Source organism: Cheilinus undulatus, linkage group 12 (genome assembly GCF_018320785.1).
Source record: "Cheilinus undulatus linkage group 12, ASM1832078v1, whole genome shotgun sequence".
Lineage (NCBI taxonomy): Eukaryota > Metazoa > Chordata > Actinopteri > Labriformes > Labridae > Cheilinus > Cheilinus undulatus.
The window spans coordinates 8,242,720-8,314,808 of record NC_054876.1 but is presented as its reverse complement, the minus strand read 5'-3'; the positions used below and the strand labels follow the sequence as shown (position 1 = coordinate 8,314,808).

The 72,089-nt window shown below is 37.5% G+C and overlaps 2 protein-coding genes across 2 annotated transcripts; both read right to left on the bottom strand.

Annotated features, from left to right (window-relative positions):
- Positions 1-18,572: 18,572 nt before the first annotated feature.
- On the bottom strand, positions 18,573-41,580 carry tmprss2 (transmembrane serine protease 2). The gene is made up of 14 exons (XM_041801768.1): positions 41,445-41,580; positions 39,983-40,038; positions 34,900-35,134; positions 33,915-34,007; positions 33,717-33,833; positions 33,515-33,644; positions 30,631-30,747; positions 28,954-28,994; positions 28,396-28,564; positions 26,593-26,768; positions 25,346-25,441; positions 23,311-23,453; positions 23,073-23,225; positions 18,573-20,335 (listed from the first exon to the last, which is right to left on the bottom strand). The coding sequence occupies exons 2-14, from the start codon at positions 39,995-39,997 to the stop codon at positions 20,324-20,326; spliced, it is 1,497 nt and encodes a 498-aa protein (XP_041657702.1). The 5' UTR covers positions 39,998-40,038; positions 41,445-41,580; the 3' UTR covers positions 18,573-20,323.
- An 8,140-nt stretch (positions 41,581-49,720) lies between these two features.
- On the bottom strand, positions 49,721-64,293 carry acat1 (acetyl-CoA acetyltransferase 1). Its single transcript, XM_041800535.1, has 13 exons — positions 64,220-64,293; positions 63,227-63,445; positions 60,987-61,034; positions 60,781-60,898; positions 60,488-60,583; positions 58,639-58,739; positions 58,131-58,274; positions 57,728-57,878; positions 57,547-57,642; positions 57,195-57,308; positions 55,402-55,466; positions 53,673-53,830; positions 49,721-50,114 (listed from the first exon to the last, which is right to left on the bottom strand). The coding sequence occupies exons 2-13, from the start codon at positions 63,275-63,277 to the stop codon at positions 49,994-49,996; spliced, it is 1,263 nt and encodes a 420-aa protein (XP_041656469.1). The 5' UTR covers positions 63,278-63,445; positions 64,220-64,293; the 3' UTR covers positions 49,721-49,993.
- Positions 64,294-72,089: the final 7,796 nt, after the last annotated feature.

Genomic DNA, 72,089 nt, shown 5'->3' with positions numbered 1-72,089 from the left:
GGGGGCCTGATGTGGCCCCCGGGCCACCAGTTGATGATCACTGCTCTACAGAGTTTGATTAACACTGAATGCATAAACACTGTCAAATAACTTCAACACCGAAGACCATTTCAGTCAAGTTAAAATGAGCTTTTTGAGGTTAAAATCAACTCTGAGAAATCAACACTCCATGCTTTACAGTGTACTGCTGCATTTCCTCTGTGTAGTATCTGAATTATGTCTCGTTTACCAGCCCTGTATTGTTTTGCATTGTCGAGAGTCATTGTTTTGGTGAAAAATGCAATTTAAAATTTACATTTAAAATGCAGTCTAACAAAATGTATGCTGATTAACTGCACTTTGATGCCATGGAAAAAATGGAAAAAATACTGCCACTACGGAAAAAAATGTTTATTGATTAACATCATTCTAGACTGATTAGTTATCGGATGATCTGCCGCTTGTTTCAATAGCTTGTATAAAGTTTTGATGCCCTTTCTGTTTGTTTTGTTCCTATTATTATTAAATCTACCAGTAATGCAGTCTTCTTCAAATTATTGACATGAGATTAATTAGTTAATTAAAAGGCCTATAACTAATCACATACATTTTCAATCGACTGACAGCACTAATAAACATCTTTAATAAAGGTATCTATGTTCATCAGCTGTAGTACTATGCCTCGCTGTGATTTTATTCAAAACTCACTAAAATATATATCACTATTTTAACTCCCACATTCCTGAGGAAAAAATGAAAAAATGTCATCATTTGTGGCTCTCTGACTTGACCATACCAGAGTTCATTTTTGGCTGCTTTTTTCAGTGTTGTCTTAGTCATGGGCTTTAGATGAAAACAGTTTTAGTCGCATTTTAATCATTTTCACTCTTGAAAGTTTTAGATAAGTTTTGATGAAAACTGAAGCATACTTTAGTCCAGATTTGGTCATATAAAGTCTTTACATTTAAGGTGAAGTTTTCTGAATTGATTTTAAATGCTAAAACAAATACCACCCTGCAGTGTACTGTTACTTAACCCCTTAGAATTCTGGGTGGCCAGAAACGTCTATCTATCTATCTATCTATCTATCTATCTATCTATCTATCTATCTATCTATCTATCTGTCTATCTATCTGTCTATCTGTCTATCTGTCTGTCTATCTATCTATCTATCTATCTGTCTATCTATCTGTCTATCTGTCTATCTATCTGTCTATCTGTCTATCTGTCTGTCTATCTATCTATCTATCTGTCTATCTATCTGTCTATCTGTCTATCTGTCGGTCTATCTATCTATCTATCTGTCTATCTATCTGTCTATCTGTCTGTCTGTCTGTCTATCTATCTATCTATCTATCTGTCTATCTATCTATCTATCTGTCTATCTATCTGTCTATCTGTCTATCTGTCTGTCTATCTATCTATCTATCTATCTATCTATCTGTCTATCTATCTATCTATCTATCTATCTATCTATCTATCTATCTGTCTATCTATCTATCTATCTATCTATCTATCTATCTATCTATCTGTCTATCTATCTATCTATCTATCTATCTATCTGTCTATCTGTCTATCTATCTATCTATCTATCTATCTATCTGTCTATCTGTCTATCTGTCTGTCTATCTATCTATCTATCTATCTGTCTGTCTATCTGTCTATCTGTCTATCTATCTGTCTATCTGTCTATCTGTCTGTCTATCTATCTATCTGTCTATCTATCTATCTATCTATCTATCTATCTATCTATCTATCTATCTGTCTATCTGTCTATCTATCTATCTATCTATCTGTCTATCTGTCTATCTATCTATCTATCTATCTATCTATCTATCTATCTATCTATCTATCTATCTATCTGTCTATCTATCTATCTATCTATCTATCTATCTATCTATCTATCTATCTATCTATCTATCTATCTGTCTATCTATCTATCTATCTATCTATCTATCTGTCTATCTGTCTATCTATCTATCTATCTATCTATCTATCTATCTGTCTATCTGTCTATCTATCTATCTATCTATCTATCTATCTATCTGTCTATCTATCTATCTATCTATCTATCTATCTATCTGTCTATCTATCTATCTATCTATCTATCTATCTGTCTATCTGTCTATCTATCTATCTATCTATCTATCTATCTATCTATCTATCTATCTATCTATCTGTCTATCTGTCTATCTATCTATCTATCTATCTATCTATCTATCTATCTATCTATCTATCTGTCTATCTATCTGTCTATCTATCTGTCTATCTGTCTATCTGTCTGTCTATCTATCTATCTATCTATCTATCTATCTGTCTATCTATCTATCTATCTATCTATCTATCTGTCTATCTGTCTATCTATCTATCTATCTATCTGTCTATCTATCTGTCTATCTGTCTATCTATCTGTCTATCTGTCTATCTGTCTGTCTATCTATCTATCTATCTGTCTATCTATCTGTCTATCTGTCTATCTATCTGTCTATCTGTCTATCTGTCTGTCTATCTATCTATCTATCTATCTATCTATCTATCTGTCTATCTGTCTATCTGTCTATCTATCTATCTGTCTATCTATCTGTCTATCTGTCTGTCTATCTATCTATCTATCTGTCTATCTATCTATCTATCTATCTATCTATCTGTCTATCTATCTATCTATCTATCTATCTATCTGTCTATCCATCTATCCATCTGTCTGTCTGTCCGTCTATCTGTCTGTCTGTCTGTCTGTCTGTCTGTCTATCTATCTATCTATCTATCTATCTATCTATCTATCTATCTATCTATCTATCTATCTATCTATCTATCTATCTATCTATCCAGGAATATCAGTATTAAATTGAATTTTTTGTTTGAACCATTTGGAGTATGAACAAAAAGTTGTCTTTAAGGTACTAACACTCTGAAGTTGCTCCCCAAACTGTCAGATTCACTGTAGCCACCACTGGTATTGAATCATACAACAACAACAACAACAACAAAAAGTTTTTTTCTGTCTGAATTTGTATTGTGAAACAGAGGCCTGTAGATGACTGTAGCTGGGAGGTATCATAGATGGAAAACAGGACTAGGCTCAACGAGCATGAAGCCTTAGCTAGTTCAGATACAAAGATGATAACAACAGACCAGATAATGAGGATTTAACAGCTGTGTTTATGAGGAGAAGTCCAGGTGTTTCAAACTGGAGACTCCAAAAAGGATCGAGGTTAGCAGACATTTTTCCACATAGCACTGGTAATAATAGTCTGGAAAAAAGACATTATTACAGCAAGTACAGTAGACTTCTGATTACCTTTAGGGCAGATTTGTAATGACAAAAAACAAAAACGTCCATGGATCTTTATAGATGTAATCCATTATTTGGACTAATTATTGACTTTATTCAGATTGTGTGGACTGTTTCTGATGAAATGTTATGGTCTTATGGTGAGCTCTGTCACTTCTATTACTGCTTATTTGTAGCTTGACAAATGCATGAATTGTGGCTGCTGTGGTGGATTTATCCTGGTTGGTTTACATCAGAGTCCTGAGAACCTGAGCTTTCTGGTGGTGTATAACATGAGGTAGGTACATTTTGTAAATGACTGCCAGTGGGACATTTGATCTTATAAGGCAGCAGTTCTCAGCTGGTCAGACATCAGGACCCACCACCACCACCCTAAGAGAAATTGTGACCCAAATGTTTGAACATTTTCAAGCACTCAAATGTATCTAATAAAGAATGTGGCAGTTTAGACCCTAAATGGAATATAAACAATCAATTAAAGAGCCAGGACAAAATAATCATTTTTTAAAAGAACATCATGACAGAAGAAAATCAATGCATTCATTTATTTTTACCCCATTTTTCCAAGACAGGATAGAAGTTTGGTAATTTCATAAGGAGTTTTATCAATATCTTGGAAAAACCTGATTGTTATCCAAAGAAAAAGTGATAAAGAAGGTGAAATCTTGTGACTGACACTGAAATTTACTCATCATCATAGGAAAACCTAGTATGTATGTGCCCTTGGGGCTTCCATACAATAGACTTTTTACTTTTTTACTGGATTTTTTCTCTGGCACACATTTTGCAACCCACTTGAAAGAGCTTCGCGACCCACTTTTGGGTCTCGACCCATCAGTTGAGAACCACTGGTTTAAAGCAAAATAAAGGTGCCAGAGACCGAGGAGCCCCACTGTACCTGAAGGTGGATGAACACAGCCGTCCACAATTAAGAATAGTCATGTGCAGACCAGGCTGCCCATTAGGGGATAAGGGGGATAAATGGGAAAGCTTTCTGGGGCCCAGCCAAACTAGGGGCCCATGTAGGTCAGCAAAATCATGGTCAACTGTAAAGTTAAGCTGTGATATACATATTTTAACCTGAAAAAATATCCACTCTTATCAAAGAAAAAATATCCTTCTTAAAAATGTAAATCCTTTTTGTTAAAAAAAATGATTAAAATGGGTTAAAATAGCTAAAATGGGATAATAATGGCAAAGAAAATGGAAAAGGTGGTGAAATTGGATTTTAGCAGCAGAAGTAGGTTAGAAGTGGCAAAAATTTGATAAAAATGGCAAAGAATAATAGAAAAATGGCAAAAATGGGTTACAGTGGCGTAAATAGTGGTAAAAGGGAGTTAAAAGTGACTGAGAGGCTTTAAATTGACAAAAATGGGTGGAAATTTGGTGAAATGGGATGAAAAATTGATATTAACTGGCAAAAAAGTATTAACTGAGAAAGAGAAAATAGGCAGATATTGACAGAAATTGGTTAAACTGGCAAAAATGGGAATATCAGATAGTGAAATTTGGTTAAAATGGGAAAAACTGGCGTAAAAAGTGGTTTATAGTGGCAATAATGGGTTAACATTAGGGTTAAGTGGCAACAATCGGTTTAGAAATGGAAAAAACAAGCAGCAACTTTTCTTTGGAAAGGGTTTAAAATGGCAAAAAAAAGTTTAAAAGATTAAGGAAAATTGGTTAAAATTTGGCAAAATTGGTGTAAAGTGGCAACAGTGTAATTTAAAAATAATCTTAGGTTTTTTTAGGTTATTTGGAGACCCCCTCCCAGTGTCTTGCGACCCCCAAGAGGGTCCTGGCCCCAAGGTTGAGAAACACTGGTTTAAGGGATTCAGCCACACCGCTATGAAAAAGGTCTGATGTTATATTTGTTCATTTTGAGCTGCATGCAAATGAGACTACCCTGTGATCTTCTGTCAATAATAAATATGGTATAGTGGTCCAACAGTATTAACCAAAAACTAGGACTAAGTGAGCTGGAAAAGGGGGCATCGCAATATATTTTCTTTCTGCAATATATTTTGCAATATGAAAAAATATAGTATTTTTTCAGGGTAAATGCAGTGAGTTTATCAAGGGCTTGATTATGGGCAATTAAAATTGCCAATCTTAAATTATTTTGAACTTAAGGTCCTTTTTGTATGTGTGGGAAAAATGTGATGTGCAATCATTTTTGCCAGTTTAGAGTAATAAAATAAGAAAGATAAACTCATTATAAGGAACCATTATTAGCTTTGTTACTGTTGTCATCATGATTCATATGAATCCAAGACAAAACAAACGTATTTTACCACTAAATCTGCAGAAATTGCGAGTTAAATGACAGCTTGATTTTCATCTGACTGCATATGACAGCATGCTAAGGGAGAAATCATTGCTCATTTGTGTCAACTAATTTTTGCAATTAATTGTGATGAATTCAGACTTTTGCAATGTGCTTACTGTGAAAGCTTAAAATGCAATAATGATAAAATGTCCAATGATTGTGCAGCATATACTAGAAAATACTACATGGAAGGATGCATCCATCTGACTCCTCAACCTTTACAGACATATGATGGTTAAACAATCTGCAAACTGCACAACACAGTAAAAGCTGCAGATCTGAGGTGTTCTGTGCAGTGAAATGAGAGAAATCAGACTTGCAGATCACCACTAAAAAGAAATCCATGGAGATTTTCCCGCTCTGACCTCAGCAAATCTCCTTGACTTTTGTGCACAGAGTTTCCTTTCTGACCTTTGCTCTGTGACTAAAAGCTGTGCTCACATGTACATGTGTTTTGAGCAAGGCTGCACCCGTAGCTCAATACTGGTTGACCTACAAAACCAGTGAGAGTGCTGATGTTCATCACAACCGCAGGACCCTGGTGTGTCGTAAAGACTCACGCTGATCTAAGAGTCTATGAGGCTTGACGCGTGACATCGACCTCACGAAAGAACAGGGGGGGAAAAAATAAACACATAACTGCCCAGTAACAAGAGCTCGCTCCTCATTGGCTGCTCAAGAATGTTGCATTGATCATACTCTTTGTGCAAAAATGACACATGTGGTTTGATCCATGCACACGCAGGCAGGATTACAGTATGATGCTCCACGCTGAGCAGCGTGTGAGCGCACATGCATGGTCTGAGGCTTAGGCATGCACAAACACAAACACATGCACACGGCTAAATAACACACAGAGTAGTGGTGAGAACTAGGGCAGAACCACACCAGTAAGCCTCTTTTTTACTTAAACATCCTCTGAGAATTCAGTTTTCTTCCCCACTCCAGATTAGCACTTAGCCCCTGGTAACAGTGCTGTCATTGTGTTGTTCCACGTCATCGTCCATGCTTCAGACTTTACATAAACACCGCTTCCTCCACATTTACTGGATCTTTTTGCAAAAGGCTTAGTTTAAAAAAATCCCTAAATTTATGACAGCATAGACAGTTTCTGGATGATCTTGCCCTCTTCGCTTTAATTAAGATAATTTTGATGATACTGATGAAGGACTACATCTCTCTGAGCCTTTGGGAATGGGTTAGTTTAGGGCAAAATTTCTGGTTCATTAAAAATGCTGGGTACATTTTTTTTTTTTTTTTTTTGTAGGAAAAATCCACTTTTAAATCACACCGAAAATAATGTCAAGACTCTTACATTATGATGTGAATGATCTTTTAGACTGATTACAGCCCATCATTATAAAGCAAAAGATTAGAGACTTAAAATAACATAATTTTTACTGCTGATCACTCTGAACTTTCTCTATTTTTGGCTAAAAATGAGAAATGAGTGAAGAAAAACCCATTATATTAAGGATGCACCATACTGGATTTTTGGGTTGCACTTTATGTTAGTGGGCCTTAATTAACTTATAATTTAATAGTACCGTTTAGTACCGTAACCCTTGTAATATTGTGGCAGTTCTCTGGTCATTAGGTAGCATTTACCCTAACCTCTTACCGTAACCCTTGTAATATTGTGGCAGTTCTCTGGTCATTAGGTAGCATTTACCCTAACCTCTTACCGTAACCCTTGTAATATTGTGACAGTTCTCTGGTAAATAGGGTTTTTTTTTTTTTCTACCTTAACCCCTAACCCGGTGGTTCCCAACCTTTAATCCTTAGGGTCCCCCTACTTGCATCTAAGAAAGCTAAGCCCCCATTGGACCCACTTGGAAAAATACACATCATTTGTAATTGTTTTCACTGACAAAATCCCAACATAATAGACATATACAGACTTGTTCTTGACTAAAGATCTGTGTCCAAACTATCCATTACAACAGTGTATTGGGGCCACTCTAGGAAAAAGGAAATGCTAATTTAAAGAGGAACAAAAATCAAGTTTAAAAAGTCAATTTATAAGAAAAAAATACATTTTTATGACTTTAAAAGCGGTATATGTGCCTGAACCCTGGATTAGAATTTTTGAGATTATAAAACCAAAAGTCAAAATCTGACCTTTGTTTTCAATTTGGTTTCTTGTAAATATTTGACTTTACACTGTTGTTAAATTATGATTAAAAAAACTGAAATTTTTGAGTTTCTAATGTCAAAAATTAAGACTTTTAAAACTCTGAAATTTGGACATTGTTTTCTTGTAAATTCCTGATTTTTGAAACTCTGAAATGTTGTAAATATAAAACTTTATAATCTCTTTAATTTGGATTTTTTTTCCCCACCCAAATTTTGACCCTTTTGATCAGAAATCAACAAATTCTCCTTATGCTGTGATATTTTTGGTTGGCCTCTTATGCTACTAATCCTGATTTTTTTGTAAATATGAATATCTAATTTTGACATCAGAGCAGAGCATTTTTTTCAGCTGTACACTGGTATCTGACTTAACTATGATAAAACCAGGTGGCAACTTCCAGTCCTGAAAAATGAAGCCAATACACCTGTTAAACAGCCCGTTTTTACACTAGAAATAAACTGGTTTACAGCCTGGTTCGAAATACCAAACGTGTCTCATTAGCTAGTGTCTTATCGTGCTCTCACTGTACCGGGGGGGAATTTTTTTGCACCACAATAGTTTAGATGATATTTTGGAAAAACCTCACTGCGGACTGATTGGCCCGTCTCATTTTATTGACAGATAGCTTGACAGGCAGAGGCTACGTTTCTGTCAACCAGAATGCTAGCTAGCTGACAGGAAGTCGCGTTTAGTGGGCGGGCCGTTAGGTTGATCCGAAGTTCGGTTGAGACAGTGATTTCAATATGGAAGCCTCCGCAGACTGACTTCAAGAGCTGTGTGAGTCCACCTTTTGTAAGCAGACGGCTGATTTCACACGGGGTTTGTCCAATTCTTTCTACAGTCTGTGGATAAAACACATCAGTTCTGAAAAGGCGGGGCTTATGTGATGTAGAAACCTCACAAATGTTATAAAAAGGTCGAATGCTACCGCCTATAACCATCTTTAGCATTCAGTGACCACTGCATCTGCACCTCTTCAACTCTTAGAGCTCCAGCTTTAGTAACGCCAGTGCTGGAGCCAACGGCCCAAACAGGTAGTGCTCAGGACCACCACGGTCCACCACCACACTACAGCCTGCTTCAGAGGACTCTGGAGGGGAAAAAATCCTCCACCTCAAAATGTCGCTATGAGGCAGCAGTGCTGCGGGACTGTGGGACTGTCACTTTCTGGCAAGGGGACGCCACTGTCCCTCCCGCCTCATCTGGAAAACCCATAGACTGTAGAAAGAATTAGACGAACCCTGTGTGACGTCAGCTGTCTGCTTACAATAGGTGGACTCAAACTGCTTTGTAAGCCAATCCAAGGCAACTTCCATATTGACCAAACTTTGGATCAACCTAATGGCCCGCCCACTGAGCACAACTTCCTGTCAGCAGGCTAGCTAGCATTCTGGTTGACAGAAACATAACCTCTGCCTGTCAAGCTATCTGTCAATAAAATGAGACGGGCCAATCAGTCCGCAGTGAGGTTTTTCCAAAATATCATAAATCATATATAGCTTATGAGACACGTTTGGTTTTATGAAAAAGGCTATAAACCAGTTTATTTCTAGTGTAAAAAACAGCTTTTTAACATGTGTTCAGGTGGAACTTCTGGTGTTCCTGCAGCCAGCTTCAAGTGGACACCCCCCTACCTTAACCCTTATCCTTGTAATATTGTGGCAATTCTCTTGTAATTAGGTGGATTTTTACCATGCCATCTATTAGAAATAAGATTATAATTGTCTAAATAAGTTGCTCAGTGATTCTCAAGTAATTTATTTACTTTGATCTGCTAAATCAAAGTGAGTCTTTCCTCTCTTGGATCATTTCTAAGTAAATTTTTGCAGGTTAATGTCAAAACTCCAGAGCTGAATATCATCACTCAGTACTTTAGTTATATGAAAACAGAATCTGACACAGCCTCTGGATAACTTTATCCCCATCTTCTAGATCCATACAGTGCTTAATTGCTTTGTTCCTACAGCATGCCATCAGTGCTGTAGCGGTTGGTGCTTGTTCATATTAGATTAAAGGTCTTTAAGAACAACTACAGTGGCTACTAGTGGCAAGTGGCTGCTTTACAGTTTAGACGGATTGTTTGACCAGGATTATGGTAACCCTAGCAGTACTAACCAGATGGACTGTTTCATTTATCCATTGCATGGATAAATACAAAAAAATCTAAGAAGGTGATTGGAGGAATGTTGTGTCCGTTACATTTGGACAAACCAAAGTGATAAGACAAAATGAGATAGCATGTTTCTGCAGCTCCGGTAGTAATCTGAGCTCAACAGACAGGCGTTGCCCTAGTTTATGAACAGTGAAGCTTGTTGGTGGATAAAACTCATGCTGAGGCTAGCACTGCAAACGTTAGCCATGGTGTGATGTTGTTTACTGTTGCAGTGTGAAGTTTGTTTTTCTTGATTTTAGACTAGTCAGCTAAAAGCAGTTATATTTTTTGTTAAATCTAATAGGTAATTATACACCGAGGAATATAAGCAGTCAGTATTGTCTAAAATTAATTAGTAAATCTGAGCAAAAATTGGCAAAACTTTATGTTAGTGAGCCCTAGAATTTGGATTTTTCCACAATAATCTAATATTTTGAGGTACTGGTTTTAGATTTTCATGAGCTGTAAGCTGTAATCATCAGGATAAAAACAAAAAATATCTGAATGGAAGTTCCTTGAATTAAGCTATAGCTTCAGTTTTATTTTTGAGAAAATAAGATAAAAAGTAAAATAACTTGGAAAACAGGCACATTTTGTAACCCACTGAAAAATAGCTCTTAGGCACACTTTTGGGTCCTTTGGTCCACTTTTGGACCCATTGCTTTAGGTCATGTAGACCAGTGGTTCTCACCTTTTTAATCCTGCGACCCCCAAAATAAAGGTCCCAGAGACTGGACCCCCACTGGACCTGAAGGTGGGTGAACACAGCCATGCACAATCAAGAATAGTCATGTGCAGACAAGGCCACCCATAATGGGGAATAAAAGGGAGAGCTTTCATGGACTCAGCTGATCTGGGGGCCATAGACGTCAGTAAATCATGGTCAATTGTAAAGTTAAGCTGTGGTATCCATATTTTTCATTTTACCTGAAAAATAACAACTCTTATCAAATACACATTTTTTGTGCCATAATTAATAGCCTTCTAAAGATATAAATCCCTTTTCCTAAAACTGGAATAAAAACGGGTTAAAAATGGCTAAAATGTGTTTAAAATGGAAAAGAAAGGTGGAAAAGGTGGTGAAACTGGATTCTAAAAGTAGCCTAAATGGGTTAGAAATGGCAAAAATTACATAAAAGTGGAGAAAAAATGATCAAAAATGGGTTAATTTGGCAAAAACGTGCAAAAGTTGTAAAAGGGGATTAAAAAGTGGCTGAGATGGGTTTAAAGTGGCAAAAGATGGTGGAAAATCTGGTGAAATGGGAAAAAAATGGTTGAAACTAATAAAAAATTGGTTAACTGAGGCAGAAATTAGCAAAAATGGGTTCATTTTGCAAAAATGGATGTAACAGATAGTGAAATGTGGTTAAAACGGGCAAAAATGCACATAAAAAGTGGTAAAACATGGTAAATAGTGGCAGTAATGGGTTAACAGTTGCAGGAACAGGCAGAAAGTGGTGAGAAGTAATTCAGAAGTGGCAAAAATGGCAGAAAAAAAAATGAAAATGGTCAAAAATTGTCTTCAAGTTGTAAAAATGTGTTAGATTTGGAAAATTTGGTGTAAGGTGGCAAATGTGTATTTTGAAAAATATTAGTTTTTTTAAGGCATCTGAAGATCCCCAAGGGGGTCCTGACCCCCATATTGAGAACCACTGATGAAGATGATCAAGCTGGCAGGCACCAACATCTTTTTTTGAAAAAAAAAAAAAAAAAGGGCAGAGAACTTTTTCCTCCTAATAGAGGCGCTGCGGGACAGAAACGGGACCAACGTTATCACATGCAGAACCACTAAATGCCTCCACTCTCATGCGCATGCATAATGCTGTGTAAGTCTACTGAAACAGTGAGTCTGGAGAGCTCATTTAAGGATCTGCTCAAAAGACTGTTTGCTCAACACACCAGGGTTCCTGTGCCTGCCCACGCCTCATTTGAGAGGCAAGAAGAAAAAAGGCAAATAGATGAAAGGCGGTCCCCACAGTTGGAGATGATGCACCAAGGGTCCTCTCGCTAAGCAGGCAGCTATTCAAATGAGTGGCTAATTGTGGCATCTGTTAACCCACTGAAGAGGTGTCAGAGCTGTATCACGGGCCTGTTAATTGGTACAAACAGGTAGCAGATGTAGACTCTGCGATTGAGCAGCTGCCATTTAGTGAGCCAACCTCCATGAGCAGTGATTAGACAGGCAGGCTGATGGAGAGAGATCAGAGAGGAGGAGGAGGAGAGAAGACAATGAAGGAGGAAACATTTAAAAGCTTTTCATCAGTAAGGACGTACATTTGCTTGTAAATCAAAGTTTTGCAGATCATTTCTCTCTAAATGATCTTTTACATCAATTTTTAAATGGATTTTGATTAAAAATCTGCAATGAAAGCTCTACAAATAAAAATATGACCTTCATAATCTTTAATTACTTTTTTATTTTTCGTTCTTTAGCTAAAAAAGTGGCTGCAGACGTTCATGTTTGACAGCCAATCTCACAGCCAATAATGTTAGACGCTGTATATCTCAAAACGGAAATACACCTGAAAACTTTTGAAGTAAAAGCCAATAAGAACTTCTGTTCAGGGTTAGTTTAAGGGTTACTGTAAAGATTAGGACACCAGGGTCAAAGTTTAAAACCGGACCTGCAAAACCAAATTACAAAACGCTTAACAAAGCCGAGTAGTCAGTCTGGTTATAGAAAAAAAGCTCATCCTCCACGAAAACGTTCCAACGCAGCAAGCGTAGCTTATGTGGCTCTGTTAGCTGCTCAAGCTACATAGCTAATGGAGCTATGCAGCTAACGGAGCAAAAGCTAAACTCATAAAGTAGCTGCATAAGCTACGTAGCCAGCAGAGCTACGCAGCTGACAGAGCAAAAGCTGATCTCACAAAGTAGTTATGAAAGCTATTTAGCGGAAAGAGCTAAGCAGCTGACAGAGCAAAAGCTTACAAAGCAACTATATATGCTATGTAGCTAACGGAGCTACACAGCTAATGGAGCAAAAGCCGAGCTCACAAAGCAATTACATAGCTATGTCATCTATATTAGTTGTAGCTACTTTTGCTTCAAATCATGTTGCTAAAGGTCACTTAGCTATATTGTGTTAATTACTTAGATAGCATAGCTATGTTAGCCTTAGCTGAAGCTAGAGCGGGCCACTGTTTGTGTATCTTTTTCTAAAACGTGTCTCTAAGTCCCAGATTAGACCTCTGATCTTTCTCTGCTTAGTTGCCTAGTCTGTAATGGTAGCAGTGTGGTTATTTCATGAATCTAACAGCCAGACTTTATGAATAAAGTTGAATTCTCTCTTTTTTTTTTATCAAAAACTGTAAATATATGGTACCAGCACTTCTGTTCTGAAATACACAGCATCTCAGATAAGCTGTTTGTGAGTGGCTATCAGAGATGTACAGTCTGCAGCCTGACTGAATTAAAAATTGTGAAATATTTGTTATAGTGATGCACAGAGGCACTGGTCTAACATCAGTATCAGACAATATTTACAAATCATGCCACAAAATATGAGGCAAAGAGAAATCAGTTATCTTTTTTTAACTGTTGTGTCTAATCTCATTGTATGGGCATCTGCAACTTCTAGCCGTTGAATCAAACAGTGTAAATTTTGGCAGCTATTTTTAATTTTAGTTTTAAGCTTTAAATAAAATGAATTTTAGTTTTAGTCCCATTTTAGTTATTTCTACCCTTTTTGGTTTTAGTCTAGTTTTAGCCCATAAAAAGTCCTGACATTTTAGTCTTTACTTTTAGTCCAAGCATTTCTTTTCTTGCCACACACTACAGGATTTTTAAATCTGGAACGATTTTAAAACCGTGTGAGACGACAGATATGAGGACTATTTCAAAAGAATTTTCATCTTTGATCCTCTGAACGCACACATCAGACGACTGAGCCGGACTGTCAGATCACTGGAGACCACACACCTGACGACCTGCCAGCGACCTCGGTGATCACGTGACTTCAGAAAAAAAAACAAACAAACACGGATGTCTGTCGATACCGCCTTGCTGTCTCTCCACAACAGGCTGCCCTGGCATGTGTTACAGGTGAAGCAAAAATCATAAACATGGGAAAGACTGGGGATGAAATCCTGGCTGGAATTAAGTTAAAGCCGTGTTTATGGCTGAGAGCAGTGAAAGTATGTATGATCCGGCTGTGACGCTACCCTGTCTGCTTGCTTTCATTGGTTGTTGTGGGTACTTCGTCAGAGGCACTACCACCTAGAATCATAAATATCAAAAGTGTTTGATATTTACAATTCGGGATTTTGGAGGTTACGACGCGATTTGGTGCAGTAAAACAATCATGTTGACACCACACACACACACGAGGATTATTCAGGTAAACAGTCGTTTGCGATGAGGCTCCTCTCGGGATATGCCCCAGCGATCGTCGGGGGAGGTAAATCTTGCCCCAAATTGGGCTTAAAACCCTGTAGTGTGTGGCCGGCCTTAATCTGGTACCAAATCATGGTAGTGTGTTATCAGACCCTGCTCAACCTGGGGTTCCTGCTTTTTACAGCAGAGAGGCAGAATAGATACAGATGCATTGCACTTTGACTTATTTACCCACAAAGGAGAAATATCACAGATTTTGAATGTCTGATGAAAACTAAATCACATTGTGGTCTATTTTTAGTCATCTTTTGTCAGTTTTAGTCATCAGATTTTTTTGTTAGTTTTAGTCTAGTTTTTATCTTGGATAAAAAGGCTGTCGACAAATAGTGTTAGTCATAGTTTTAGTCTACGAAATTAAGACTGGTATAAATAAGGGGTTTTTTGTTTGTTTTTTACAGAGCGGAAAAGTGACCTGTTGGAAAAACTCTGATCTTATGATCAAATATGACTGAAAATGTTGACATGCAAAGACTGGTACAGCAAAAACCATCCCAATCACTATCTGCCCTGATTTTTGCAATCTGTGCGTCTGTAATTGATATCAGCAGGCATAACATTTCTGGAAATATATTTACAGCCAACATCAACCATACATATCAGCAGAATTGACCATATATCTACCTTAAATATCTGTAGAAATATACAAAAGTACTGTCAGATATACAGTAGGTGGTTGCCTTGGGCGCTTCACAGTCAGGGAGGTCCACTGTGAGCTCTGAACATTTTAAATACAGCTCCAAACGTAAAACTACTACCAGACCGTCTACTTCCCCGCGCGGCTCTCGGCTCTGTTTGACTCAGCTTCTCTTTGCACTTGAGGCTCCTGGTGTTCTTTAGGATAAAAAGAGCGGGATGTATTGTATCCGCTGTAGCCGCATAAGGCAAAAGTCCAATTTCGTACATCCCTAGCTGTGATGGTTTCTATGAAAAGTTTTTTTTGTTTGTTTGTTTTTTGTTTTTTGTAAAAAATGATTTTTTTTTTTAATGCAAGTGAAAAATATACTAAAACAACCAGCAATTTTTCTTCATTCTGTTAAATAAGTAACCTTAAAGATCTTGAACTCTGGGTTTAGTTCTTTACATTAAAAGTTCAGTGTTTGATATTTAGCCTTGTAGCATCTAGTGGGACAGATATGGTGAAAATAGGACATCATTTTTCTAAGTCTCTAATCGCTCTAATTTAGAGTCTAATCATCTGATTATATATACCTGTATTATTTTAACCCCTTAACGCCTGTTGTTGCATTTTAACACATACTTTTATCATACCCCTATCTAATCGATATGCTCAATAAATTACTCAAAAAACTTCTGAATACAATCTGAGTGGATTATCAGTTACCAAAAACACCTAATGAATGAAATGAGATACTAAAAATATATTTGTTAAACTTTATGGAAATTTGGATTTTTTTAAATTTCAGTGGGAAGATGAATGAACATTTCAGTTCCAAAAAATTAGAATTTTCTGGCTATCATTTGTATTTTCAGGCTTTAAGGGGTTAAATTAACTCCATGGGCGCCTTTTTTTTTTTTTTTCTTTTTTTTTTTTTTTTTTTTGCATCTTGCATTGTTCAGTGGTACCACAGAGGGGAGCAAATAATATTGAAACAATTTTATATATTGAGGTGATCAAACACTAATTCAGAGAGGCCTCCTTTGCAAAGGTTGTTGTGCTGACTACTACTAGGCTAAAAATAACCACTGTACCTTTAAGCATTATTTGCATTTGAGCTCAGGTGGAGCTAGAGTGGCGTATGAGGCTAAAGCACTGGTTGTTTTCTTTAAAGCCCTTAAATTTTCCAGTTAATTAAAAGTACGTTGCTTATGGTGTTATGATAGATAAACGCTGAAAACATAAGTAATAAACAGCTGGATCTTGATGATCATAACATGAAAAAATAATTCTTGAAGCCAAACTTAATTCTAAAAACATTTTTTTTTACCATTAGGAACTTGTGCACTCATTGCAGTAAAATAATGCTTCAATAATTCTTTAAAAATACAATTTTTGACATGTTTGTGAATAAATCAACATCTGTTACCTCGTATTTTGCTTTTTATATTCTTTGTTTAAAAAAAAAAAAGTTCCAATTGTGAACTCTTTCACCAAATTCCTAAACTGTCCTTAAACAATAAACAGACATTTTTAGGATGCAAAAGTGAAAAGTATTGAAATTAAACAAGGTGTATCTTTATTTTAGAATGATAATGACCTTTTCAGGACAATTAGATCAAAAATGTCAGTACTGAGGGATTGTTTTAGGTTGACCTGCATAATTTTGCCCAAATGATGGACATATTTATTGCCATTTTACATCAAAGTGTGTGTTTAAAATGGTGTAAAAGAGCACATACAACTGCCTGATAAACAAAAAAAATTCAGTGAAAGCAGCCCCTTAGACTGTTTTTGTTTGGGTTGTCCATTTTGTTGCATTTGGATGTTATTTATGTGCTTTTATGCCTGTCTATGGTAAATTTCCTTTAACTGTGTTGTGCTGCTTTTATCTCCACACTTTTGTGTAAGACAGTCAATAATCAAACACCACCCTCTAATCTTATCTTCCTTTCTTTGTATCCTGCAAATAATAGTGTAGAAAAGACAACTTAGCTCTAAAAACGACCCCTTTTCTTCAATGACTTCACCAACAGCTTAAGAATTTAAAGACCCTGACTCAGTCATTTTCATGGCATCAAAGTGAAATATCTTTATGTATTCACAGCACTGAGCTTACATTTTCACGTCTGATGGACTGAATAAAAACCACGATAAAAAGTCAAATTGTGAGTGGCCTCAAGTCAATGGTACCATGAGGTTTTTAAAAAGAAACTGTAATGCTTACCTCTTGCCAGCAGATGGCAGCACAAGCTTGCTGGGTGTGAGGTTGTCATTGCTCTGGAGTGTCAGAGATGTCCGACAATAAGGAACTCTTAGATTACAAAATGCAAAAGATAAATAATTCTCCATGAATCAAGTTTGTAGATCTCTAACAGATGATTTATTGTATGATAAGTGAAAGACACATTTAGTTACCAACACTATTCAGTGTATTAAAAAACAAGCCTTCTATTTGTCATATTTCTTCTGAAATCTCAAATTACACACTAATAAAAATTCAATGTGACAACTTTTCATTGTTTACTTTCCTTGGTGCGGGCTGAGTCATCGTTATCAGCTAAAGAAGTGTCCCATCTCCTGCTGAACGTTGCCGTTCAGATGCTGATGCATTTAATTTAACCTTTGTAGAGCGAGGTTAGTCCCAGTGAGATCAAAGATCTCATTTTCAAGAGAGAACTGGCCAAAAAATAACCTTGAAAATCAGATGGATTCTCCTGTTTCCATGTTTGTCACTGGCGAATCTATCTTGCAAAGCTCCTGTCTGAACCGTTTGGGCCTGTTAGAAAGTGACAGGAGCAATCAGTGACGAGGAGTAGTACTTTCAGGCACGGTGGAGTCGTGACGTAAACAAGCAGCACCGAGAGACCGGTGCAATTATGGTGGAAGACATTAGCGTGGATGCTGCTAAAGCGCCTGTTTCATCAGAACTTGACGACCTTTCTTCGTTAAAAGAACAAAGAACAGCAGTGAGTTGTTTTCTTTTCAAAAACAACAAAAGTCGTGCACTGACATGTCTACAGTCACCACGGTTCACCTTATTCCTCAGTAGCTGCACTGTGTGTAAAACTGGGAATATCAGCAACATTGAACACTCAGTTCTAGACTGTGATGCTCACTTTTCTGGTGGAAACTGTGGCAACCAGTGGACATGAAAAATGTGTCCATTAAAGATGCCACCACTGCCCTAAAACAAAAATGATCATGCTGTCTCTTTTACATGCCCAAATATGGACTTCCCTCTCCTCAAATGACTGCCTTACAACTGCCTACTGTGCATGAGTAACTGTTATCAGTTTCCCATGAGTGATTTAAACAAGTCACGTTTAATTCTTTCTCAGTCCTCGTCACCCCTTCATCACTTTTTATGTCTCTCTGATCCAAGATTCCTGGAGATGACCATAAACATCCTCCAGATCATTTAAGTTAAACATTTCCAGACTCATGGCACTGCTTGGGAAATTCTGAAATGAGTGTCACAATCATAAGGAAGTAAAGTGCAAAACAAATCATGTATTTATGACCACAGTTCTAAAATTAAAAAAAAAAAAAAAAAACAGAATGCAGTGATTTGTACATTTCATGAACCCATATTTATTCACTATAGAATAAAATCAACATATCCGATGTTGAAACAGAGATATTTTACCATTTCAGGAAAAACATTAGCTCATTTGGAATTGGATGGTAGCAAGATGTCTGAAAAAGTAGGGACAGGGCATCCCCTCCTCTTTCAACAACAGTCTGTAAACATCTGGGGAGTGAGGAGACCAGCTGCTGCAGTTTTGGGAGAGGAATGTTGTCCCATTCTTGTTAACTAATTCACATCTTAAGGTGGAACATAATTGTATCAAGTTTACACATTTCATTTATGTTGAGTTAACAAAACACGAGCACAGCTGTATAGCAAGTCATTTTTACCATTTACTCCGAGCAGAAGGGGGCAGTAATGAGTCACCAATTAGCATGGCCAACATGTGATAATAGGTCACGCATGGTCACATTGTAGTTCCTGTGCTATGTAGAAAAATTGTTTCGTAACGGGCTTCCATTCAGTGGAATAAATCACTGTGTTCTTTGAAAAAGTTCAACAGAGAAATGTGTTTTAAAAATGAACTAAGAAAATATATTTATACAAGATGAATGTGAACTCTAAAAGCATGAAATTCCCTGCTGATGGTAATGTTTCTGCTACCACAATAGTTTTAATGTCACTGTCATTCTCCTTAATAGAACAGAAAAAGTACACATTTGAGAACAAAAAATGTGATCCAAGCAAAAAAAAAAAAAAGTTCACATCAAGAGTACAAATTCTAAAGTGCAAACAAATCATTCGTCCAGATGTTCCAGAAGTTGTTGTTCAGTTCACATCTGGGAAATTTAATAAGAAAGTAGAGGACTATTGTTTTTGCATCAGTGCATAAACATGTTTAATCAATTGTTAGACTTAAACTTTATATATTCCCTGTCCATTACTGATATTTTGAGCAGATAAAGATATTCTTAGAGTTAGATTTTAACTATTAGAGCTCAACAGAGCCATCAGAAGGAGATCAAATGGATTTCAAAGAGATACAGAATTGATTAAAGATGACTGATTATCATTAAAGACAAGGAGAACATATTAACAGGAACTCTTTTTCTTGAAACAGGTTAAGGAAACAGTTGAAGTTGTGCCTTTCTCATCAGTGAACTCTTCCTGCTACAGTCACGTGCAGACACACACAGATAGCGCAGACCTGCGAACGCTTTACTGTTTATTATCAGACACACAGTGACCTACAAACCAACACTGTGGCTGTAATCGTCAAGAGGAGCACGTCAGTGTAATTAAGCTGTAAATATGACACAGTAGACAAACAACATGGAGTCATGAACGTTGGAAGAATAAACTGGAACTTTTGTTTGTAAGCTAGGAGGCAAATAATCTAATTACCCCTGAACTTTAACCACAGCTCAGCCTTCCTCATTAGGAGTTTTTCAGAAGTCATGGTGAAGAGAGAAGCAGGAAGTGGGTTAATTTTCTTGTAAAGACAGATTTTTCCATACATGTTTTACTAAAGGTCAAATGTGCAAAAAAAAAAAAACAAAAAAAAACCCTGCAGCAGGAGTGTAACCCAGCTCCACATGTTTGATCTGTTAGCCATCATCAAAGCAGATAAAAACAGGCACATGTGTAAAAAATGAATGCCTTTGTGCAAAATTTGTTTTATTTAACAAATAAATAACTTGATTTAGTTCCATAACAAACATTCAATCTGAACTATGATATAAAAATAATTGAAGGGTTCATAATTTGTACTTTTTTTTACTACGGTCTTGATCAGAAAGTTTCCTCAGAGCTTCAGATTTAAAGTGCATCATATGTTATGAAATAAAAACGGCTGATTTATTAAAGATGTTCATCTTCAGGTTGACCAGGAACTCTACCATTCACTCTGTGGAGAAAACAAACACAAAACAAAAATGTAAACCACAGAGTGGGAAAAGTAGACCATATATCTAGTATCTAGCAGGCATGTTCAGGGTGGGAAGCTCAAATGTTGTGATTATTTTGTACTGTTATATTTGTTTTTCATATTAATGGCAAGACTCCGACAACTCCACATTTTAAGATAAACTTGAGCTAACTGGCAGCTATATGCCTCTGCAAAGTGTACAACCACAGAGATGGTTTCTGACTTTAGTCTTGGAGGTCCAAATCTCCTCAGTTCATCTTTGAATCAGAGGGAAATCTGTAGAAAGTCTGGAGAAATCCCTCTTGAGATATTGCATTCACAAGCAAAGGACTGACATGACCTTTGACCCATGACCTCCAAAATTTAAGCTGTTTAGGAAAATTTAGTGAAAGTTTGAAGAATTTCCTTAAAGCACACTAGAGATGTCGCTTTTCAGATGTACTTACAGACTGATGGGCTACTCATAAACATGCCTCCTGCCCGGGCTACTGCCACTGCAGAGGCATTCAAAATAACTCAACATGACACATAGATGGATTCATATCTCTACTGCAAAGAATATACTTCACATATATCCTTATATATGTCATATATTTTTCAAGTTTTTGGGAATGGGGAAAACTATCTAAAAACTCTGGCTCAAAAAAGTCAGAGCAACAAGACATAATGACATGAGAGGAGAGGGCATGTGCAGGCCTGCCCACAGATTTGGCTGGGCCCCTAAAAAGAGAATGTGCCCTCCCCAGCTGTGATTTATTGATGTTATCAGTGCCTGTGTGTTGGATCAGTAGCATTGGGGCTAGCATCCTGGCTAACAGTTACTTCATTTTGGAAGAAAGAGTGTTAAGCTGTTTTTGGGTTCTGATGTTGTTATTATTATTTCTGTGCTACTCTTTGACCCATTTCAACACTTTTCCATCCATTATTGCCACTTGTATTTGCCCCATTTCACCCATTTTTTAAAAAACTTTTTTTGCCTTCTATTTGGAGCTTATTTACCCTCACTCCTCTTTTTGCCCTGTTTTGCCACTTTTTGTTTTTGCAGATTTTTGTCTTTTTGGCCTTTTATGCCACTTTTCCCATATATGCCATTTTTGAAACATTTTGACTATTTGCTTGCACATTTTTGTCATTTTAGCCATTTTTGCAACTTTCACGCATTTCTACGATATCTTTTTTGCTTTTTTTGCCCATTTTAGCCATTTTTTTCTGGCCTTTTTTTTTGCCACTTCTTTTTGCTACTTCTCACCCCTTTTTGCAATTTTTGCCAATTTGTTGACACTTTATTCCAATTTTTAGTCCCATTTTGCTAATTTTGGGCCCTTTTTTGCTGCTGTTTGCCCATATTTTCCCCAAATTCTTCCACTTTTCAGCCATCTATGTTATGTTTTTTCCCATTTTGCCCTGGTTTGGTGTAGGTTATTCTGGGGTTTTTTTTCTTGGTCCTTTTATTTTGGAATCTTATTTACCTGGGGTTTTATGATGTCTTTCTAACTTGACATGTTTTTTGTGTTTTATAATGTTCTGCTGGGTTATTATGATGTTGGAGTTACAGTGCTGACTGAGTTTTTCATGGGTTCTTCTGTGGGGTTTTGCCTTTCTTGTTGTGTTTTGCTGTTTGTGTTACGATGCTTTGTCTTAATTGTGATTCTGCTTATTGTCTTATTGTCAAAGCACTTTGACGTTATTTGTTTTTAAAGCTGCTAAACAAATAAAGTTTATTATTATTATTCGTTATCATTATTATTATTAATATTATTATTGCTGCTTTTTGCCTTTGTTGGCACCTTTTTTGCCTCACTTAACCCTTTTTTTTTGTCTCTTTTAACAATTATTTTGGTATTTTTTCAAAAAATAGATTTCTCAGCATCCTCTATTAAATTTTCTGACATTCCAGCCTTGCTCTAAGTGTCTGACATTACTTTCCTAACCATTTTAGGGAAGTTTAAAGAGCACTTTTAGGGATCTTCTTCAAACTTTGCGCAGATGTCTATGACTCAAGTATTAACTGATGAAATTTTGGAGGTCCAAGATGAGGCTTAACCCCCTGTCACTTCCCCCACTAGTGTACTTTCACCATCCGACTATTTTATAAAATTACAACAACTATCAGATTTTAAACATTTAGATGACAAACGACCTAAATAATATTGAAGTTTGGCATAATTGTACTATACTGTACTATAACATATTTGAGCTTCCTGCTCGTGTAATGTCACAAGAACATGGCCATTGAGGAACCATGGTCTGTTGACTTGAAACTAACAGTCATGTATTCAACCCTAACGTCTTAAGTTATCACAGCTCTATATCACTTGTTTACCTCCTTATTAAGTGTTCATTTGTCTTACTTTCAGTTATATCAGTGGAAGTTGATCAAAAGGTCGCCTCACTAAGAAGCAGTCCCTGCTTTATGGTCTGCTTTTCTCTATATGGGACCATAGTTTAGAGACTGAAGAACTTACTCTGATAAATAAGATGGGAAACTAGTGATTAAGACCATAAACTCATTAGAGAAATGTTCAGTAAAGTTATAAATTAACTGGGAAGTTGGATAATTTTGACTGGATTTTTTTTTTGTTGAATTAAGAGAAGTTTTGGATTTTTGGCATTTTGCTGTTTCATTCAGTTTAAATAATGACCACCACTTTATACATTCAGTAAAGAATACAGAGCACAGATTTAGGATAACAATGCTTTATTCATATTACCGTACCTGCATCTGTGTATATACCCAGTCGATGAAGAAGGTCACGTTGCCATAAACTCCTGGCTTGTTCCTCAAAGCACATCCGATCCCCCAGCTAGTGTCCCCTACCAGCCACCATACACCTGCCTGTTTCACCACCAGGGGTCCTCCACTGTCCCCCTGCAGGGAACGGGGCATCAGTCACTAACTTTAGAGGGACTGTGTATGTCCAGGTGAGAAACAGAGACAGTGATGTCAGACTAACCTGACACGTATCGACGCCCCCCTCCAGTTTTCCGGCACAGATCATCGTCTCAGTGACTTCCCCATTCAGCACCCGTGGGTGGTTGCAGATCTCTCTGCTGTAAATGGTCACCTGGGCCTGGTTTAGTTTGTCCGGGGACGGTCCTGAGAGAGATCAATGATTGTACAGTGTCAGTGAAGTATTGAAAAGCACTCTGGACTTTTACATGTACTTTTAACCTTAAAAAGTGGTGACCCCTGAAACTTTTTAACAAATCATCGACAAGAAGAAGAGATCAGAAACTGACAACTTTACTCTGCTCTCAGTTTACAAGGTGTAACCTCTATTTTCACAAAACATCAAAAGCTGTCTGACAAAAATATAGAGGCTTATGCCAAATCATCAGGGAGGGAAAATTACAGATGAGGTACAGTAAACGTTCAGGTGTTGACAGTGGACCTCCTAAAATAGCTACTGTTGCTGGACCATTTCTGGTTTAACTTACTTACACCAAAGCCAGGTCTATTCAAGGGGTTTAAATGAAATTGTGACCTTAAATTTCGTAACCTCAAATCAGTCAGAAGATGTGTCAGTGAGGGTAACTCAAGATACCAGTATAGAGAGGATTTTTATCCCTTATTTTTACCCTGTTCATCAGTGTTCAACTCTTCAAAAAGAGTATTTACCTAGGGGTAAAGGTGAAAGTGTGTTTAAATGCTACAGGAGGGCAGCTAACCCTCAAATTACACATACTCCATCTGCACAGTGATCTGCACGCTAAGTGCACTCCACAGCAAAAGTTTCCCATTGTTGTCAAATTTTGTAATTCAGCAGCATGTGCTCTGATTGGTCACCAACTTATGCCAATGTGCCCCTCTGCTATGCTCCAGTTAAGATACATGCCAAGTTTATTCTGAGCTGAATAGGAATAGGCAGTAATACGGTATCCTGGGGTATTAAAAATAGCCATGGTATTCCTTGATTACAGTCATGACAATGGTGCTGCAGCAGGCAGCACTGCTTGTGTGTGAAGATGCTTTAAAAGTGATGAAAGATATCCTGTCAATGATGTTAGGCCAATTTGGCAAAAAAACAAACATGCACATATACCGGGGCACAGCTACTCCAGCATGGTTTGCCACTGCAGTACGGTCTTCTCAAAAATCCACTTATTCTGACTGGACTTTGCTTGAATCTACTACTTATCTTCCACTCTTATCTACAACTTTGCATGTGCCAAACTTGAGATAAAGTTGTATCCATCTCTGGACATTTTTTAAGCACAGGGCTCTGACCCGGCTGCTATAATGAGTTTTGAATAATATTGTACTTACTTAGAGAACAAAGACTAAAAAAGCACTTACAAATAAAGTCTAACATTAAGTAAAAGCCCAGCTCTAATAAAGACCTGATGTGCTAATGTAGTGGAAAACTGGGGCCTTTCTGAGCAAATCTCATCAACATTAATGTTGGGGCTGATCCCATTTCTACCCCTTAGCCCTTATCCTAGCCCTTCCTTATGGTTTCACACGCTCACGTCAGGTAAAGGGGAGTCCCAAATATTTCTTGAATCGAGGGCTACATAGCTCTTGAAATGAAAATTTTTCAGGACCACACTTGAAACTAAGGGGCATGATGAATTTCCCACCGTGCATTACATTCATTTGTGAAATGGCACAAAGGACAACAAACAACAGATGTGTAAATGTAAATATTTCTGCCATTTATAAATGATTATAGAAAACACAACAGTTGTGTTTCCTCATATATTCAATCTTTACCTGCTAGGGATGGGAGTTTATTGTATTTTCAGTACGTACACATGTAAAAAAGGGCTATTTACTGTATAAATAAATGGAGAAGATCAACACGGAGATCCATAGTATGAGTGAGATGGTTCAAGTTTAATTGTCACCTCTAATGATGCAGCTGTTAATCTGCAATATGTGATGATGAACAGCGATCAAGTGGCGACTCATTTCTTAAGGGACCGTTGAAGGGGAAGGGTTAAGGAGAAGGGTGTAGTGGTAGAAATGGGATTGGCCCTTAGTCTCACCAGATGAGCGTAGAGCTCCCCATCCTGTAATCCAAGCCTGACGCTCAGCTGAGAGGTCCACACCGATGTTTGGAAGGCACACAGGCTTCACTGTACCTGTAACACACACAAATACACACATCCTGTAAGTTTATGGAATCAGTGCAGAAAAGAACGAACAGCTCATATCATCACTTAATTCATGAGGATGAGTTTTAGAAAGTAACACTTTACAGTACACTAAGCTGACATACAGTAGGTGCTCGGTATTGAACGAGTGAAAAACTGCCAGTTAACTAAGCAATAGATGGGTAATGATTAAGTACTCTTCAGTACGATGCTCCTCTTTACACAAGGGAACACAAAATGAGTAACTGATGAATAGATAAATGTTATGTAACGAGCCCAAAAGTGGTCATGTGGTCAAGTGGAGCTTGTCTTCAGCCCCATGAGAAGGGCTTAAAACAGCTCCCCCAGGAACCTTTTGCTTATCAGGCAGTAAATGCACTATTATCAGGCCCTCATCAATACAAATGTAGATTTTAAGTGACAAAACACCTACAGTATATCTCATCAGAGCAAAATCATCCAGTTCCATGTAAGAACTATCAATTATAGCCAAAATCATTTTGAATATTTTTTGGCCTTAGAGCATTCCTGTAATTGTAAAACCAACTTGTGAAGATCAAAAATGTTCACTTCTAACCTCTAAAACACTTAGACATATTCTGGTATTTATTTTAAAGTTACATAACATAAGTGGCATATGTGGCATTACGGGGAGACAGACGGGTCTGGACCCCCCCAATCTTCATGTTCATGTAAACATGTAATTGTGTATTGTATACTATACATCCACTTGAGTGAGTTGCAGATGAAAAACAATGCATTTCAAGTTTTTAAAGGTCATCACTGGCCCGTCTCCAGTGCCTCAAAGAGATTTAGTCCTTCTGAAGTGACTAAAGAGCATCAGTTACAGTTGCTCTTACACACTATGTAGAAGTAGAGGTGTTGAAATAGAAATAGAAACTTGTAAAATATAAGTTGTGAAATGTAAGTGCTGAAGGTACAAAGCACCAAGTTGAAGAAATATGGCAATACAAACAAACGCATTGCTCAGTGGCGATATTATGGAAGTATTACAGAGTTGTCTCAGTTTTGAAAGCTGTGTTCATGATCAAAATGTTGACCCATTTACATTCAGATTGCACAGTTTAGAATAAATAACAAATAACAGAAGCGTTAAGAGTGGTTTTCTGGTCACTTACGTGAAAATGGCATGGATGTATGAAGCTGCAGGACAGCAATGTCATAATCATTGGTTCTGTCATCAAACTTTTCATGGGTGATGATTTTGACAATTGACTGTCCGCTGCCATGGCTCATTACATTTAAGCTCAATCCACCATGGAAAACTCTCCATTGTGAAGGAGAGGCAAACGCACTGTGTTGAAACAAAGCAAACAGAGCACAAATCAGAGATCCTCCAAAATCAAATAACAAGACTTATGAGACAAATAAGATGAAGATAGGACTGGGCAATATGTTGAGCTCTTTAGGTTTTAATGTTGTTTATAGTGATAACCACAAACAGTAATTCGGTTTGTTGGCCTCAAGATACACTATAAATGTCATGGACAAAAGCATATGGCCGCCTGGACTATTACACCAACAGGGACTGTATTAACATAATATTCAAATACATGTACTTTAATATGGAGTTTGTCTCCTTTTGCAGCTTTAACATCATCCAAGTTCTTCCACACTTTACTCATCAAGCCATGTCTTTATAGTCCTTCTTTGTGCACTGGGGCACAGTCGTGTTGGAATAGAAAAACTGTTGCCACAAAGTTGGAAGCATAGCATTGTCCAACATGTCTTGAAGCATTAAGATTGGCCTTCACTGGAGATAAGAAGCTTAGCCCAAACCCTGAAAAACAGCCCCATACCATTATCCCTCCTCCACATTTCACAGTTGGCACAATGCAGTCCAGCAGGTAACATTCTCCTGGCCAACAAACCCAGACTCGCCAGTCTGACTGCCAGAAAGGATGGTGATACGTCAATCCACTGTTCCACAGTCCAGAGTCAGTGTGCTTTACAACACTCCATCTGATGCTTGGCTTGGACTTGGTGATGTGAAGCTTGCATGCAGCTGCTTGACCATGGAAACACATTCCATGAAGTTCCTGCTGCAGTTTGTGTGCTTAAATTAATGTTAGTGGAAGTTTAAAAATCTTCAGCTATGGAGTCAGAAGAGCATTGATGACCAGGTATGTGATTTTATGTGGTCGTCTTCTTCGTGGTTGTTGTTCCTAAATGCTTCCACTTTCTAATAATATCACTCATAGTTGACTGTAGAATGGTAAGTGTGGTACCACACTTGCACTGAGCTCTTCAGAACGACACATTTTGTATCACAAATGTTTGCTAATGGAGACTGCATGGCTAGGTGGTTGATTTTATACACCTGTGGGTCTGATTGAAACACCTGAAAGGTAACATTTACAGGTGTGGCCAAATACTGTTGTTTATAAAGTGTTATGTATTTTAAATGTTTAGTCCAAATGGTGAATTATCATTTTATATATTTAATCTAATTTTATAGGAGCACGTATTTAATCGTGAAAACAAATGATGCTGATACTTATTTGATCCCATGGCACAACAATAGGAATCCCTACATCCAGTTAAGGGTAATGTATGATTTTGACAGCAATAAAGTGCAGAAAAACAGTGCCAGCTTTGCAAATATTGCCAAAGTATTTGTGCAACTTGAACAATGGTCTTTTTTTAGTTAAAAATTGGCTGAAAACTTTGATCATTAAAAACAAAAAGTTGCCCAATACTGGGTGGTCTAGCTTTCTTTGTTGCTGTGATATCGAACAGGTTGAAATAGCTTTAGAGTTTTACTAGCACAGCAAAGCTAATAATCCAGTACCATGACAAACATTTGTTGTTTCTTTTAGAAAAATATCGAGATATATCGTGACAATGATCAAGATATATTTGTTGTTCCATATCACCCAGCCCTACATGAAGGTGTGCACTGTACGGGTGGAGATACTCACTTTTGGAAGCAGTGTGCAGCAGAGAGGATCCACTTACTGCTGATGATGGAGCCTCCACAGGTGTGGTGACCTCTATACATGAGACTGACCTGCCACGGCCAGGCCCCCTCTACTGCCTCGGTACCACCGACAATACGAGAGCTGGGAGCCGCTGAGCTCTGACCACAATCTGTGGAAGAAATAAGGAAGATACAACTCATAATTGCAACTACAGAAAGAAAACTACTCCTGGTACAAACGTTACAGATGAAATGGCCAAAGTACACCAGAGAGAGAACAAGCTTAGCAATAGAGTGGAGGAGGCAGAGCTCAGGGTGAGGTGCCCTTGAGTGCCTTGCCACTCTACGTCCCCCTTCTCCTTCATTCTCATGAGGGAAGAGAGAAAAGAGAAAAATATTATGCAATACTAACAAATAGAGGAGTTAGGGCTAGGGTTTACCAGCTTTCTTCTATTTTTAGGCCCTGCTTTGTTCCGTGCAGGTTTGTATGAGCCAATCCCAAGTTAACTCACTTTAGATAACAGAAGTTTATTTGGTTCTAAGTTTAGCAGTTACTTACCAACACAGCGGAGACTGACAGCTCTGGATGAGCAACTTTTGCTGCGAAGGAGAGATGACAGATGTTGGTTTTTGTTTTGTTCTTCTTTTTTTTTTTTTTTCTAAAAGGCAATTCCTGAACAACATAGTCCAATTTTAAATGTTTTTATATTCAGCAACCATTGATAGGTGGATTATTAGTGTTAATATCTCGCATGTTTAATCATAACTGTAGGAGAATAATGTATTTTATAAAAGTGCACATTCAAATAAAATGCTAAGGCAAGCAATGCAATTATGTTTGAATGTGCAATGCATCGTACTGACATGCAGAAAACTGATTTATCAGATGGAGCCTTGCAACCACTCAATTTTCCAAACATAGCACAAGCTTTCACTCAATGGAAATATTAATGCAAAAATGATTTAAATTTCTGTATGTGTTTGAAGAAATGCATAAACACTTGTAAGTCTATTAATGCATCTACACCAGCAGTTTAGCAACAATGATATCTTCATACCTGTCAGCTTTACTGTGGCTAAACATTTTGGTCTACTTAATGCAATTTTTTAATTTTTTCTTTTTTTTCCCCGTGTAAGTGAATGTCATTTTTTGGCAGTGAGCTCAGTCGTATTTGCTTCATACTACAGCTAGTCACAAGGTAGCGATGGAGATATTTTGCCACATATTTCTGGGGCCGCCATGTTCTCCATCTCTGAGTTTGACGCTAATATGCTGTGTCATGATTGGTTAGATCATGTTTAGTAAATTTGCCTTGTGTTTTTATTCTCGGGAAGGGAAAATTACATTTTCAAACATCCTGAATCTGTAACTGGGGCTGAAAACTGCATCTTTCATCAAGAATGGACTGATCAGTATGATTTTAGCATGCATCATGTTTGCTTATTATTGGCTGACAGGTAGATTTCTGTAAATTCTATCAAATGTTTAGCCATTACTGATGCATTTTTTTTCATCAAAATTTTTGGGGGTAGTTGCTTTACTAGCTGTATGGATTTGAAGAACAAAGATACCCTCAATACCATTACATATTTTCCTCTGTACATTTTCTTAATGTGATAATCTTTTGAGGGCTAGATGAGAACCTGTAGGGGGGCTGATGTGGCCCTGGTCTGGTCTAGTGGTTAGGTCACACCTCATGTATGCATGTGGCCCTTGTTCAAGTCTGGCCTGCAGCTCTTTTCCTGCATGTCTCTGCCCCACTTTCTCATCCCTATTTTTGACCCTATCCACTGTCTTCTTCTATAAATAAAGGCATAAAAAGCCCCAAAATATATCTTAAAAACCTAATAATAATACGGATAAACTCGCTTTACAGCCACATCAAGGAGTGTAAAACAACAGTGATGTGGATTTAGGTCTTGGCCCTCTGTACTCTGTGCCTGCAGGAGTTGTCAGACCGTGGAGATGAAATGACTGAACACAGCATGCTGCTACAGTAGAGTTCAAGAACTAGTAGATAAAAAAGCCCTTCTGCTGTTTTGATGGATGTTTTATTAACAAATGGTGTTCACAAACTCATGTAAAGCATGCTGCAGACAGACATGGAGGCTATTTTACCAATATGCAAACTTTAATATTTGTGTATTTGCTGGACATTCATCACTGCGGTGTTATGACACAGTGTAATATAACATCACAGATCATCATCATATCCTGTAGACAGGGCTGTGTTACCTGTGTCTGAGCTGTGACTGTATGCGTGAGCCGTGGTCGCTCCCAGACTTCAGCTTCATGTATCCGTCTGAGGCAGAAGAGCCAGCACTGGTTTCACCGGAAGACACATAATCCCGACTGTAAGGGAAAACCAGGAAAATGAAACACTTTAATATGGTAGATGTGTAAATATGTATGTGTGTTACCATCCATTGGATGGATCATGTAAAACCGACTGCTAAAAACTTTGGCAAAGTTTTAACAGTCTTGTTTTATCATCATTATCTTGTTGTATCTTTAAGTCTGTAATGTGGCTCGATCAATGCAAACATTTGGGGGACTTAATGTTTGTTTTTTTTAATGTATTTGGCTCTTTTAAATAGAAATGATCTGATGATTTAACAGTTGTCTTTTGTCCACAGTCTTTTGGGATTTTTTAGGTGCATTGCTGGACTGGTGGACTCTAGATCAGTGGTTCTCAACTGGTCCGGCCTCAGGACCCACAAGGCTGTCTTACAACAGATCGCAAACCAAGTTTCCAAACAATTTTCAACAACGCACGCTTAATTAATTGAATGTGTTGCAGTTTGGAGCATGATTGGACCAAAACACCTGATAAAAAAAGAAAATGGACAAAACTGACAAATCTTATACCCTCTTTTCTCATCATTATGTGTCAATTGTTGCCAATTTTGCAGAGAACTTGTGAAATTACTTCATTATCATGGCAAAAGTAGGCATTTATTGCAAGGAGAGGAGATAAATTAATTGAAATACCTATAAAACATTTAAATTTACCCAATTTCACAGTAAAACAGGGTAAATAAAAGGTATCGATGCATGTCCAATAAGGACTTCAGGACTTTTGCCACCACTTTTTTTTCAGACACCTAGTTGCGACCCACTGAAAACTGCTAATTGTTGTTAAATTAACTGGTGAAACTCCATTAAACATTCTTCTAGTCTGCTCATTTCCTGATTCAAGGAATTTGGAGACATGACATTACTTGAAAAGAGTTGCAGTGTAGCAACGTGCAAATATAAAAATTTAAAAAAAGGAAATGTAGGTGACTTTATAGATATCTGATTAAAATATGCAAACAGTGTTGGCTTGTCAACTGTAATTAATCATTCTGCTAATCCTTTCTTAATAAATGTGATGTGTGAAGGTGCTGATGATTTTTTTATGCTTGGGAATCAGCTGCCAAAATTGATGTTTAAAGTTATTTCACTCAGCAAAAGTAAAATGAAATAACTGTGAGTCTCATGTTGTGAATGTTTGAAGGTTTGGGGGCTTCAGAAAATTTTCAGGTTTCAAACTTGGCCACAGAATATTGAAGTTTGTGAAAGGCTGGTAAAGTGTTTTGTTTGTGAAATGTTTTGATCTTTTTCTTCTTAGTTTTCTTGTCTGGTTATATTTTGGATTTCTTTGATTGTATTTTTTGGAACATTTTTTATTTTTGTATTGTTATGTTTTCTTCAAACAGTAGGTAGTTTGGCTTCTTCTGATGCATTTATTGAAATTTTTAGACTTTTTTGTATAAAATAAAAAGATTTTGCTGGGTTTTGATGAAGATTACCTAAACTTTGATGGTTTTGCACCACATGGGTACCTTGATTATTTTAAGTTTTGTCAAAGTTGTGGAAATAACACAACCCCAATTCCTAAAAAGTTGGGGCGCTGTGTGAATGCAATAAAACATAATGTAATGATTTTCAAATCTCATAAATCCATATTTTATTCACAACAGATCATAAACAACCAGATAAATCAATATCAGATGTTGAAACTGAGACTTTACCATTTCATCAAAAATATGAGCTCATTTTGAACGTGAATGTAGCAACACATCCCAAAAAAGATGGGATAGGGCAAAAAGAGGCTGAGTGATACTATCTAAAAAAGCTGGGAGAGCATTTAAATCACCTTTGGCAACAGGTCAGTGGCATGACTGGGTACAAAAGGAGCATTTAAGAGGGGCGGAGTCTGGCAGACATAATCTGTGACAAACTGCTTTGAGAAGACTTTGAATATCCTGTCACCTACAGTACATAAAACCATCAGATGATTCAAGGGACAAGGCTAAATGTTAGTATTGGTTGCTTGGGCCCTTTTTTGAAACAATGGACATCGTGTCTTGAGGACTAAAGAGGAGAGAGATTGTCCAGCTAATTATCCTGAGGCAATTCTAAAGCCTGCATTGGAGGGTATGGTGTATTTGTGCCTATGGCATGGGGCAACTTAAACATCTAGAAAGACACTATTATAGACCTATCACAAAGGAGTTTTAGAGCAATATTTTCTCCCATCAAATGTCTAATTCAGAGAAGGCCTTGACTATTTCAGCAAGACAATGCTAAACCACACACCACATCCATCACAACAGCATGGCTTCACATGAAAAGAGTCTGGGTGCTGAACCTGGCCCACCTGCAGTCCAGACCTTTCACCAGTAAAAAACATTTGGAACATCATAAAAGGAAAAGAAGACCCAGGACTGTTGAGCAGCTAGAACCCTAGAATGGGACAACATTCCTCTCCTAGAACTCCAATCAGTCTCCTCACTTCCCAGACATTTAAAGACTGTTGTTAAAAGAAGAGGGGATGCTACTCAATGTAATCATGGCCCTGTCCCTACTTTTTTGAGGAGAGTTGCTGTCATGAGATCAAAATGAGCTAATATTTTTCATGAAATGGTGAAATGTCTCAGGTTCAACATCTGATGTGTTTTATTCTATTGTGAAGGAAATATGGTTTTATGAGATTTGAAAATCTGTAACACAGCGTCCTGACTTTTTTTGGAATTTGGGTCGTACGCAAATGTCTTGTTGTGATTTGTGTTTAATTTTGCCACTGCCTGCTTCTACGGTGAGTGGACACAAACATCTGTGAAGGTGTCATCACCTCTTGTATCCGATGTGTTCACACACTGCTCGCCCGTAGCTGTTGTCCCAGTTTTCAGCACACACTGGCATCCACTTCTGAGTGTCAGCAGAGAAACTCTCCAGCAGGAAGTTGGTCCCGTGGAGGCGAACTGTGACACAAACAGAACAAATCTTTTACACCAGCCTGCAGGTTTGGAAGATTTAAGGTTCAAATGTCTTACAGCATTGAGCTTCATCCTCTCCATGAGTACAGTCCTGCACACCGTCACACCACTGAGACAGACTCAGACACTTCCCTCCATCTCTGCACGACCGCCCCAGTAAACACTGGTAATACACTGGAAAACATGCACACATTAACACAGGAGCACTCTAGAAGCTGCTCTTATCTGACAACTAAAAATCAGGTTTTCACTTACAGAAGTACCAGAGTAAGAGAGCGAGAACTCCCAGGACAAGAAGCACACACAGAGTGGCACACAGTATGCTCCTCCAGTGACATTTTTTTCGACCTACAAGGATAAAACAGAAGATGCAAATATCAGTCCTGGAAGAATTTACATCAGATTGCCATGCAAATATCAAGCTTAGCAGACACGGAAGATCAGATATGAACTTCTACAAGTGTACTAAATGGTAAATAGAAGTCTGACAGCATTTCTGTGCTTGACACTGGGATATAGTTAAAGTATACTGGGAGGAGGCAACATTTACTGTGGCTAATAGCACTGGTGCAGCACTGTCACTGATTGTAATTTACACGTATTTATTTTTTTGAGTGAATACAGCTTATAATGAGTCTGTATGAATTTGGAGGGGTACTTTTGTAACATGAATGTCCTCTGTTTGGACCCGTGCAGGTTTCACCAGCAAAGCCTGGAATCTGCTGCAACTCTGCAACACGTCATCCTCATGGGGAGTTGATTTATAATAAACTCAGCTAAAACACTTTAGATAAGTTTGTCTTTCTAGATAAAGGACATTTATTCATGTCATGTTTGTGACATGTCTGTGATGATATTGATTTGTTCAAAACTAATTTAGGCCAGTGGTTCCCAACCTGGAGTCCGGGCACCTCTGGAGGAGGCGCAGGTCCCTGTCTGCTCTGATGTCAAAATTAGATGTGTATATATTTTGCTAAAATCCCATAGCCTATGTGAGTATAGCAGTATATTAAGGTCTCTTAACTGATCTTATTTAATTCTCATCCCTTTCTTTTTATTTCAGCCTACAACAGTTTGGCTGATTATGACTTATTCCTGTGCTGAGAATAAAAGAATTCACTGAAACAACCCTCTATGTGTTTGTTCATATTTGCTGATATTTGTACTTTGATTCAGGTCAATATTTACCACATTTTTCCTCCACGAAAGGCGGCTCAAAGTAAATCAAACATTTCTCTACCTTTCGTTTGTCCCGTGTTGTACGGCGCTGTCTGGGTTACAGGTGCTGCAGTTGCCTCAGGTATTCCAGGTGTTACAGTGTGGTGTGTGTTGATGACGGGGCTCGGAGTAACAGTGACATAGGTGGGGGTCCGCATAGGGAGGGTGGGGTATATACTGTTGTGCTGTTGGTTGTATGGTGGGGGTCTGACTTCATCGTGATGATACCCCACGTTGTCATAAGTGGTTTCATAAATCTGCAGGTTCAAAAGACAGATTAAAATAAGCAAAATTCCTGCAATTACCCTGTAAAGACTCAAATCAAATCAAGAGTATTTGTCTTATTTCTAGCAACAAAAAATCTCATTACACTCATTCTAAGCCACATTAACCTAATTAGTTCACACAAATGTTTCATTTTGAGATATAAAAAAAATCAAGGTGTGAAGTGCTTGTAGTTAGAAAAGAAAAATCTGCCAACGTATGTCTGGAAAGGTGAGATTGTTTATAAAATGCATTAACCTCCTAAGACCCTGCATGCACATATGAGGACATTACATCTTGGCCTTCTGACAACAAGATAGCAACTTCAACTATTGGAATTTTTGAGAAAATCGTCTCTACTGTCAATTGAAGTTTGAGTTTTTCATTTGAAATACTGAGAGGATTTGCTATTAGATTTTCAGGAATTTTCATTTATAATTTTGGGAATGTATCTTGGAAATTTTTCAGAATTTTCATGAAAAATTAGAGATTTTTATATGTTTTTGAGAGCTTCATTGGAAGCGTTTTTGCATGGAAATATTTGAGTATTTGCATGAAAAATTTGTATTTGTTTTTGGATATTCAGAAGATTTTTTTACTTCATTTTTTAGGGAAAATATTTCTAATTTTTGGCTTTTTTTTTTTTGCCTTTTTGGGGAAAATTTGCTTTAAAATTTTTATGTATTCTTGTGGAAGCTTGGGACATTTCATTTTTGATTTGGGGAAATATAAATGGGAATTGGGAAATGTGGTATCCTTTGTAATTTCTAGAATTTAATGGAATTTTAAGGGAATTTTCCATTATCCATTATTTCATGGATTTTTAGGGAATATATTTGTACATTTTGGGTAATTTGCTTTGAGAATTTCTCAAGGAAGCTAAATAGAACTTTTGGGGGAATTTTTCATTAAAATTTAGACTTTGATAGAATTTCATTGAAACATTTGATGAATTTTTAGAGAAATTTAGGGGCATTTTTATGCGACACTTCAAAATAATGTGCTTTTCAGAACTTTTCACAGATATTTTTGGCAGTTTCTTTGAAATTTTAGGGATTTTGTTTTGATATTGGACTTAATTTTTGGTCAAAATGAATTCCTGTTCAAAGCCAAGGCTGAGTTCCAAACGTATGGGGTCCAAATTATCCAAAATAGGTGGAAGAAAATAAAAATGCATGCCAGGCAAAAGCTCAGGTCTTAGGAGGTTAATGATGCTCTTTGAGCTTTCAGATATCAGGTGTATGTATTGTAGTGCGTGCATCCACTCTGTACGTTAACAATCAGTCTTCAGTGACCACCTGCAATCAAAACTCACTTGTCTGCCTCTTATGCAAACAACTGTCCATACATTATTTCCATGGCTCTCTTTCTGTGGCTTGGAGTCTCTGCATGACCTGCACAGTGAATGAGTCACAAGCTGAAGGCTAGTGGAGCCTCTTTAACAGCTTGTTTCTCTAAAGGACACTGTGATATACTAGCAAATAAATGTCGTTGGGTACTGTTTCTACTGCAACGGCAACTCTGTTAAAGATGACATGTTATAAGGGAGTGGTAATGTGGCATTCACAGTTCTAAGAGCTGGCTCCTTTTAGGAACAGTAACAGCCAGCTCCCATTTGAAAGGTTTCCTTTTTTCCTCATTTTTGCTGGTGATTAAAGATATTTAAAAAATGCAAAGTGGTACCAAATAAAAGAGTTGTTTGGGAACTGAGCCAAATAATCCAGAAGAGCTGCGATTCCAGTCACTCAGTAATCTCTTTCAGTGTGCTTTGAGGTTCTTCCAAACAAAGCATTAAGGCAGTGTTCAACAACTGGCTTGGGGGCCATATCAGGCCGCCCATAGCTTCCCACCCGGCCCCCAGAAGATTTCTAAATTCAGAAAATGTGCAGAGAATAAAAGATTTTGTTTCAAGGGTATCTTTTGTCATTAAATCTCCACAGCTATAAAAATCAACCTTAAAAAATATCAATATTTCTGATAGTTTTAGCAAGAATGACTCAGCATGTGATCCATTTTACAGAAATCCACCTGTAAGCCATTAGTAGGAAATAAAATGCATGAGAAACACATTTTCAGCGAACCAGACCTGATTAAACCTGCAGTTTTCTGTCAACTTTTCACTTAAAATGCATTTTTTTTACTGCCTTAGAATCAAAACAAAAGGCCTGTTTCCTGCATGTGTTTTCATCCAATCATGACAGAGCAGCAGGGGCGTAAAACAAGGGGAAAAGTACTAACTACCTGGGCCCACAGTAGGGAGGGGCCCTTTTATTGTTTTTATTGTTTTTTTTTTTTATTTTTAGTAATTAGTGTCATTATTGAATCAAAAGCAGCCAAATGAATCAGTTAACTGACTGAAATTTGTATCAAATAGTCCAGTGCTGTGAAATAATGCAAGTAAATTTAATTTAAGCATTGTAGAAATATTGCTCATAAATTTGGAAATTATAGTTCAAAAATACATTTAAATGTATGGATATCTGTAAAAATGGTGCAACATTTGTTGCATGGCTCGCTGGTTAAGGGGGGGGACAAGGCTTTAGAATTATCAACTAAAATTACAAACAGTTAGACAAAATACAAATACTAATACTGTAATATATAAATTAGAGCAAAATGTTTATATCAGATTATTTCATTTCAAAGCCTACCTTGCCTGTCAGGACAAAAGCTGGCCCTTGGACAAATGTAGTTAGGGTTAGACCCCTGCATTAAGGTTTAACACTTATTTATTTATTTTATGTCAAAGTATTTAAGCAGGAATACCACACTGAGATCAAGAATCTCATGCGCAAGAGTGTCCTGCCCAAGACAGGCAGCACAGAGTTGCAGACATGAAACATAGCAGTCATGAACACAGGCTAACCTATCCTGAGTCACAGAGCTTTAAACAAACATCTACATCCTGATACATCCTCCTCCAACACCTCCAGTCTGCTTTAAAAACATTTAAAGGGACCAGCTCCCAAAGACATGAGTTTTCCTGCAGCAGATTCCTGGCTGCTGCTGCAGCGTTACTGAAACTCCTTTTACCCACTTCGAGGTGGACTTTGGGGAAAAATAAGTCGTGTGACTGAATCACAGAGTGAAGACTGTAGCTTCCAGCACTTTTCATGTAAATAAAATCACACAGGTATGATTGAAGCAGGTTAAGTATAGCCTTATAGATAAGAACATGCCACTGATTTAACCTACGTTTTGATAGAGAGGATCTTCTGACTCGTTCATACAAAATGCAATGATGAGTTAAGGATTTGAGATTGGTCATGAACCCTTAGCCCTCAGAGGAAACAGTATCTAAAGATGTAAGGAACTGAGAATATGCATACATATGTAAGACACCCATCCATTTTCTATACTGCTTATCCCGTTTGGGTTACAGGTTCACGGGGGGCTGGAGCCTATCCCAGCTGTCATTGGACAAGAGGCGCAGTTCACTCTGGACTGGTCCCCAGTCAATCGCAGAGCTGACATACATAGACAAGCAACCAGGCATGCTCACACTCACACCTACAGCCAATTTAGAGTCAACAATATACCTAGCAAGCATGTCGTTGTGGTGTGAGGAAACCAGAGTACCCACGCATGCCACCATAAAAATTCGGAGGCATTAAAGTGGCAGCAACAAGCCTTTTCCTCGCAGTAAACAAGAATTATTTCTGAAAGAAAAACCTGACCACAACTCCACCTCCTTCACAAGTCGCTGAAAATGAAGCCTAAAAGACAGCAGCTCATGGATCAAGAACCCGAGGTATTTATTAGAAGAAAGACTCAGTCACATCCTGAGATGACTGAGGCAGGTTCAGCGGCTTTTTCTCTGAGTACAAAAACACGTGCTTGGTATCTGCTAATGTGTTGTATAAACGGGGTCTTAGATGTGTCTATCAGCATTTCTCCGTGCATCTTACACCAAGACAGCCAACAAGTGTAATAGTTTTTGTTACATTGACAGAGATCTTTTCACATATAGCAAGCATTTCAGAGCATATGTTAAGTTTTTATGAGGTCTGTGAAGCATTATTTGTGCACAAAAAGTGGATTCTGCCATGGTCCCTTGAATCACACTTTAGTTCAGCCGCTGTAATGCATGCGTCTGCTCATGCCAAATAAGTCCACCACTGCTCGTTAATGTCTAGTTTCACCTTAAAAAACTCACAGACGGGTCAGTGGATGGTTCAAAAGTCATCTCTACCTTGTGTTGTCAAACATTAACCTTTTAACTGTTCCTTTTTTCTTTTTCAATCCAAGTTCTTTTTTTTTCTGTGGTTAACGTCAAAATCTTTGCTCTACCTAAAGTTTTTCGTTTTTTTCAGATCAAAATCCAAACAGGAAGTTGTTTAAGACAGAATAAAACCCCAAAATGAAAGAAAATAGCTTAAATTCAGATTTAAAAACAACAAGAGTAGAGAGCTGCAGTAAAACAGTAATAGTTGAGGCGGCTTTTTCGGGTCGTTTGTACATCTGTCCAGGATAGTCTCGTGAACCAAATAGATAAAGAATGCTTTGAAGGATTTCCTTTTCACAAATGTTCACTCCAGCTAAAGGAAGAACTGATTCACATTTTGAAGGTCAAAGGTCAAGGTCAATAGGCCTCATGTTTATTCATTGCTTTGGACTACCACAGAAACCCCCCCAGGCCATCTCTTCCTCTTGGCCCACCACTGTACCTGTAGTAGTACCTGGAGTGGTTCTAGTTACATCTTTAGATAAGTTGGACGACCAGATGTACAGGCGGATGTGGCTTAAAACAGTGTAAAGACATTTTTCTACTTGAAATTAGACAAATACTTCTAATACTTGAGTTAAAATAATGAATTTCCTTCAACCATAACTAGACTTACCTGATTATTATCCATGATGGAACTGCTGCCAAGGCCAGGGAGGGAGAAGGACAAACCTGGAAAAGGTGATGCTTTATTTTCAACATTGAACTCTATGAGGAGATTATAAGGAATGCACATTTTCACTTAAAGCATCAGGACTCGTAACCAGCTCCTTAAACACAAATTTAGATCCAAATTTCTCACATTTTCAATCATAATCAAATGCATTTAACAAAAAATTAGGCAGTTTGGCTTTCACATGGAACAATAGATGTGGCAAAACATAGACGGAGATGTAACCTTCAAATAAAAGCATATCGTAGCGTTTTTGTTTTTGCCACATATTTCCCAGGCACATCAGCAACCATAAAGATGGCTTCACAGTCAAAAGCATTGGTTCTTAACTAGTGGGTCGGGACCCAAAAGTGGGCCGCGCAGCCATTTTCACTGGAAAAAAAATGAGGCAAAAAGAATCTCTGATTTGCTTTTATTTTGAAGGATATGTCGCAGTCCCTTTGTTTCATTTCATTTTCTGTACTCTCTGCTCAAACATATCAGCTCAGTTTTATAAAGCATGTTCATTTTAAGCTTTATATCAAGATTTAAAAAGCAAAGGAACAAAGTCATGTTTGCTTGTTGTCTGAAAATGTTTCTGCCAGTGCAGCGAGCTGCTTTCTTACTGTTCTAGAGTATACAAAGTTTATTTGACTTATCCTTTCCAACTTTATGACATTATCACGTTGACCACACAGTCAATATTTCAGCTGTTTTGACTGTTTGAATAAAGAAGGAATTAAAAAAAATGGAATGATTTTGCTAAAATTCAAGACAAAGTCAAAAGTATTTGATGCTTTTTAAATAAAATTGTGCCTTATTATTTGCTTTTATTGCTAATTATTTTTCAGATTTGAGGTATAAAGTCTTAAATCCAGAACAATCAAGAAAAAATGTTTGTTGAAGAAAATCCATCTCAGTGTTAGGCTTTTTTAGGTGTAAATTAGTAAATTTAGTACAAATATTCTTGAAATTGCCTAAATCAAGAAAGCAGAACAATAATTGAGAGATAACGTCTCCTAAAAATAAGAAGGTTTATCAAATTTCTGCTATTTTTTTTAAGACATATTATGGACCTAAAGTTTCTAGATTTTCTGTTTTGATCAATCTAAATCATCAAACTTGTTTACCTTGTTGGAATTTTTTTTCTAAAAACAAGAAAATCTGTCCAAATGTAAGAATATTTGCTTCATATCCTACTGTTTTTGCAGTGCTAATTCACTTGTTGGATGTTCTAGTATACTTTATATTTTTTGCTTTTAAAACCTTTCAATAAGATGTTTTTTTTAGGACTATTTAGGCAAACCTGGCTTAAAATGAGAGTATTTAGATATTTAGACAGAAACATATTTGCAGCTTCAAACAAACAAGCCACAAGCTGTTTTGAAATTTTTCTACTTTAAAAATAAGAGGCAAAAACACTCACCTGGGAAGGCAGATTCACTTCAGGTTATCAAATACAGTAATCCAGGTATTGGTGAGAGTATGGGGGAAAAAAGCTCTCTGTTATCCACTTCGTCCCTCTCTCCTTCTCTCTCTCTCTCCGTCTGTCTGTGTGTATTCTGCTCTCTCCATTCCTCCATGTAATCATCAGCCATGACCACACCTTCTCCAGCGTGTGCACAAGCCGTTTACTCAACACTCCACATGAACAAACAGCAGTATCGATGGAGGACACTCATTGTTTTCTGTTCAGGATTTCAGACAGCATGAATGTAGAGGAAACACTGAGGCGAACTGACTGATTATTCTCAATTATATAATCGGTTAACCAATGTTAGATGAACAAAGACTGTGATTCCTGTCACCAGGATTTCTGGGCCCTTTAAAAATTTATCAGACTGGACCCCTTCAACACGGCTTGAGTGAACTCTGTGACTTAATTCTTACCACTCCTCCATTACACAAACGAACCAGTGAAAAGTTTAACACATTTAAGGATATTTGTGGCGCTCTGTGGTGGTGATCAAGGGTTAGTTTAAACGTCCATGGAGACCATACTGAAACATCACCTCTACCCAGCTGTCCACACATGAGAAAGCACGGTTTCATCATGGTTTCAGAATCCAAATTTCCCTTGTAATTCACAAATTAAACCTCATTAATTTAGTTCACAGAAGACTAAAGTTGCAAAATTAGCATTGAAAAACAACAATAAATTGGTTTTATGTAAAAAAAAGAACAATAAAAGCATGATGAAAATAATTACAATAACATCAAAAATGACCTTCACAATAATAAACAAAAATAAGCTTTGATGTAGTTTCTTTTGCTTTAGCTTAGCTTGCAAAATTTCTTCTAAGCAGGGGTGTAGCTAGGGATTTGGGCCCCCAGACAGAAAACTATATATGGCCCCCCTTAGCTGGCCAGCCAAGCAAAAAATGTTGCATTGTTTATTTATGCAATCTAATCTATGTTCAATTTTAATTTCCCTATTTTAATGAGCAATATTTTTACAATGGCTAAATTAAATTTTATTTGTATTAGACATTTCTAGTTCAAATAGCACTGCCTATGAGCATTGCCTTTCTCATGTTCTGGTATTATTCTGCATGATTTTTACCATTTTATTTTTGCCATCTTCAATCCATCCTTGCTGTTCAGAGCATTTCTGGATGGTTTTGTCATATCATGAGTAAAGAGAAATCATGGGATGCAGTACAGGTCCTCTACACTCACTATAAATCAGTCAGTCTCGTCTTGTTTCCTCACACCCATTTGCTGACTTTGAATATTGAAGGTAATTTGAAAATGTCTTGCTTTCCTTTGAGTGCATTTTTTGGTATGTCTGCATCTTTATAGGCCTGTCAGCAGTTCATCGACTAAAACTATAACTAAAACTTTGTCGACAGCCTTTTTTTCCATGACAAAAACTAGACTAAAACTAACAAAACTAGATCTGTGATGACTAAAACTGACAAAACTAAGTTTAGTTTTCATCTAGATGAGTAAAACTACACTAAAATGTAATTTAGTTTTCGTCGGACATTCAAAATCTGTGATATTTCTCCACTGTTAGTAAATCTGTCTAAAAACAATGCATCTGTATCTATTCTGCCTCTCACCTGTAGAAAGCAGGGACCCCGGGTTTGGCAGAGTGCAGAGAACACAAAACTATGATTTAGTACAAGATTTAGGCAAGAAAATAAATACTTTGACTAAGAGTAAAGACTAAAATGTGAGGACTTTGTGTGGACTAAAACTAGACTAAAATGTTTTGAGTTTTCGTCGACTAAAACTAGACTAAAACTAAAAAAAGACAGAAATGACTAAAATGTGACTAAAACTAAAACACATCTCATTTAAAGACTAAAATTAACAATAGCTGCCAAAATTAACACTGCCAGTCAGCAAACAACTGTTGCCTTCCCTTTATCAGTGAGCCTCTCTGGCCATAATCCTGACCATTTGGACATTTTGAAAGGGAGGATCAGGGCCCCCCCAGTATTTTATTACAAATTTACCAATTCATTTGACCGCTTTTGATTCAATAATGACACAAATTACTTAGAAAAAACAAATAAAAACACACTTCATTTCTCAAGGGCTCCTCCCACTGTGGGCCCGGGCAATCAGTATCAGCCCATAAGAGGCCCATGTAGGCCCCATCTCTAGAGATCCTTGTGATTGCCCATGTTTACTACAAGTTGAATCTATCTTGGATCTCTGGAGATGTAGAATTCATTTCTATACCTGATCGATGTACATCTTAAGTTTCTCAACAGTGGGGTCATATTTTACACATCATAATGCACCATAGATATTCAGTGGGAGACAGGTCTGGACTGCATGAAGACCAGTCTAGGCCCCGCCCTCTTTTACTGTGAAGCCATGCTGTTGTGCCTTAAACAGAACATTTATTTTGTCTTGGATGTCCCTGTTCTTATGATGTCTCATGATGTCTGGGTAATAATGTTGTTTAGGTTTCATATAAAGATCAGTTTTGTTTTGTTTTTTAGGTTCCTCAACCTTAAGGTTTTTCTTGATGTTGTTTTGGTTCATTTTCTGTCTTTATCTTTTGTTTTCAGTTCTGCTGCTTTGTTTTTCTGCATGTAAAAGCACTTTGTAAACTCCTGTGCTATACAAGTAAAGTTATGACAAATAAAGTTGTTTTTATAGAATTACTTGGCATTGTCTTGCTGAAAAGTTTGACACAAAAGAAAACTTACAAACTGTATTATGTGCTTATGAAACTAATAAAATAAAACAAAATAATTAGGGACAAAATCTCCTTTGTTTTAGTCTTTGACATCAGTGGACTGACCAACATGTATGACCCAGCCTGGAGAGGAAAATGGCCTGATTTTACTTAAGGGAGGTCACACAATGGTAAGTTTAGATCTTGATTGTATTCAAATATCAAATTTGAATAGATTAAAGAAAAAGTGAAGGGTAGCCTGTTTGAAAGTCATTGTATGAACTGTATGACATTTACTGTTTCTGGCCCTTTTGCCAGAGTCTCTCTTTTATTTCTGAAAAAAACTAAAACTAACTCTAAAACTACTAAAAACTGAACTAAAATAGTTTTTCAAAATAAAAGTAAAACTAAACTAACTAACCAGAAGTTTAAACTAATAAAAAATACACTGACATTTCAAACAAGAAAGTAAAGTGTTTATTAAAATAATTCTAGTGTGAATATCAAATCTTTTCTTTGTGCTTTTTTTAAAACATTGGTTGAAAAAGATTAGCCAATCACTGCATTCTGTTCTTGTACACATTTTACATAATGCCCCAACTTTTTTGGATTCGGGGTGTGTAGCTCTTGCACTAGTGGTTATTCAGGTGTTTTAGATTCTAAAGCTTTAGGGTCAGTTTGTGTACCAACTATGACCTTCCTTTACTATAAAAGCCTTTCCTCTCTTTATTTCACACAAAAGCCTTTTACAGCTCTGAGGTGAAATCGTTGCTGAGCAAACAACTGAACAAGTGTGCTGTAAGGTTTTTATACAAAAACATACAGAATTTCTTTTAAAACCACAGACTCAAACAATGAAAATAGTCTTCAAAGTTATGTAAAATCTAGATTTTACATAAAAACAGCTCATGCATGTTGCATTAAAATGAGAAAATTAAAACTTCTCACACATTAAATGTATTCAAATAAAAAGCATGTTTGCCGATGCTGCCCCTTCTGTTATATCAACTGTGACGTAGAGGACGAGTGAAACCAGCTGACGCATGCTCCCTGCTTGTTTGGCATACCAGACTCCGTCATTCAGCCGAGGGCACTACAAAGATTGGAGTGGAGTGAAAAGCATATATGACTTGGCTTTAACTTTGTGTAAGTTATTGTTCTCCCTCCTGAAGAGCAGAGTCGGCTGTGTTTAATCAGTAACGTCCTTTCAAATGAAGAGGGCTTCAAATACAGACGACCAAAGGACGATGTTAATCTTTAACTCAGTGTTTGACAGTTTACTGGCAGGAGAAGGAAAGAAAGAAAAGAGTCCAGTTATGGAATAAAGAGCAAAATGTTCATCACATATGAAGGGTTCAGACCCACTTCACTTTTTTCAGTTTTATGTTGCAGCCTGATGCTACAGTCGATTAAATTCATTTTTATTCTCACACACACTCAGTATCCCATCATGACAAAATGAAAACAGAATTTTAGATTTTTTGCATATTTATGAAAAAAAAAAATGAAGTATCACATTGACACGAATATTTAGCCCAGTGTTGCTCAACCTTGCTCAACCAAAGAGCCAAATTATTTAAAAAATACCTTTGAAAGAGCCACAATCTAAGTTTTGAAAAGTGGCACAAATGGGTTAAAGTAGCAATAAAAATGAGTTAAAGTGGTAAAATGGTACAAAAGAAGCAAAGAAGTGGCAAAAATGGGTGAAGTTGGCAAAAATGGTAAGACAAAGTGGCAAAATTGAATTAAAAAAAGAGTTACAAGTAGCAAAAATGGTCAAAAAAATGGTAAAATGTGGCAAAAATTAGTAGAGCAAAAAGCAGGATAAAAGAGGCAAAACTGGTGGAAAATGGCAAAAATGGGGAGAAAAAGTGGCAAAATTGATTTAAAAAGGAGTCACAGGTGGTAAAAATGGTCAAAAAGGGTAAAAATGTGGAAAAATGAGCAACTCAAATGGGCAAAAGTAACAAAAATGGAAAGAAGGCAGCTTAAATGTGCAAGAAGGGGCAAAAAAGGGAAAACCATTTAAAAATAGCAAAAAGCAGGGGGGTAAAAAATATAAAACTAGGCAAAAACTGGGGGTAAATGGCAAAAGTATTAACAAAACAAGAGTTACAGGTGTCAAAATTGGTCAAAAAATTGATGAAAATTGGCAAAAAATGGTGAGAATAAGTGCCAAAACTGATAAGAAAATGAGGTACAGGAGGTAAAAATGGTTAAAAAAAAAAAAAAGAGAAAAAGTAAAATTGAGTGAAAAGAGACTAAAATGAGAAAAAATGGGAAAAAAGTGGCATTCAATTGAAATACACCTGCTTAAATGGGTGAGAAGGGACAAAACATGACAAAAAAGTGCAAAAAATAGCAAAAAACAGGACAAAAAGGCAAAAACTGGCAAAAAAAGGCAAAAGAAGTGGCAAACTCAGGCTAAAAAAGCTGTAAAAATAGATTAAAAGTAGCAACAAAGGAGGAAAAATTGCAAATAAGGGCAATGGAAATATACCAACAAAAAATATGTTATTTAAACCAACTGTACAAGTGGGGAACAAACAGATTAATGGATAATTTCTGAGGTTAAAGTTGACCGTTTTTCAGGGAAAAGTATTTCAAATTAAGATGTAAAAGAGCCACAAATTATCACCAAAGAGACACATGTGGCTCTAGAGCCACACGTTGAGTATCACTGATTTAGACCTTATGCAACAAGACTGGAAATCTAACTCAAATGCCCTCCATACTGGATCTTTGCTGAGCTATTTCTACATATTGATTGGAGTCCACCTGTGGTAAATTAAGTATTGACTGGACATGATTTCAAAGGCACACACCTCTCTATAGAAGGCCCAAAGCTGACAACACATATCAGAGCAAACACCAAGCCATGAGGTCAAAGGAACTGCCTGCAGAGGTCAGAGACATTTGTTGACATTGTTGACATGCACAGATATGAGGAAGGCTACAAAACATTTCTGCTGCCCTGAAGGTTCCCAAGAGCTTAGTGGCCTCCATAATTCTCTAACAGAAGAAGATTGGCGAGTGAGAGAGTGGCTAAACAGAGGCCTGTGTGCAAAATACAAAAGCTCACTTGGCTTATAAGTGGATATAGTCATGTTTTGATTTAAATATTTAGCTTTCCTGGTCAGGGCCGGTCAGGAGTACACATGTTCTCCCTGTGCATGTGTGGGTTCTCTCTGGGTACTCTGGCTTTCTCCTGCAGACCAAAAACACTCTTTAGGTTAAATGGTGACTTTAAATTTGCCGTGTGAGCATGCAGAGTTTTTTTTGTTTCCGCACGTCAGCCTTGTGACCGACTGGCAACCAGTCCAGGGTGTGCCCTGCCTCTCTCCCAATGACAGCTGGGATAGGCTCCAAACCCTTTTAACCTTGGATGGAGTAAGTGGTGTAGAAAAGTGGTTCCCAGCCTTTTTTACTTTGAGCCCCCTATTGTTGTGTCCAAGAAGTCTGAGCCCTAACAGGACCGACAAGAAAAATAATAACAGTCAAACTTAACATAAATTTTACTTATTTTTGTTTAAATCCAACACAAATATTCTTACTCAAAGACAATTGTGATTATTCCTAAGTGATTGATCATGATTTGTTATTGTGTGCAAATCTAATTTTAACAACCTCAGAGCAGACAGAGCCTCATGTCCCCCTGAAATCTCAATCTGGGGTCCCGAACCCCAGGTTGGTGTTGGTGTATGGATGGATGGCTCATTAGCTTTTATTTAAAGTTTGTTTACTTTTTGCTGAGGATATTTCATAGTGCTATATAGGGTTTGTGGAATATTCATAAATGTTTTTGTTTGTTAAAATTGGACTAAATTTCAACCCATACAGTTAAAATAGGCATTAATTCTTCCATTCTGTTTACTTTTGATAAGTTGTCCTGTTTAATCAACACTGGTTTGATCAAAGTTAATCATTACAGCCATGATGACTCTGCAGTCCTATTTATTCACTGCTTCTATAGAACCAGGAAAAAGAGCCATAAATCAGACTGTTTACTTTTCTGATAGCTAAATCACTGTATAAATCTGTAACACTGTATGTTGACTATAAATGTCCGCATTAAACTAATATAGCTTATTTACCATGCTTTGACTGTGTTCAGTACTAGATGGGACTTTTTCATGATTGCTAAATTTTTCCAGCCTTGAAAATACCTGATAGAAAAATAATTGGTTTTCATAATGTTATATGAAAGTACTGCACAATTCAGCTGTCAGACCTGGCCATTACTGAAAGCAGAGGTTTTATCTATTTATTACTATCAGACATGCGTTTAACCTGTAATCTTCCATCTGAAATACTGCCAGTGTTCCTGATAATGAGACCAATGTATCTTAAAATGGTCCCTTATGCTTCAGCGGCTCATTCATGCAGGCTGTAAGAACTTAAAGTTAAAATTCAAAACACCCAGAAACTATGGCTGCATGTTTATTTTGATCAATAATAAGATAATAATTATCAGTCACTGTTATTTAGTTTCAAGGAGTTTTATGTTACTTATATTTGTTTTTAAATATATTCTATATTCTACTGGCCATGGCTGGACTGGTACAAAAACATTTTTGACCCACATTTGCCCTTAACATCTAGCCGAACATGACCTAGTAACAATCTACATTACTCATACTCAAACAAAGATATGTAAGAAGTGAAATGTCAAAATAAGGTCACAGTTCTGTATTTACCACCTAGAAGGCATTTTTTAAACAAATTTCTTAGTATTTCAGATCAGCAGTGTTATAACTACATGTAACCACAGCAACATAATCAGCTGGCTAATGAATGTGATGCAGACCTGTTTTCTCTCATCACTCTTCCATTTTTCTGAGATGCACAAGGAACAAGGAAAGAGGGAGATGAAAAGGAATCAGGAGTTCTGGACAAAAAGAATTCCTTGACTTTCTTACACGTCTCACTCAGTGGGGGTTGTTGGCTTGTTTTACAAAGTTGAGGTAAGTAATGCATGAATAATATTGGTTTTCATTTATTTTAATTTTATTTGTTAGGGACAGATATACAGGTGCATTTCAATAAATTAGAATATCATGAAAAAGTTAATTTATTTCAGAAGGTCTACAGGACTGTGTTATTTGTGATATTGATCACCTCCACACCAGATTAATCTGTTAAACGGTGGGAAAAAAGCCCTTTTTGTAAAGTGCAGGGATCATACTCAGTGTTTGGAGAAATCTTCTTTTAATGGCAGCATACAGATTGATTTAGAGCTTAGAAGTACTAACTTCCTCCAATCCCATTCATTCCTAATGGCTGTCCTCCACTTCCTGTCCCACAGTGTGTCATCAGAGTCACATGACTGCAAATAACTAATTGGATATTAGCCAAAATCCAGTATCATGCATCCCTCATAAACACCTGAGTCCATCATGTTCAGCTTTTCTTGGAATAATTTAAAATCTAATCAGTTTCATTTATTACAAATATTAAAATGAAACCACTGAACCTGTAACCTGTAACCTGAAACTTGAATTATTTTAGGTCAGAGCATTAGAAAACACAAGCACCACGGCAACACCACACAAACAAGGCAACAGTGCTTTCATAAAAACTATTTATTAACCACGTCACTTCAGAGTTAAACATTAATCATTTTTTTGCACAATGTTTCAAACAGGAGTGTTTTAAACATCGGTGTGATGATGCCGAGTGAGTCGAGTGCTACGTTTCTGTCTGAGTAAGGCCGCTGGCGTTTAAGATGTAACAGTAGAAAATAGGGCGAGTGCAGAGGGCTTAATCATTCAGAGATAGTCGACACAAAGACTAATAAAGAGTGTATCAGCAGGAGAAAAACCTTTACAATCACTTCTCTACAGTTTCTGGATCAGAATAGATGAAGCTCCGCCTCCTCCGTTACAGATTCCTGCCAGACCGTACTGTCCAGACTTCAGGTTGTGCACCATGTGACCCACGATCCTCGCTCCAGACATTCTACAGGAATAAAGAGATAAGTTATTATCATTATCAAAGACTTTCTCTAACAGACTCTAAAACTGTAGGTATATACAATGTTTCAGTTTATTTTCCATCACATAAAGACGTTATACTGGACAAAGGAGCTGACAGAGGGTCTTACCCTGTTTCATAATCTAACCTATTAACCTATTTTATGACCTATTAACCTATAAACATTGTTACTTCAATTAGGTTGGGTTTGATGTTATTGATGTGTTATAAACAGATTAGGATATTTAACTAGACTACCGTCTTTGTTCCAGTGTACAAACACCAAAGGAGAATCAATGTGTTGATGGAAGTATGTCCGACTCCTTGTTAGGTAAAACATGCCACCCTTCATGGGTTACACCTGGGCCTAGTTTCAGAGAACCTTGCTAAAAAGTTAGCAAAAAGCAAACCAGTGTTATACTGAACAGTGGAAACATGAACAACTTTACCACGATGAACTTTCTGAATATGTACTTCACTTTACAACTGAAACAAATATAATGGCCACAATTCTTCTTTCTTTTGGAGATTTTTGAAGGCAGATGAAAACTCTGCTACACAGAGTATTTATGCTTCGGGTAAAAGCCAGGCAAGGAAGCTGTGGCACAAGTGCAGAACATCAAGTCCAGTTTGGGTCAAATATCTCAACAGCATTGTCCAGGTGCGTTAGTCCAACTTTTTGCTATGTTTGTATGTATTTAAAAGTCAACTTTTAGTCAGAATAATGCAATTATTTAACTTTTTCTAAATGCAAACTGGGTGCCTTGTCCCTTTTAAGTAGGGCCGGGCAATTAATCTCAAATTAGATAAAGTCTAATATGGATGTTGCAATATTCAAAGTGCAGACAGTGCAATATCCCTTTAACCTGAAATGTGTCAAAATACCAGTTTCATAAAATTGTTTTTCTTTTTTATGCTCTACACATTTTGCAAACATTCAGGTTTTATTTTTTACAAAAAATCTTGCTCTTCTTATTCATGTATATGTTTTTCCACATCAAAGCAAGAATAATATGAAAAATGATCATTAGGGCAGCAACAAACGATGATATCAATCATCGATTCATAGTGGGATTCTGCTTTTATTACGTCCTCTTGCAAATATTTTTTCCCAGAGGAGACACAGGTAAGCCTCAGCCTACGACAGTTATTGATATTATGATAACTAATAAACATTTGTCACTCACTTATTCAACAAGCTAACGTTAGCTTGTTCATGCTTGTGTTCAGACTGACCCGCACCCACGGACGGACACACAAACTTTTTTGTTTTTGTTTTTGTTTTTATGACAAGATATTTTTTAGATCACTAGCATCTCATCTCCATCATGACACATGGTTAATGATGAATATATCTACTCATTTTTTCTGCTAATCATCACAATATTATCAGAGAAGCACTAAACTAAGCAAAAGTAAAGTTTATCAGCTGTCTGTGTGTGATGTTAACAGCTCTGCGCTACGCCAGGTGACATCATAATTGCGCAACACAAAGAATCAATACATAAATTCGTTGCCAACTCTTTAATTAGCGATTTTTATCGATTTCGTTGTTGCAGCCCTAATAATCATCCCCTTCAGTATAGCAACATCAAATTTCATCAAAAAACAATTGCATATTAGATTGAAATCACAATATTGTAGGGAAAAAAATTGCAATTAGATTTTTGTTAATTGTTCAGCCCTACTTCCAAGTCTGTAGCTTTGTTTTTTCAGGTGTTTCTACTCTTTTGACAACATTCATCAGCAGTACATTTACATTGATGATAAACTAGCAGTCTCATTTTGAAATGTTTCTCTTGGTGTTCTGTTATTACATCACAATGTGTACCAAAACACTCCTCTTAAACTACAAGTGCAGCACAAGATTGTCAGCAAGCAGATGAAGAAAAAACATACAAAAAGACATAAAAAGCTTCAGTTTTAACATGAGACTCAGCACTGCAATCTGTTCGTGTAAAAGACGCTTACAGTGGACCTGACTGTCTGTCTAATTTTTCCAGACTGAGTACTTCACAATACCATAACTATTATTAAAAGTATGTTCAAAGTTGTTTTTTGTGGACATAGCTCCAACTTTGACCATATAATCACATAATGAGAGGCTTACATTACTCTTGTACAGTAACTGCAGTGTTTTTAATAAGTACTAAGCCTTGGTGGTGACACTGAGCTGGAATGATTATTAATTATGGATTAAAAGAATAAAATTTTAAAAATGCATCTACTCTTTTTCCAGGATTGATAAGCAGTATGTTGTATAAAGCTGCTTAAATAGCATGCTTATTGATAGTGAGCTTGTATATCACAACAATAAACCTATAGTGTAGGACAGAAGGATGATACTGGCGGCAAGAAGCTGCCAAAAAAACAAGCTTTACTTGGTTTACTTGGAAGCTTTACTTTCAGCATAAGTCAGAGGCATCTCAATTGGTGCATAACAGAAGGAAAGAACAAATGGGTGTCTGTGTCCTGCATGCAGATGGTGTCTTTGTGTGAATTAAAAAAAGAATGAAATAAACTTGGGTTGCTTTAAATATACCTGGGTTGCACACTCAAATATTGTCATTGTTACACTGTGGTTAAAACCTTGATGCTGATTTTAGTGACCCTCCCAAATACCTTTAATAATCAGGCATCTGAATTATCACAAGCTGCTCCTACAAAGTACATGCAGAAATTGTTTTATAATTACTAAAACACCACTACCACGAAAAAGAAAAATCTGCCAATCCTTAATTTGATATTGTCTTCATTTAAACACCTCAGTTCTTAAAATTAAAAACACAAAGCACACTTTTCTCAAACAATTCTGAATATAAAATAAGTAAATATTGACCCCTGATACGGTATTCAAATGTTGTGTATTGTGTGTTTTTTTTGCAGCGTGAAATTCGCCTCCTTTGCAGTACAAACAGTACAGAGGTCAATGTTTTTGTACACCTGGATGCCATTTGTTCAGGTATTTATTAAGGGAGTGTGTCTCAAGAAGACTAAATGATTAATTATCATCGTTAGTCAGCGCTAGAATTGCAAATCAGTTAAACATATTTCTCATATCGACACCTGATCCTTGCCAAATGCTGTGATGAAATTGCAATACACCTGTCTGCCATCAGATGGCGCTGTAGCTCTAAGTAGTGAATCTGCTCACAAGGTTAACAGATTGTTTTTAGTAGGAGAAAGGTGGTTTGGCATTATTTTGTGCTAGAAAATTAAAATAATCAGCAATATGGATAAGGTTTATATATGCTGCTGAGGTATGGAAAGTGTATAGGAATAAAAAATCCTTTGTAGCATCATTATTGAAGTAGATCAAGTAGGTCAGAAGACAAAGAATATGCTGGACTTAACAAAGCTGACTAACAAATTAAGTCCAGCATATTCTTTGTCTTCTAACCTACTTGATCTACCTCAATAATGGTGCTACAAAGAAAAAGAAAAGGTTAAAATACTGATCTTTCCTTTCATCATAAGTCCTGTCCCAGATCTCTTTAAAAACAGTGACCAGCTGGTTTGTTTGAGCCTCTCTCAGCTGCTTACCCAATGGGGTGTCCAAGAGACACGGCTCCTCCGTTCATGTTGACCTTTGCTGGGTCGATGTCCAACATCTTGATGTTTGCGAGGACGACCACGCTGAAGGCCTCGTTGATCTCCCACATGTCGATGTCCTCCTTCTTCAGACCAGCTGCATCCAGGACCTGAGGCACACAATGGAGGTTACAGCAAATAACAGAGCTGATTTTGAGACTTTGTTCTTACATATCTGGACAAAAAAACATCTAAAGTAAATAAAAAAAACAAACGAAAAAAACTTTAGTGTTTAAATTTTGGCACCCCCTGCTTTTGTCCTGTACATGTATGAATATCTTTTTTCCTTTTCTTTTTTAATCTCATCCTGTTTCCTTTGACTAACCAACTCCATCCTTCATTACTATTTTTTCCACTGATTAAGTAAAGAAAGGCTGCTTCTGTAGCAGGCCATTTATCACTTTGTCTGACAATCATCCAGCTGCAGTAGTTTCGGACATTTCAAAAAACACTGCATAGAAGTAGTCAAGCTTCAAGGCAGTGCTCTCCAAAGTGTGGGGCCCCCTGGTGGGCCTTGGTTGTGCTGCAGGTGGGGTGCAAGAGGTAACCTGTAATAACTAAATGATAATTAAGTGCTTCATTACATGTTATTAGTCTGTTAAGGACTTGTGTCTTTGATATTGATGCTGAGAGAATAGAGTTTGCTGGGCCACAGCTAAAGAACACTGAAGTGACTTTTCGAGTGCCTGATCAAAACAACATAAAGGGCAGCGACTCATTATCAGAGTGATCCAAAAAGCACTTTTAAGAGCAATGTTGGGGTCTCTCATAGCCAAATGTTTGCTTTGAAACTCTCTGTTTATGCAAGACAAATAACAACGTTAATATTCCAGTTTGTATAATAATTGTACAGGGGTTTTGGTTGGCCCTAGAAGATTTTCCGGTCTCAAATTGGACTAGAGCATAGTGAATTTTGGGAAAGTCTGCTCTATACTGAAAGCCACGACATCATATTAAATTCATAAACAGCTAAAAACTCTTCACCAGTTTTGATATGCATCAGATACAGCACTGAATACTGGTAGATTTACTTCCCCATAGAAACTTTAAAAATATCCAAATATATATGGAGTTGCACAGGCATCCCTAAAGCAGCAAAAGTGCCAATGTTCTGGCAATGACCGTATTCTTAAAGGATCGATATCAGTGCAAATACAGGGATTTTTCATGTGACAGTAAATGGGGAAAAAAGTCTGATAAATACCTGATTCCTTCTGTCAATAAACTGTTTTGATCCATTTCAGCTCTCAGCTCATACCAAGTGCCTAATCACAAAACTATGTGGTGAAAAATACAGCACATGGTTTAATAGCCATGAAACATGGCTGTTAGTGAGTTTTAAGGTCTTGTGTGTATATAAAAAAATATTAGGTAAAATACACAAAGCTACAGTGACAGTCAAGAATACAAAAGCCTGCATGCACAGATATATTTACTGTAACATGTAGATTCCAGTGACTGCTATAAGGTATTTACGCCACCAGATGTCGCTGTTGCTGTTTGAAGCTGGGTCTTATTTCACTTGTCACTAATAGAGAGATAGGCTCACAGTTTCCTAAGACTTACTCCTTTCATCTATGGCAAACATTAATTGTGAATCAGACTCAGCACCAGAGAAAACAACCAATGAAAGGATTTGAGAAAGAAAACACAAACGGACTCTTTCCAGGCCGATACTCACCTTTGGTACAGCAAATGCAGGAGCGATGGGGAAATCAATGGGGGCAACAGCAGCATCAGCAAAAGCTAAAAGAACAAAAATAAAAATAGATATTACTCTTGTACTTTTTTTTTTCTAAAAACAAATTAAAAAAAAAAAATCCCTTAAAAAGTCCCATTTAAAACTGTGTAATGAAGTGACAACAGGCAAGAAAATCAATGTGGCACATGAAATTAACCTGAAGATACTAAAATATATTTGAACTAAAATTTGGATTTTATTTAAAGAAAATAAACAAGCGAGTCACCTTTAAACTTGCAGCAAGACCAGTGTCACTATGAATTAGGGCTGGGTGATATGGCCTAAATTTTAAATTGCAATATATTTTTGCTATATGCCGATACACACCGCAATACTTTGAAATTTTCCTCTAAGTAGCTGTATAATGTTTAATTCAGCCCTAAATGACACCAGTACGGTGATTTAAAAAATGCTCTATTGTAGCTTTTTAAAAAAAATTATGAAGAAAGAGTAAAAATCAGTATTAAGTCAAGTTTAGCACAGCGTTTTATTTTGAAAAGACTTCATTCAAGCTTTTACTAATAAATAAAAGGTACATAAATCATGAAATACACTGTCTTTTATAGTGGATGGAAAGATCTGAAATGTTTTCTGTGTTATGTTTTTTTACTGCTGAATATAAAATGACAATTTTCCTCAATAAGGGTGAAGCAAACCTACAAAAAAACTCACCAACCCTGCATGCAGCCAATGCCAAAACCCTGCAGTCTAGTCCACCATTCAGGCTCACTGCTGTGACTATATTAGCCAGTTATCTGTGCTGAAGAACGCTGGACCAGTTTCTGGCAAGTTCATGACATGAGAGAAACTTTAGACCTTATTCAAGAAACTCCTGTGTGATCATCAGGAAAAAAGCTCATTTGAAGTAGAAAGATTTTAACTCTTCGTTGTCTGTGTTTTGAACTGTTAAACTGAGATAACTCTCCCTAGTTGTAGAGAAGTGGATCACATTTGTCCGCGGCTGGGCCGTCTTCTCTCTAACATGTACGACTCTGGCAGGGAGTTTTTAGAAAAATGTTCTCGCCCAGGCAAATCATGTATTCTGGGTGGATCTTAATGAGATTTTTAAATCCTGGCTTTTCAATAACACGGGGTACACGTCTTTAGAGGCGTGTTAGCAACATGTTGTGTTACTGCTTCCGTTATCTTGGCATCATCTTGCAGAAATTTTAACTATTACCACGTTAAGTTCTACATCCTTTCTTATCTGAACCACTGCCAGGTGACTGATCCAGCGCTGTTTCCTGTTGTCTATCTCTGAACGCTGCTAACTTGCCTCGCTGCTATTTACTTCCTTCACTCTCCCATGCTGCTCTCCTCTGCTGACACAAAACACGCATGTGGGGAAGAGAGTTTTCTGGATGGGCGGGGGGAGTGAGCTCTGCTGTAAGAGAGATGCGTTCAGGAACAAGGGAAAATCGAATCTCCAGCGAGAAATGCACGCTGATGGCTCAAGACTTCCAAATAATTTATACTAGATGTTCGCAATATAGTCCTTTTATACATTGAGTATATTCAATATTTGGCCCAACCCTACTATGAATGTGTCTCTGACCAAAATAAAGGGTTCATAATTTGTTTTGTATATGCTGTGTGCGCTTTTCTCTCTTTGATTTTTATCAAACTGTCTATCAAAGGTTAACATTTTTTAACTTGACATATTTTCTGACTTTAATTTCAGCTAAGCTCTAAAAATCAGCTGAGCGTGTGAGTCTAGGTGTGTTAAAGCTTACACACAACTCTGGCCAGTGGAGTGACGTTGAGTCTCTTTGCAGCGTCTGCTGTCATTAAAACAAGGGCGGCTGCTCCGTCGTTCAAGGTGCTGGCGTTCGCTGCTGTCACCGTGCCTGAAAACATATAAACAATCAAAACCTTTAGGATGAAAACATAACATAAAGACTGTGGTTAATCTGATCTTAGAAAAAATTCAGCAATCAGCACTTTGAGTGATTACAGGATTGGAGGTTAAAGGAGAAAAGAGAAAAAAATGCCAATGCAAGTGTCAATATCAAAGTCCTTATTTGTGTTGTATCAAAAGGAGGGCAGATTAAACCAGTAAATAAAATAAATCAAAGGTCTGTTTACCGTTCTCTTTCTGGAACACCGCCCTCAGTTTGGGAACTTTGCTGAAGTCAACTTTCCTCCACTCCTCGTCTTCGGACACAACTACATCAGGTTTACCTAAAAAACACATAAACATTAAATAAACTGTTCTGCATATAAAGTAACAGACATTTTTCAACAGGTCTGGAGCGCCTGTCAGTACCTCTCTGGGGAATGCTCACAGGAACGATCTCCTTTGCGAGCACGCCGGCCTCGTACGCTGCTTTGCTGCGGCTGTATGAGCCGATAGCGTACGCATCCTGCTCCTCTCTGGTGATGTTGGAGTTCTTTGCTGTGTTTTCTGCACAGTTTCCCTGTTAGAAACAGTGGGAGACAATAGCAGAGATTAAACTCCACTTTCATCCAAAGTCACATCAGTTTTGTCTCACTCTCCTCTTATTCAAAGACAAAAATAATCAAACTATTCTTCTAAATTTAAATGTTATTTTTAAGCTCTGCACTAAGTTGGCACAACCCTTGCTGTAAAGAAAATGGCATCTACTATAGTTGGATTAAGAGCATCAACCAGTTAACAACCTCTCATTGAACACCTGATGGATCATTACCATGTGGAATTTGTTGTAGACGTCAGTGAGTCCATCTTTGACAATGAGGTCCTCCATCTTCACTCCTCCGTAGGACGGGGTCTCTCTGGACATTACATACGGGACGTTTGACATGCTTTCCATGCCTCCTGCTACCATCACATCCTGAAAAAACAAAGATGAAGCAGTCATCTACCACATTAACTTTAGTCTGCTGTTAACATTTTTCTAGCCAAAGAACTAAGTCCTTATATTTGTGTGTGATGTAATCTGTTAACCATTATTCTCTCATAAAATTTTTCAGTCTGTCAAAGAACTTGTGGATGTCGTCTCTCTGTCCTTAAGTGAAGTCTCTATTGACAAAACTGTAAAAGCTCAGCAGCTATCAAACATCTGAGTGTACACAAAGATTGTTTTGGGTCATAACAAATTTTCCATGATCTTTCCAGAGTTCATATTTGTGTTTATATTAGTTAGCATGTTTCCCTCTATTCATGCAGCGCTGTAGTTTGAGTAATGCTAGCTGTACCTGGTGTCCACACATCAGACTCTGAGCTGCCATCATGATGGACTTCATCCCAGAGGCACAGACTTTGTTGATGGTTGTTGCTGGAGTGCCGAGGGTCAAACCTGAAGATACAATCACCAAGGTTATTATAGTTAACTAAAACTAACTAAATAACCAAAACTAAAATGTAAAAAATAATTACTGTAGTTCACTGAAACTAAATAAAACCAAAGCTTAACCAAAAAACAAAAACTAACTAAAATTGTACAGTGCGCTTACAAAACCAGCTAAAATAATGTATGTGTGGCATATCTGTGATATCAGTGATATACCCAACATGGTTGTAACATGGGGCTAGTGGGCCAAAGCTGTCTTTGGTTTAGTAAGTTTCAGTTTGGCTTGCCAAATTTGTTGAGTGATAATCAGGATAAAAATTCATAAATTGGAGCTAAAAAGTAAAACTACATAAAAAAGGGCAAAAAGTCAAAAATGAGGCCAGTTCATAAGATTAATTTCATAAATATGAGCCAAAAAGCATTAACACATGATCAAATGAATATAATGTGATTAAAAAGTGAGAACTGCAAGGTAAAAATTCATGTATATGAGATTAAAATCATCATGAAGAAATAAGACAACTATAATGAGAGAGTCAGTTTTTTTTCTTTATATTAAATTTTTCATCCCTTAATTGTGATTAACAAACATAATTTGACTGCTGCTCTATCTATTACATTTTTTATTTCATTTACTTCTGGCAAGTTATGCTACTTTATTTATGACAAAGTGCAGTTTACATGACCACCCCTGAATAATAAGTCGTAACGCAATACCTTTTAGTAAATTGCACAAAATTAAGTTATCATGAAGTTACTACTTGAGTAGTTTTTTAGGGTAAGTTTTTTAAGGTACTTATTTACGCTTACTCAAGTACTTATTTTTATGAGTACTTTTACTTCTACTTGAGTAATTATTATTGCTAAGTAACAGTACTTTTACTTGAGTACTGTAACTGTGTACTCTACCCACCATTGGTTTCATGTCTGGAGTTGTAAGCAAAGGTCATCTTTGAAAAAATAAAATTATAAGTGAACAGTAGCCGGTTTAAATATGTTCTTTAAAATGAATGATGTTCACTCAGCCCCAACATGTACCTGATAAAACTAAATCACCAAAACTAATAAAATCTAAAACAAAGCTTCACAGACATAAATTAGCATTTTCCAAACCCAAAGAATAAATTGAAAAGCTCACAAAAGTAATGCCTTTGTTCTAGTCCTTTTCAAGAGAGCTGCATATTGAACAAAGTCAGAAATGTCATAATGTCACAGTAATCATGTTTATATTAAAATAAGGACTGTTTATGCTCTGCCGCCTTGTTTTTCTATTCAGCAGTCTGGAACATGAATGTAGATGTGGGGATCCTGGGCTTAGTTTTTCAAAAGTTAAACTGGATAAAATTATTCAGATTTGAAAATACAATTTTTGCCTGCTAAATTCAATTCAATGTGTTATATCTAAGCCATTTGGTGATTTCTTTCAATGGGGACATGGTCCTTTTTCAACCAGACTGCCCACTTTATTTACTTTTTCCATTCAAGTACACTGCATTATAAAATACTGAGTTCATCAACTTCATTGGAAAACGATGTTTAGTTTGCCCTTTAAAGAAGTATTGTCACATCAACAATGTCCTATTTATTAGCAAAACACTTTTATCTACCATTTTAACCATTAATATAAAATGATTGCTGGTCTTTTATTTAATTGGGCTACAGTCTTGAACTCTGGTTATGTGTTTACACTTTTAGCTTTTTTCTGCACGTCAGGATTTGTCATGAGTAAGGATGAAAATAAAGTGTGGTCCTACCTGCTCCTAGTAAGGCTTGTCTGGTAGGAGCCTGACCTTCTCCTGCCTGAAGTACATTTCCCATGTAGACCTCATTCACCTCTTCAGGAGCGATTCCTGCACACAAGAAAGAATTAGTTCACTAAATATTCAAGGTCGTCTTGTTCTAAATACAGTTCCCTTGAAAACATGAAAGCTGAGGCCAAATGTTTCATTTAGCAGATTAACTAAGCCGTGCTTTCGTGGAATCTTTATACCCAATTATTAAGAGAAAAGATACTTCCTCCTGAACAAAATGAAGCCTCTGACTGTACCTGCTTTCTCTATGGCTCCTTTAATGGCGATGGAGCCCAGTTTGGTGGCTGGCACTGCTGCCAGGCTGCCTTTGAAGGAGCCCATTGGAGTTCGGACTGCGCTGACGATAACAACTTCCTGCAACCATGCATTCAAACTTCACATTAATGTGCTGTCCCATCATTTCAATAGGACTAGAATTATAAATATCAGTGGCTGAACTTACATTGAGTGAAGGGCGGGATGTATACGTTCTTGAGAGGTACTTGTGAGCCTAAGAAAGAAGAAAAATCAGAATCAAGAACACTTTATTGGTACCTAGCAGACTTTTTTCACTAAAAAACATATTTGTTGCACCAATATACTGGTTCATCACTTATAATAGTCTGGGATTATTTTTTCTCAAATAACCTCCAAGTGAGGAAGGAAAGGCCATGCCCCATTGCATACATAGGGAGAAGAAAAAAGAAAAAACTAATTTGATCCTCTGCCCTAATGTACTTGTTGCCTTTTTGTGCTTGTGTTTTTTCCAGACTATTTTTTTTAAGAAACACCTGTAAATGCATGTACAATCCTTGCCAGGCTTCCACATGCACATCGGCAAGTGCTTGGTCTGACCTGCTACTGGTATATTGTGGATCAACACCTGCCAGCAATACTGTATACAATGTAACAATGCTTCTTGGCAATAAATCTTAAGACTGTTTATTAGCCTTGTAAATGGTGCCACATTTGTCAGGAACATGCATTTGTGGGATGAGCAGCAGAGCTGAGTATGTGGGTTGCACCCATAAAAATTTTGTCAAATCTTCTCTGCCAGTACAAAACAGCTTATTTTACCACTGCTATTGACTCTTGATTTGACATCCTGGTACCCCCCTGTGTTAGCAAACAAGTGCCTGATTGGCATGTCATGCCAATTGTCCAACAATGAGTCCAGATTCTGCCTACAGCAGTTAGATGGTAGGGTCAAAGTGTGGAGAAGACACAGAGAATGCTATGCTGATTGCTGCACCAATAGAGTAACATCTTTTGGGGGAGGCAGTGTGATGGTGTGGGGCGGCATCCCCCTCACTGGAAAAATGAGACTTGTCATCATTGGAGGCAATCTCAGTGCAGAGATATCGAGATGAGATTCTGCAACCAGTGGCAGTCCCATATCTAAACAGTCTGGGACTGAACTCTATCCTCCAAGATGACAACACTCGCCCCCACAGAGCGGGGTTTATTAGAAACTACCTCAAGAATTTGGGAGTGGAGAGGATGGAAAGGCCTGCCAGCAGTCCTGACCTCAACCCCATTGATCACTTGTGGGATCAGCTTGGGCGTGCTGTTCATGACCAACATAACCACACTGGCTGACTTGCGACAAATGCTGGTTTAAGATGATGCCATCCCACAGGAGTGTGTGACCAGGCTGGTGACCAGCATGAGGAGGAGGAGCCAGGATATTGTGGTTATGCATGGTTCTTCTACACACTACTGAGGCTCCTTTTTGTTAAATCAATAAACTGTTAAATTGCCAATAGGTCTTGTTCCTTCAAACTTCAATCACCCAGTCCATCAAACAAGAGTCAACGGCAGAATAAGCTGTTTGGCATTGGCAGAGAAGATCTGGCAAATTTTTCATGGGTGCAACCCAAATACTCTCAGCTTTGCTGCTCATCCCACAAATGCATGTTCCTTACAAATGTGGCAATATTTAAAAGGGTAATAAACAGACTTTCCAATGGTCTAAGATTTATTGCCAAGAAGCATCCCTAGTTCACATTAAATTATCTCACTGTGTTGTGATGCATATTGGCTTAAACCTTTTAATATACAGCCCAACTTGATCTTTAAGGAAAACAACCCTACTTATACATTTTTTTGCGAGATTTACCTATCCTCAGTGAGAGAGGGCTTATTTTCAGGCTAGCATTGCTGAAATATTGTGCCTTACAACTAAAACTGCATCATGCAATTTCGTTTCAATTTATTGAAGTTTTGACTGAAACGTAAGAAAACATTATGCTAACAATAAAAACTAAAAGAAGTGATATTGACAAATTCATGGCTCAAAGTACTGATGTCAAACTTTACTTTGGAGCTCAGTGTGGGGGTAACATGACCCCCTTGTTGGCTTTTATTCAACACTCAGTTAAGCTAGTACCTGGTGTTTTAGTCAGTTCTGCCTTCATTTACTTTAATAAGTAGACCTTAATTCGTTTATTTAGAAAGGCTAGTGATGTAAAATAGCTGAGTGCAAACACCTGAGCCACCTGCAGCAGTTCTCATGTGTTCTCAGCTGTAATATTACTTCATTCAAGGACGCTGAGCAGACACTACGGTTAGCTCAGCTGCCTCTGTATGATATAACCACGGCCTTGTGTTTACAGCTAGCAGGAATGGATAAAAGCTAGCGTTTATGTGCAAACAACATCATAACAGACAGAGGAAACAGAAATGTTGCAGTTTTTCACTCACCAAGCGTTTACAGAGCCGAGCGTGCATGTTTAAAAGTCCACTGGATGACATTTTGGACAGCAAACAGGACTGACTCACTCACTATCCACAGCTTCACCTTCAGCCATGCAGCGGAGGGAGAAGTAGACCAGCCAATCACAGTGAGAGGTGTGCTCCCTGACGTCACCACTCGAAGTGCATTGTGGTTATTGGAGTGTATCCGGTGAAATCGCAACGAGACTGACATTCCAACGCCAAACATAAAAAAATAAAGCATATATTTAAAACATTTCTATCATTTTTTTATTACGTACAAAGAAATACGTCCTATGGTGGATTACAGACACCCAAACCAGCCGCATACATGAACAGACAACAAGCAAAACAAGGTGCCAAATTCACGAAGTTGTAAAAGAGTCATAAACATAATTGCTTATCTAAAAGTAAACACTGGCGAAATTTTCAATTTAAAAAGTCAATATGTAAACGATATAAAAAAGCAGTGCCAAGAGAAACTGCAAGCAGAAGCACTGGCAGTCTGTACTAGTGATCACTTATCAAAACCTGTGGTGTTGCTAATCATTTCAATATCCCAGACTGATAATACCTGCACAAAACATTACTTTGCATTCATCAAATAGAAAAATTATGTTAAAAAAAAAAAAGTGGGATTATGTAAATGAGCTAGCATTTAGAGTTTCGAAATCTTAAAATGAATTCACATTTGCTATACATGATGAGAACTGGAGTTAATGACTAAAATATATATTTTAAATATATCCAGAGACTTAAGAGGACCTTAAGCAGGAGAGTGTGTGTTTTTTTTTTTCTAAAAGAAGGTTAACATAAATGTAATGTGACCTAATTTGGAGAATATAATGACCTATAAAACTCAAAAGTGGTGTGAGGTTAAGAACTTCCCTTTAACTGACTCTGAATGTATTTTAAGAGAAGAAAGTCTTGACAGCTTCATGATTATTAGTTTCTTTATCAAAGTGAAACTTTTTTGCACACCTGTGTTGAATCAGCTGGCTGCGCGGGAAACGTCCACACCTCTGCACAGACACCCGCCAAACGTTTTCCTGCTCTCTAACATCCGGTAAAAATCGCCATTATCCTTCTCTCAGTCTCTGTTTTAGAAGGCAAGAAAAAAAGTTGCAAGACTATTTTAGTGGGCTACTTTCATACAATTTTACTTCAACATTCCTACCTGGAGGCGCGCTACATTTTCACCCCATTATGTCCCGTCTGCAGGTGAAACTGGGAAACCCGACGTAAGGCATTTCCGTATATTAAATAGGCGGGAAGGCACGAAATGACGGCTTCCTGGTTTGAAAAAAAAAAAACTTAATTGTTCATTTTATGCATTATCTCTGCAAGTATGACTTTGTTGTCGACTGAGAAAGATAGACAAAACGTGTAAATTGACGCTGCAGAAGTGTTATGGGTTTAAAAGTTTAAACTGTGATGATGATGAGATGAGAATGATGAGAAAATTCATTTTTGACAACAAATCCGATAAACTTCTGGTGGGAGGAACAACAGGGTATAAAAGAGGGCTACTGTGGCCTACTCAGTAAGTCTGGATCATGCTGCCCTGCAGGTAAGAGCTTGTTATTGTGTCGCCTGGCAGTTGTTATCAGTTGTAGAAGAAGTGCTGCTTGATTAATTCGATTTTTTTTTTATGATTGATTGTTGTGAGGCAACACTTTAAGTCAGAATAGCCTTCAGAGCTTTGATGTCCTTTACCTGTCTGTTTAAATTCTTTAAATTGAAATTTTCTCTGTTGTCTAGTCATGACTAGCTTGAGCAGTGATCATGTGGTGTGGCTCTTTTTTGATGACTTGTGGCTCTTTTAAGTCTTGCTTGGAAAAATAAGTACCCCAGAAAGCCTTAATTAGAGAAATTTTGACCTCAGAAATGTGCTGTTGTAAGTAACTTAAATCAGTTTGTTTCCCATACTTACACAGAAGGCTTTATACTTTATGGCACCTTTACCCCATTATTGCCACTGTTTTGCAACATTATTAACATTTCTGCAGCTTTGCCACCATTTTTGCCACTGTTCCACAACGTAACAGCCATATTTTTGCTACTTATTTGACACTTTTATCCATTTTTTTGCTGCTTTTTGCCCGTTTTGCAGCTTTACCACCATTTTTGCTACATTGTTGTCACTTTTATTCAATGTTTGCTGCTTTTTGCCTAATTATATGTTTTTTTGTCACCCTTAACCCATTTTTGTCACTTTCTGCTTATTTCAGCCCTTTTTTTAACAATTTTTTCTGCTTTTTCTCCATTACAACTTTTTGCCACTTTTTGCCCCTTGTTTTTGCTAATTTTTGAAGTATTTCTGTTGCTTTTGTTTATTTTTTACTGCCAGTTTTAGCCCATTATTTTGCATTTATGTAAGTTTTTTTTCCCATTAAAATAGTCTCAGTTTTTTCTACTTGCCTTTTTTTACACCCTGACATTTGTGCAGGTTATGGCCATTAGGTCTAACATAACTTTTCATGTGGTTTAGTCAATATGCCCATTCACATTGTTAACATTATAAAAAAGGTAGTTCTATTTTAAGAAAGGGGGTTCATATTTTCATATTCATATTACTTTTCAGCTCCAAAATGAGATAACTGTTAGCCAGGATGCTAACCAATGATACTGACACATGCATTGAAACTACTGCACTGATCTGTGGGCAGGCCTGTGTGCAGACTTACTTTATATATAGATTTTTTTAAATGTTACTGTATCATAAATCTCACCAAATGACCATGTTTTTATCTTATACTTAACTCATTTTATGCATCTATTTTCATAAAATGGGTAAAATATACAATTCTTAAAACATTTAAAAATATTCTTTTTTTCTTAAGGCATCTGGTAACCCCCCACACAGTTTGTCTTGACCCCCAAGGGGGTCCAGACCCCCACGTTGAGAACCACTGGTTGAGAGTATCAGTTCTAAACTGGCCTAAACTCGGAGATCACGACTAATGAGAAAAGGCGACCCAAGTCTTTGAAAATTTTCAACCAGTTAAGTTTATTTCATGAAAATATTAGACCTTGGATGGAACAAAATGTGAAGAACAGACAGGCAGGGCTAAACATAATGTATAAAAAGCACATCATTGGAAGAGCCTGGGAGGATTTATTTTCTTTTCTCACCATTACATGTAAATTTAGGTTGTGCTCGAGAGTTCTCAAGATCTATTTCATTTTGGGAAAACCAGCTTTGTTATCCCAAGATAATGAGATAAATAAGCAGAGTCAAAGAAAAACACATTTTAAACCGAGTAATATTAAAGTATAAAGTCCATTTAGAGTTTCCATATATCTCGACTTCCCACCAATTTTCTTTTTATTGGACGCACGTTCACCGCCCCCTTAAAGTAACACACTGACTCACTTTTGTGTCCCAAACCACCGCATGAAAACCACAGCTCTCTTTCCCTCTCTCTCACCCTCACTGAAACTTCAGCACAGACATGTTGTGCATATTCTGTGGGGTCTAAACATAGAATGCTCTAGATTGAAATTACACTCTCAATCACATAAAATAAGACTGAACAGAAAAGAAATGCATCAGTCTTTCCAACATGCTTTTTAGTACTTGGAACTGTGTCTTGATGCACATGCTACATATTAACACATGCTGCAAATTTTTGCAATGAACAAGAAACTAAACACAATAGACATCATTTGTGAGGTTTACGCATGTTTGTACTTTTTCTGAAATAAATGTCTTTTCAGCGTGAAAATGCCTTAATGTGTTTTATTAAAGTTTTAGATGTCAACTAAGCACATTTATTAACATCTCCCATCTTTTCTCAAGGCCTCCAGTCACCAAAGGCAAAGCGTCAGTCTTCAAAGTTATTCCTGACACCCATCTAAATCAACCCTAACATGGACAGAGACCTCATTGACAGGAAAGTATCTGCTGCTACACCAGGACTCACAGGTATCTAACAGTTGTCTCCATCAGTCTCCAGACACTACCTCAGGTAAGTCCTGTTTATTTACTTGCAATGAATCATGTTGAAGCGGTCATATCAACAAGGCTGACAAACGTGCTTTAAAACAACAATTAACTTTTCAATATTAAAACAAAAACCAAGTTAAAGAATTTCAAAAATATGTTCATTCCAAAAGAACAAAAATAAGAGAAAATTTTGAAAGATATTCAACATTTACATAAAAGGTACCAGCAAATATGTTAAATATAACAACAAATGTGTCTACAAAAGGTACATAATTGTTTTTTAATAAAGCAAACAATAGAACAAACAATACCAAACAACAAAACAAAAAATGCTAAAACAATAAAAGAACAATAAAACCAAAGAATGTTAAAACAAACATCAAAACAAATGATGCTAAAAAACAACAACAAAAAATACTTGAACAAAGAATGCTATAAAAATGAAACAAACAATATAACCTAAAAATGATAAATAAACAAAGCTAAAACAAAGAATAAAACACACAACAAAAAAAAGCATGCCAAAACAATAAAACAAACACACAATAAGAATGAAGAATACTAAAACAAAGAATGCTAAAACAATGAAAGAAACAAACAGTTTGGAGGTTGTTTATTTTAAATCCGAGTGTTGTATTTGTTACTGTTTTTTAAATATTTGCAGATGCTTATTAAAACACATGCGTTCTTCCTGACAATGTGCCTTGTATTTCACTCTGCTAATGGTAATACAAAGCATCCACAATGGCATTGGGTCTTTTATATTTGTCTCTGCTAATGGTAATATACAAAAACATTCATGTTGGAAATTTGGCCTTTTATTTCACTCTGCTAATGGCAATACAAAACAAGCACTTACAATGACGTTAGCCCATTTATATTAGTCTCTGCTAAAGGTAATACAAAACAAGCTCTCATGCTGGCAAAGTGCCTCTTAATTCACTATGCTAATGGTAATATAAAGCATGCATTCACAATGGCATTGTCCCTTTTATATTTGTCTCTGCTAATGGTATCACAACACCAAGCATGCACTCGTGCTGGCAATGTACCTCTTATTTCACGATGCTAATGGTATTACAAAACAACCATTCACAATGAAAGTGGCCCTTTTACATTAGTCTCTGCTAATGGTAATACAAAACAAGCACTCATGCTGGCAATGTGCCACTTATTTCACTATGCTGATGGTATTACAAAACACGATTCACAATGGCATTGTCCCTTTTATATTAGTCTTTGCTAATGGTAATACAAAACAAGCACTCATGCTGGCAACGTGCCACTTATTTCACTATGCTAATGGTAATATATTACAAGCATTCACAATGACATTGCCCCTTTGATATTAGTCTCTGCTGATGGTAATACAATACAAGCACTCATGCTGGTAATGTACCACTTAATTCACTATGCTAATGGTATTACAAAACAACCATTCACAACGACATTGGCCCTTTTATATTAGTCTATGCTAATGGTAATACAACACAAGCACTCACAATGACATTGACTGTTTTATATTAGTGTTTGCTAATGGTAATACAAAAAAACCCACTCATAATGACATTGGCTCTTTAATATTAGTTACTGCTAAATGTAATACAAAACAAACTAATATGCTGGCATTGTGCCACTTATTTCACTATGCTAATGGTTATACATTTCAAGCATTCACAATGACATTGGCCCTTTTATATTAGTCTCTGCTAATGGTAATCAAAAACAAGCAGTCATGCTGGTAATGTGCAACTTAATTCACTATGCTGATGTATTACAAAACAACCATTCACGACACTGGCCTTTTTATATTTGTCTCTGCTAAATGCAATACAGAACAAGCACTCATGCTGGCAATGTGCCACTTTTTTTACTATGCTAATTGTTTAACAAAACAACCATTCAAAATTACATTGGCCCTTTTATATTAGTCTTTGCTAATGGTAATACTAAACAAGCACTCACAATGACATTGACTCTTTTATATTAGTCTTTGTTAATGGTATTACAAAACAAGCTCTCATGCTTGCAATGTGCCACTTATTTCACTATGCTAATGATATTACAAAACAACCATTCACAATGACATTGGCCCTTTTATATTAGTCTCTGCTAATGGTAATACATACAAGCACTCACAATGACATTGGCTCTTTTATATTGGTCCTTGTTAATTGTAATACAAAACAAGCTCTCATACTGGCAATGTGCCACCCATTTCACTATGCTGATGGTATTACAAAACAACCGTTCAAAATTACATTGGCCCTTTTATATTAGTCTCTGCTAATGGTAATACAAAACAAGCACTTACAATAACATTGACTCTTTTATATCCGTCATTGCTTTTGGTAATAAAAAAAAGCACTTACAATGACATTGGCTCTTTTATATTAGTCTCTGTTAAATGTAATACACAACAAGCACTCATGCTGGCAATGTGACACTTTTTTCACTATGCTGATGGTAATACAAACCATGCCTTCACAATGTTATTTGTCCTTTTATACTTTTCCATGCTAATGGTAATACAACACAAGCATTTAGCTGGCAATGGGCCTTTTATTTAACTCTGCTGATGGTTATACAATCCATGCAGTCACAATGGCATTTGTCCTTTTATATTTTTCTATGTTAATGGTAATACAAAACAAGCATTTATGCTGGCAGTGGGCCTTTTATTGAACTATGCTAATGTCAAAACAAGGCAAGCAGACACAATGGCATTGGCCCTTTCAGTTTAATCTCTGCTGCTGGTAATACAAAACAAGCACTCATGCTGGATGTATGCTGCTGCATTGCACTTCCAGCCTTCAGAGTGTTTCTTGGCCTGTTGGCCCGCTTCCACCCTTCAGAGAGTTCATTGGCCCTTTTGGTCCACTTCTGCCGTTAAGTGGGGCCCTTGACCTGCGTGTCTACTTCCAGCCTGCGGAGGGTTCCTTGACCTGTGGGTCCACCTTCTCCCTTAAGAGGTTTCCTTGACCTGCATGTTCACCTCCACTCAAGAGTGGGTCCCCCCAGCCTTCAGCTACACCTTCCACCTGCAATTGGTAGGTCATTTCCACCGAGTCAACTTTATTTCATTCCTATATTCTACACAGTTGATCACTTACAACCACATAAATCAACAACAGAACCAAAACGGGACAAAAAAACCCCCAAAAAAACAATTTAAGGCAGAGTTCCAAATTGTTATTATAATATGAATGACAAAAGCAAAGTGTGTTCAATATGCAAAAAACGGGTTCCTCCAGCCTCTGGGTCCCCCTCCATCTTGCACAGGGTTCCTCCGGCCTCCAGGTCTTCCTCCACCCTACATGGGGTTCTTCCAGCCTCTGGTTTCTAGAAATCAAAAAGGGTTCCTCCTGCCTCTGGGTCCTCCTCCACCCTACACAGTGTTCATACGACCTTCGGGTCCTCCTCCACTCCACACAGGGTTCCTGTGACCTTCGGATCTTCCTTCACCTTACAGAGGGTTCCTGTGACCTCTGGGTCCTCCTCCACCCTATGCAGGGTACTTCCAGCCTCTGGTTTCCAGAAAACAAAATGGTTTCCTGCGGCCTCTGGGTCTTCCTCCACCCTACACAGGGTTCCTCCAGCATCTCGTTTCCAGAAAACAAAAAGGGTTCCTCCCGCCTCCGGTTCCTCCTCCACCCTACAGAGGGTCCCTCCAGCCCTGGTTTCCAGGAAACAAAAAGGGTTCCTCCAGTCTCCGGGTCCTCCTCCACCCCACACAGGATTCCTCCGGCCTCCAGGTCCTCCTCCATCCTACACTAGGTTCCTGTGACCTCCGGGTCTTCCTCCACCCTACAGAGGGTTCTTCCAGCCTCTGGTTTCCAGAAAACAAAAAGGGTTCCTATGACCTCCGGGTCCTACTCTACACTGCACATGGTTCGTACGACCTCCGGGTCTTCCTCCAGCCGATATAGGGTTCCTCCAGACCACAGATCCACTTCCACCCTACACAGAGTTCCTGTGACCTCCAGGTCTTCCTTTACCTTACAGAGGGTTCCTGTGACCTCTGGGTCCTCCTCCACCCTACACAGGGTTCCTTCAGCCTCTGGTTTCCAGAAAACAAAATGGTTTCCTGCGGCCTCTGGGTCTTCCTCACCCTACATAGGGTTCCTCCGGCCTTTAAGTCTTAGCCGACACGGGGTTCCTATGGCCTCTAGGTCCTCCTCCACCCCACACAGGGTTCCTGTGACCTCCGGGTCTTCCTCCACCCCACACAGGGTTCCTCTAGCCTCTGGTTTCCAGAAAACAAAAAGGGTTCCTCCGGCCTCTGGGTCCTCCTCCACCCTACAGAGGGTTCCTCCAGCCCTGGTTTCTAGAAAACAAAAAGGGTTCATACAACCTCCAGGTCCTCCTCCACCCTACACAGTGTTCATACGACCTCAGAGTCTTCCTCCACCCCACACAGGGTTCTTCCGACCTCTCGTTTCCAGAAAACAAAAAGGCTTCCTCCGGCCTCCAGGTGTTCCTCACCCTACATAGGGTTCCTCCGGCCTTTAGGTCTTAGCCGACACGGGGTTCCTATGGCCTCTAGGTCCTCCTCCACCCCACACATGGTTTTTCCGATCTCTCGTTTCCAGAAAACAAAAAGGGTTTCTCCGGCCTCCAGGTCCTCCTCCACCCTACACGGGGTTCTTCCAGCCTCTGGTTTCCAGAAAACAAAAAGAGGTTTTCTTTAGCCTCCTGTTCTTCATCCCCTGACAGATGGTTACTCTGTCATCTGGGCCCACCTCACACCTACAGAGAGTTCCCTTGCCTCCCTGTCCATCTCATGCCTCCAGAGGTTTCCTGGGCCTCCCTGTCCACATCAACCTTAAAAATTGTTTCTCTGATCTGCAGGTCCACCTCAATCCAACAAGCAATCCTCCGGCCACCCAGTCAGCCTCCTCC

Coding starts and splice junctions, on each gene's coding strand:
- tmprss2 (XM_041801768.1), bottom strand. Junction 28,565..28,953: donor TGTCAGTCTCCGCTGTGTTG/GTAAGTAACTGC, acceptor TTTCTTCCACAG/ATTGTGGTCAGAGCTCAGCG. Junction 23,226..23,310: donor GGGGCGTCGATACGTGTCAG/GTTAGTCTGACA, acceptor CGTTCCCTGCAG/GGGGACAGTGGAGGACCCCT.
- acat1 (XM_041800535.1), bottom strand. CDS start 63,277: ATGTCATCCAGTGGACTTTTAAACATGCACGCTCGGCTCTGTAAACGC. Junction 58,740..60,487: donor ACAAGCCTTACTAGGAGCAG/GTAGGACCACAC, acceptor TTGTATCTTCAG/GTTTGACCCTCGGCACTCCA. Junction 53,831..55,401: donor CTGCATTTGCTGTACCAAAG/GTGAGTATCGGC, acceptor TGTGTGCCTCAG/GTCCTGGATGCAGCTGGTCT.